General features: G+C 41.2%; 4 protein-coding genes across 8 annotated transcripts in view; 2 read left to right on the top strand and 2 right to left on the bottom strand.

Annotated features, from left to right (window-relative positions):
• Nucleotides 1–12023, bottom strand: part of rell1 (RELT like 1) — a 52810-nt gene extending 40787 nt beyond the window's left edge. For 2 of the 3 annotated variants that reach the window (XM_050067944.1, XM_050067946.1), the window contains exon 1: nt 11880–12023. In XM_050067944.1, the coding sequence (XP_049923901.1) occupies nt 11880–11904 (25 nt within the window). In that variant the 5' untranslated portion in view covers nt 11905–12023. The remainder of the gene's footprint in view (nt 1–11879) is intronic. The other variant, XM_050067945.1, reaches the window with a different exon arrangement.
• Nucleotides 12024–22346: 10323 nt separating this feature from the next.
• Nucleotides 22347–49431, top strand: per1b (period circadian clock 1b). Of its 3 annotated transcripts, none has more exons than XM_050066693.1 (20): nt 22347–22495; nt 35122–36016; nt 37104–37357; nt 37494–37615; nt 37731–37932; nt 38035–38229; nt 38549–38627; nt 39026–39132; nt 39246–39399; nt 39511–39787; nt 39900–40008; nt 40266–40425; nt 40520–40629; nt 40945–41091; nt 44125–44505; nt 44734–45521; nt 46158–46344; nt 46722–46935; nt 47076–47226; nt 47951–49431. In XM_050066693.1, exons 2-20 carry the CDS (start codon nt 35604–35606, stop codon nt 48230–48232), a joined length of 4332 nt encoding a protein of 1443 aa, XP_049922650.1. In that variant the 5' UTR covers nt 22347–22495; nt 35122–35603; the 3' UTR covers nt 48233–49431. The 3 variants fall into 3 exon arrangements, with proteins under 3 accessions (XP_049922650.1, XP_049922652.1, XP_049922651.1); XM_050066694.1 differs by lacking the exon at nt 22347–22495 and adding an exon at nt 28802–28927; XM_050066695.1 differs by lacking the exon at nt 40945–41091.
• A 4971-nt stretch (nt 49432–54402) lies between these two features.
• On the top strand, nt 54403–65650 carry LOC126404215 (procollagen C-endopeptidase enhancer 2-like). The gene is made up of 9 exons (XM_050067273.1): nt 54403–54485; nt 55725–55833; nt 59527–59785; nt 59925–60049; nt 62242–62378; nt 62476–63116; nt 65060–65140; nt 65238–65408; nt 65520–65650. Exons 1-9 carry the CDS (start codon nt 54403–54405, stop codon nt 65648–65650), a joined length of 1737 nt encoding a protein of 578 aa, XP_049923230.1.
• A 420-nt stretch (nt 65651–66070) lies between these two features.
• On the bottom strand, nt 66071–70005 carry LOC126404206 (transmembrane protein 272-like). The gene is made up of 5 exons (XM_050067261.1): nt 69909–70005; nt 69472–69557; nt 69327–69377; nt 67817–67999; nt 66071–67714 (listed from the first exon to the last, which is right to left on the bottom strand). The coding sequence occupies exons 2-5, from the start codon at nt 69533–69535 to the stop codon at nt 67533–67535; spliced, it is 480 nt and encodes a 159-aa protein (XP_049923218.1). The 5' UTR covers nt 69536–69557; nt 69909–70005; the 3' UTR covers nt 66071–67532.
• Nucleotides 70006–71842: the final 1837 nt, after the last annotated feature.

Below are 71842 nucleotides of genomic sequence, written 5' to 3'. Positions count from 1 at the left end.
CCGTACAGAGAGACCACCTTTTCACACGGACGCACCATGCTCAGGTATGGTACACAGAGTTCACACTGAACAAACGAACCGGACTTTGGGGTCAAGTGTACTCAGATCTGGGTCCTTGATGAGAAAACCTCCTTAGAGTCTTGGAAGTCATGAGGTCAAAAGGTCAGAGGGTAGACGGTGACCTTTTGTCAGCTATAGGCGAGAGCTCCCATGGCTCCTGTTGCTGGGACACCACGTGAGGCATTCCAGGGACACACAAGAGGGCTTTGTCTGTCTTCCTGTTCCCATCAGTGTGCGTTTGTGTGAGAGAGAGAGAGCGAGCGAAAGACGCAAAGGCAGAAATGGGAGGCCACAGTTTGAATCTCAAACCATATCAGAATTAAAATCACATGTTCATGACATTTCTAAACGCACGGCGGCCCTGTGCGTACAGAGGCGTGTTCCTGCATACCTAACCATGAGCCTCCTGCTGCACTCAGCCATTGTCCCAGCTCTGATGCATCAGACTACTGAACACACTGATAAAGACCATTGTCTGCTCGCTGACCATCCTGTGACCGTGTGTCCATGTGCTCATACACTAGTAGGCCACCCTGGCGTGCCGCCATGCCTCGGCAAATGACTCATGAGAAGCAATCGAAGGCCAATTAGACGACTGTATAAAAACCATTTCAGAAAAACGGACTAGAAAGTGGAAAAAAGGTTGAGCAGAGTCCTTGAGGAGGATTTAGACTTGAGTCATAAAAATCTCTTAGCAACCACAGCTGGTGCCGAGATGACAGTCGTCAGAGGGATGGCCAAAAACACACGCACATCACAATGTGGATTTATATAATAATTATGTGGATTAAAACTGCAAAGCTTTGATTAGATATTTGAGCCACAGTGAGGATGTAAACAGGGCTGGGTACAAAACCTCAAGACTTTGGGTATAGATGGAAAGGAAAACTGAAAGTTAAATCCAAATCTATGGCTGCAACCAAGGATTCATCTGTCTATTATTTTTTCAATTAATCTTGTAGTTGATAAAATGTCAGAAAATACTGTCACTCAAGCTGACGTCTGCACTCTTTTTTTTAAATTAAATTAATAAATATAAAATTAAAGAAAAGCAGCAAATTGTCACATTTGAGAATTGAGAACATTGGCTTTGTTGGTTGATAACTTGCTTTGATGATCATGTTGATAATTAAACAGGACATAAATACATATCTAAAATGTATTTCTACATTTTTTTAACTGCATTTATTTATTTCTTAATTTTTTTATTTATTTACATTTATTTTAGCAAATAATTATTATTCAATTTTGCCTATTTATTTCTGTATTTTTTTTTCCGTGTATTTATCAATTGGCAGTAATCATGTTTTTTTTGTTTTGTCTCGTCTTAAACACATATCCTTTGATCAGATATTACCCGATTTAAATAATAACTCTTTCAAATTGTATGTATAAGAATCTGGCAATATGATAAGTATCAAAATACAGGGGTTATGATTCAATATGTTGTAATATATTGAAATACTGTCAGCAGAGTGATTTATTGCAATCTTTCAAAAACTAATTTTAAGAAAAATGTCATTGTACAAAGAACTAATCAATATTTGCTCTTTTACGCAAAAAAATAAATAATTATAAGAAATAAAATAAAATAAAATAAAATTAAGGTGCTTGCAGGATTCCTTAGGTAAAAAAAATTAAGTAAATAAAAAAAAAAAACTGAATGTGAGCAAAGTAATTAACATTTGCCTGTACTATAAGCAAAAAATAATAATAATTAAAAAAACAAAATAAAATGAAAAATAAAATAAAATAAAACAAAACAAAATTAACTTAAATTAAATCAAGGTGCTTGCAGGATTCTTTAGGTAAAAAAAATAAGTAAATTAAAAAACTGAATGTGAGCAAAGTAATTAACATTTGCCTATATAAGTAAAAAAATAAATAAATAAATGAAATTCAAAAAACAAAATAAAATGAAAAATGAAATGAAATAAAATTAAGGTGCTTGCAGGATTCTTTAGGTAAAAAAATTAAGTAAATTAAAAAACTGAATCGGAGCAAAGTAATTAACATTTGCCTATATAAGTAAAATAAATAAATAAATAAAATTAAATAAATAAAACAAAAAATGAAAAATAAAAAAATGAAGAAAAAAATAAAATTATATAAAATAAAAGGTGCTTGCATGATTCTTTAGGGGGGAAAATTAAGTAAATTAAAAAACGTAAAAAGTGTTTTCCATAATCAATACAGTATAACAAAACATAATATTGTGATACTCAAGTGCATTAATACCTGTGGATATTCTCATTTATTCAGGTCATAGTTATCTCAAGGCAACTGAATTGAACACAACTGGACTTAATTTTGTCTAGAAACTAAGTCCAGTTGCGTTTGATTCAATTGCCTTGAGATAAGTGCATTAATATTTTTTACACCTCAAATTTTAGCAACGTTCTTGTAACTCTGCTGGTGTTAAGACAACACTGCTGTCTCTGAGAAACTTGGCTTGTTTGTGAAACGAACAAAACGTTCAGGTATCAAACTGACGCCAGTGCTGAAAAAATCAAATGATACTCAGGCCTCAACGTAAACGTCTAAAAATGAATTGGAGACGAAAAGCAACTGTGTTTACTTGGACTCTGGGCGTGAGAAAATATCTTACAACATCACAAAGTAACATCCTGTGAGTCTCTGGATTTTGAGATATGAGGAAGGTATTCCCCCTCTCTGACTCTGGAGGAGTAAAAGTATTTCTGTCGGCACTGTCAAATCCTTTATCTGAAACCTCCTCTGGAGCTGAGCGCAGGCTCTATAGGTCAGCATTACTGTTCTGCTAGTTTAATTTCCTGCAGTTTTAGGAGGATTTAGTCTTTGAGAAGTTCTGTCTGCCAAAAGGTTATCGACGTCTCTGCTGCAACAGCTTCTTTCACAAAATGATGTAAAATCAATCCCTGCGAAAACACAAAAGGAGAAGCTTTTGTTATTGTATTCGCTGCCTTTATCCTCTCTTTCCTTCTCTTCTCTCCTGAGCATCAGATGCACTAATGGGAATCTATTTTTGCTATTAATAAAGACAATTTTAACTCTGCTCGTGTGTGAGCTGGAATATTTGAATCCTTGTATCACGTTGCTCTGACAAGCAAACAGATGTGTAGATGGAAATTACTCATTACTTATCAGCTGTTTATGCTGATGTCGCTGATGTCTGCACCACAATGCCAAAGGGCACCTCAGAAAAGAGGATGTCAATGTTACTCCCTGCTGAGATCAGCAAAGGACCTAACGACACCAGGCAGCACATTGTGTACTGTTTCAGATAATTTCCAACTTGTTGAGTCACTCTTTGGCGAGTGTGGCGTTAAAAAATATTAGTCTGAGCAATCAGAAACAGCTGCAAGACTTGTACCCTGTTTCTATCAGTGATTGACCTCTCAGCTATATCAACTCAGCAATCTGATCCTCAACTACATGTAACTGCATTATTCTCCTCCACTCACTCATCTTGGGAAGGAGAAAGAACGGAAATGAAAACTGGTTCTGCTCACTGACAACCCAACTGCCAGAAAAACGTTGGCATTCTGCAAACCAAAGATAGGGACCTTGTGCTTGTTATTATGTAGCGAATATGTTGAAACTTTACGTTTGAACAATGTGTTTAACATATGTCAAACCCCTTAGTTATGGTGAGAAAAAGATCATGTTTTGTGGGCACGATCCCAGCAGGGGGAGCAGCAATGTCTTGGTGAAAAATAACCAATTTTTGTGGCACTTTCCCTGCTGGAAAAACAACAACGAGTTGCTAAAAAACACCCACGTTTAGGGGGCTAAAGAAACCACTGGAAACACAGAAATAGGTTTCTAAAAAACACCACCGTTTGAGGTCTCACAAGCAGCTGGAGAAAGAGTCATGAGTCCCTAAAAAACACCCATGGTTGGTGCCTTAAAAGCAGCTCAAAACACAGCGCCAGGTCCCCATAAAACACCCATGTTCTGTGCCTTTAAAGCCGCCAACAACACAGCGCTAGATCTCTAAAAAAAAACCCATGTTTGGTGCCTTATAAGCCGCTCAAAACACAGCGCCAGGACCCTAAAAAACATGTGCATTTGGTGCTTTAAAAGCCGCTCTAAACACAGCGCCAGGACCCTAAAAAACACATGCATTTGGTGCTTTAAAAGCCGCTCAAAACACAGCGCCAGGACCCTAAAAACATTTGCATTTGGTGCTTTAAAAGCTGCTCTAAACACAGCGCCAGGACCCTAAAAAATATCCATGTTCAGTGTCTTAAAAGTCGCTCAACACACGGTGCTGTGTCCCTAAAAAATTTTGTTTGATGCTTTAAAAGCCATCGAAAACAAAGTACAAGATGCCGAAAAAACAGCCACATTCAGAGCCTTTAAAGCCGCTCAAAACACAGCGCCAGGACCCTAAAAACACCCGTGTTTGGTGTCTTAAAAGCCGTGCGCGGTCCTATCTAGAGTCAGTGTTTGGTTTGTCCGTTCTGGGCTACTATAGAAACATTGCAGTGCAACATGGCAACTTCTATGGACAAGGACCTACTCCATGTAGCTATAAACGGCTCATTCTAAGGTAACAAAAACACAATAATTCTTATTTTCACGTGATTATACACTAAAGAATACATACCTATTATATTATATTCCATTCCTGCCAATATATCCCCCTGAATCCTACACACTGACACCTTTAAATCCTGCATTGTTGAGAAAATGTCGTACAGTAAAAGGGTTTCAATTCACCACAGCAGCTCATAAGAGAGAGTGTTTGTGGCCCTCAGCTTAGCGCTGAATATTAATGGGTTAAAAGGCCCAACGGTCCATCTGTGGCTGTGGTTTACCCATTTCCTCATGTTCAGGAAATCATGTGCAGCTAAAAATGCAAATCTCAGACTTAAAGTGACGACATTTTATTTCATATTATGCAAAAATGCCATCCCAACCTACAGTCTCTTTATCCATGTCGGAGCTCATTCGTGAGAAGAGATGAAACCCCTCTATTGCTGTTTGACTCCGACTCTGTGACAGATGCAAAAGTCTCAGTCAGCACATCATGCCAAATATCTCCCTGTGCTTACTAGTTTGTCTGGATTTAAACAGCTATGCATATAAGCAAGCATGTACTTGTTGTGCAGGAAGTTGCTTAACTGCATTCTCACGCTGCATGCTGATCAGTGAGCTCAAATCTCCCATTTGTCTTTAAGGAAGGAGACGATTACTGCGTTCTTTTTGGGAGCAGAAATTGAATTTCATGCAGGGATTCAAGCAAACAATCCAGAAACAGGGCTGTGGTGTCTAAATTACAAGACGATCACTTGTAAGCTGCAAGTAACATCATTTTTTTTATGATTGATTATTTTCTCAGCAAATCGATCCAACTTTCAGTCTGTAAAACATCAGCCCAGGTGACTTCCTTGAGACGTAAGGAAATGATTCATCGATGATCAGCGTTGTTGCCTATTAATTCTTTGTCAAATCAATCGTTTAACTGTTTCAGCTCTCCCCACATGTGAAACGAGAACAGCACCGTAAGCCCCGTTTCCACTGAGCAGTACGGTTCAGTTCTGTGCGCATTTTTCTGTTTCCACTGTGAAAAGTTGTGGATGGTACCACTGGGACCATTCCATACCGTCCCCATGTTTGGTCCCCCCTCTGTTGGGGTACCTAGCACACAGATCTGGTACTAAAAGGTGGAGTTGTGAACACTGTAGTCCATTGATTGGTCAATAGAGGAGGGTCACTCTGCTCAGGACGGAGCAGTGAGTGACAACAACCCCGGCCACATTTCGTCTAGGTACCATGTCCGAAGGGTTACTCTAAGTTCTAAAGGTACCGAAAGTGTTTGGTGGAAACGGGGCTTTAATTACCAAGAGGAAAGGGCAGCAGAGGATCTTCTTACTACGACAACTTTCAAAATGTAGCTTGATACGAGTAGTGGCACAGCTCAGTCAGTGTCAGAAAACCACCCCTAAATTCAAGGTATTTGCCCCAAGAAACACAATCAAGGGGGCAAAAAACTGCGTAGTTGTAAATGCCTCAGAACGTCAGACACCGGGAGCAAAAATTGCCCCTTGAAAAAAGTGTTTTATTTTCCATCCGTTTAAGCTCAACTACAACTGACTATTTGTGATAAAAATTCAGTGAGGTGGATACAGCTAACCCAAACTCCCACTCTCCCAGATGGCATTAAACTACTCATCATCTTTTATAACCATACTGAATCTTAAATGCAACATCAAACACAATGCTACCACAGGGTTCTGGAGATGTACCATCATGTTTGGCATTGGTCTTATGGTGAGTGTTAGCTATATATAAAACAAGTTATCGTTCCATACCTGCCTTCAAGTCCATATTCAAGGTTCTGTCCTTTCTAGAGATCATTTTCCAGGACTTTTCCAGGACATCTTAAGTGATAATCTAGCTGGTGTAACAGAGGGCATCTCGCCAAGTCTGATGTATAATANTTTGATGATCTGAAACATTTAAGTGTGGAAAACATGCAAAAAAGTAAGAAATCAGGAAGGGGGCAAACACTTTTTCACACCACTGTATATAAAACAAGTTATCGTTCCATACCTGCCTTCAAGTCCATATACAAGGTTCTGTCCTTTCTAGAGATCATTTTCCAGGACTTTTCCAGGACATTTTAAGTGATAATCTAGCTGGTATAACAGAGGGCATCTCGCCAAGTCTGATGTATAATATGTGCAGGCTATAACTTGTCTACGAACTCATCTTTTACGTGCTTAGAAATGTTGACCAATCGATCATAGATCCCGGCTTCCCATTGCCAACACACATTTGAAACCACTGTTTGAAACAAGCTAGCAAGAACATCAACTTAAGCAACTGAGCAACTGAAGTGGGGAAGACAGCAACTTCAATCTACAAACCTTACAAAAACTACCACCTAATATTTACTTTTGAAGGATAATTTGACTCAAATTATTCTGCGTTTTAGCCACATACGCTGTAATGTCATCCAACCTGTATGTGCCACCATGTAATGTGACCTTGGGGTGTGTTCACAGCGTTTCCACAACATAACCCAGAGCGTACTCTCGTGTATAAACTTTCATTTGAACAGTAATATGATCCTGAACATAACTTGGCCCTGTCAGACGGCAGTGTTCTCTGTTTTAGGGAGCTCTGATAGTAGTTCATTCTCAACTAAAGGAAAATAGGAAATGTGGACATAATTTACCAAGACATTTTATGTCTCCTGTAAGTTTCCATGATTGGAAAAGTGGTCAACTGTTTTCCAGGTTTTGCAGGACACGTGGGAACCCTGATACACAGTAGAGCGGTTGTTCCCAACCTTTCCAGTGTGCGAACCCCGAAATTGTGCTTGTAACTCCTCAGCACAGGTGTCACTCTAACGTGTGGACATAATCATACTGTTTTCCTTCAGATGGATTTTCACCTAAGGAGGTAAAAGTATCCAGAATTTTACAAAAAGCAAAACTAGGGGATGCACAATAATATTGGCACGTCATCGAAATCAGCCAATTGGCCAACATGCTTTTTCTTATTTTATAAACATTGAAAAGTATCGTATTTCATGTCTTCATCTGCTGGTGGGCCATTACGATATGTAAGAGTAGGCATGTATAATATGATGTTAACTCCACTACAGAAGAGACTTGATGATCACTGAAGTTAGATGGGGAAAAAGTGGATATATCGATACTGGTATTGGTTATCGGTCAAATCAGTTGTTACGTATCGGCATACTGGACATCGGCGAACAATCCAATATCGTGCATCCCTAAACAAAACAGAACAAAAATTCAAATTTACCTTTGTTTTGGGCAAGAAATATATATATTTTTTTATTTCCTTTTTTTATCCCTTTAATCATCTTGTGACGCCTCAAATTTATGCCGCCCCCAAGATGGGCCAGCATAGCTTGTCAGATAGGGGGATAAATTATGCTCCGAATTTAGGCTAAATTTTGGCGAGGGAACAACTGGCATTCCCATTTTCAAAAGGGTCCCTTCAACTCTCACCTCAAGAAATCTGAGTGAAAATTAGTGATGTGACGTTCGCGAACGAGCCGAGTCTTTGAACCGGCTCTTTAGAGTGAACGAGCCAGTTCCTAATTTCTTTGTTTTTTTGCTTTAATTTACCCTGTATCCATTAATTTCAGATTATCTGATCCAGAACAAGTTGAGAGAGACTTGTTTGTGAGGGAGAAAGACAGTGCAGCCGCTCACTCGTTCACTTCAAAGAGCTGGTTCAAAGATTCGGCTCGTTCACGAACGTCAGTCTGCGGAGTCTATTCTGGGTCCACGTTACAATATCCAGATCACATGATGCGATAAATCATCAATGCGATTCGTCATTGAACCCACTAACACCCCCCACACACACACAGCAAAAAAAAAAAAAATTAAAAAAATGAACGAACATCTTTGAACCGGCTCTTCAAAGTGAACAAGAGCCAAAGAACCGGCTCTCACAAGTGAACGAGAAATCCCATCACAAGTGAAAATGGGTTCTATGATGCCGTGTTCACACTAAACAACATTTTTGTCTGTTCCGACAGTCACAAAGTCAGATTAGGTGATTGCTGAGTCATAAAATCATGCCGTGACTTGGCCGACAGACATGACATACTACATGATGGTCCACAACCAATCATCACTGGTCGTCTTTCACGACATGTGTGATGTCATCAGGTTATTCTTGTCCTATTTTTATTATTATTACTATTATTTCAGTCACTGTGGCTGTTCATGTCCCAGCTGAAATGTTATCGTAGTAATGCAGTCTGTTTCAAATTAAGCTGGTAGCATTTGCAGTTGTGGTGAGCCACACAGTTGTCCACGGCAACAGATCGCTCTGTGTTCCTATTGGTCAAAGTGACGGCTGTGACGGGAGCAGTCGTGAACGACAAAAAGAAAATCAAACACGCTGGAATTTCTGTCGGGACATCTTGAGGCGTCCCAGACGTGGCGTCGGTTGAGATAAAATGATGGATTATTGTCGTTCACGATCCGAGCCGATACCGTACGACGCCGCATCTATCGGGCTATAATCAGGCTGATATTGTGTAGCATGAACCCGGCATGAGTCGTCCCCTAAACTTCAGAAAACTTGTTCCCTGTAAGTTTTTTGTATCTTACAACCAATGTACTCCGTCAACAGTTTTACAGACGTCTCTTTTACAATGGAGGTCAATGGGGAAAATGCGTTTTGGGCCACAGGGGATTTTTTTGCGGCACTAACGCAGGTGGGAAAAATTGGCTTCAAGATATTTAATAATATTAACTGTAAAATAAGAAACCAAAGTACATCAGTATGTAATATCTTCACTCTCCCATCGACATAGTTTTTAATAGGCTATACTTTAACAACATAATCGATTTCCTGAAATCCAGTTATGGCTTTTGGTTTCGGTGTGCCACCTCAAGATTTTCAGTCACCCCATCTAACCACCCCTGTAAAAAATTTCTGGGGGCGCCACTGATCTCGGGACCTCTTGGGGGGTCCCAAACCACAGGTTGGCAACCGCTGACCGAGACCACAACAACGCTCTCAGCCTGCACGAGTGTCAAGCTCAACTGGGAGAGTGTTCAGAGCATGTATGTACGCTGCAGCTGCGACATGAAGCAGTGACGAAAGCCGAAACAATCAGAGATGTACAGTATGTACACTCACACACATACACACACACATTACATGAGTGTAATACCAAGCCAACATACTGCATGACTGGGTCTAATTGAATGAGCTTGACGACTGAGCCCTGGCCTTTAGTAAGCCACAGCCTCCTGTGGACTCCCCATGGAAAATGGAAACAGGCCCAGACTCTTAAAGGTTATGAAGAAACCCAAAGCGTAACGTGGGACTGAGCAAGAGTGCTGGCTTGAGTATCTCTCGATGCAGAGACACATACGGTACTTCCCTTGACTCAGGGCTTCAACAGGTTGGGGACTGTACAACACGTGTCACTGCTCCTGAGACGTTTATCCCGACTGTCAATAACAGAAAGGTTACAGAGGAGGCAGACACCCTGTTCAAATATGCCGTAGCTTCATTTTGAAATCTGATTCAACAAAAGATAACATCCAACACGCGTGCTGTTTACATTTCTGTGCTACTCCAATATCATTACACCAAGGCAGTAACTTCCTGTCGATTATGTACTTTAGATTAAGATGTTATGCAGCAGATAAAATATTTCTACAGCTACTACTCAAATATTACAGTTAGTTTAGGGGCAGGGCTTGGCTTGAGAAACGAAGGGACAGCTGGACATCCCATAGACCAGGTATGGGGCGTGGACTGGTAGCTGGAGAGGTCCAAAGCCCCCTCGCTCTGACAACCCTCCATCTAATGCATGCATACGTCCGGTTTGTGCATGTGTGTGTATTTTGGGTCTGTGTGTGTATGATGAACAGAGTGGAAAAGCATTTAATTTCCCCTTGGGAACTGACCTTTCGCTAAGCCCCGCCCCTTTGTGATGGTCCGACAAGCTGTCGGAGTAAGCACGGAGCCCACACTGTCACTAACTGCACTCCCTGAAGGAATATTATCATATTTTTGGAAATGAAGGAAATCTGATATGATGGAGCACATCGGTATTGGCCGAAACGACCACTGAGCAGGAAGAAAAAAAGTGTGAGGAAGAAGAAAACCCAGCTCAACGATTGGCCAGGACCGAAAACGGAAATCCATCCCTTTCAGCCGGCTTGGTCACCACAAAAACACCAAGTACCAAAATGCACTGTGCTCTACGTCACTTCCTCTCTTTGGTCCGCTGGATAGTCCATTTGCATAACTGTAAGCGAACCGCACCAGGGTTCACTTGCAAGTGGACCAAGACCCCCAGTTTTCAAGCAGACCAGGGTTCGCTCATTTGATCAGCAGAGTCCGAATGAGCGTTCACACCACTGCAAATGAACCGAACTATCCATGGAAGTGGACCAGGGTTCGTTTAAAGCGGACCAAATAGCGCCAGTGTGAATGCATCCTTAGAGTCACCAAGTGTCTTTGGACTGTGGGAGGAAGCTTGACACAGGGAGAACATGCAAACTCCGCACAGAAGGGGTTTGAACCCATGTGAGGCAACAATGCTAACCACTGGACCACTATGCCATCTTCATTTTCACTTTGATTTTTCATAGATTACCATTTATTAACATAGGAGGAGCATTTTTGTTAGTGTGTGCGTCCTTTGCCTCCTTTTTTCTCCCCATCTTCTGTATTAAGGCAGCAGTTTTATGTCATGTTATGTATTATATGAATGTATGTTAAAGCATGAAAATCTAAATATCAACATTGCGGAAGAAGAAAAGATGTCAAGAGGTTTTCAAACTAGATTTTGCACATTTAGTCCAGAGAAACAGGAGTTTTTAGGGAAGGAAAAGTTCATTTGGTGCAGCAAATGTGTCTAAGATAGTTGGATAGATAGACTTAAATCTTAAAAAATAGAATTAAATACACTTTAACCTTTAAGTTTGTTGGGCTGACATCATTTAGTAGGCTACTAATAAATCAGAAATAGCATAGTGAACAACAACATCAAACCCTAAAGTAATTAAACATATTTATAATGTGTCTGTTCAATACTGAGTTTGCTGTGTGCTATCTCTAACTTTTGTCTGTCACGCAGTGTGTTTCTAAAACACATGTCTGTGTGCTAGCTCAGCTAACGTTACATTTCAAACCGCCTGGCATCAACCCTGTGACACTGTGGCGCCGCCATAATTCAATAAACTCAAGCTATTTTCAAAAACAGAGGAAACTTTTCCAAGAAGAAAAAACGTTAAATTTTAACCACCGTCAGTGCAGCACCGCTACACCGTTTCCTCTTCAAACACAAGGTAAAAATAAGGTCGGAAACTCACGCGTATTGACGGTTGAATCAGCCATTGATGGACAGGAGCAAACCGGAGGACCAGTGGTGATGTTCGGGGACTGGCAGCCGTTGGACGGTGTGGTCACCAACGACCGTGGTCAGACCAAACTGAAGGAGGGACTTGTTACCAACGTTAACGTGTTTCCTGATTCCCAAAGAGTGGATACGCCCTAGTCCGTACTGTGGGATGAGAGCGAGAGGGTTCACTCACTGCTACTTCCGCCTTCGTTGGTTGGTGATTAAAAAGGCGGGTTTTTAACTAGTAGTATTTTTATTTTACCTTACTTTACTTTTATTTTACTTTAGTGTGTATGGGGGGCGATAAATGACAAAAGTTTCAATAAATAATTAAACAGGTTTATAAATAAAGGAATCCATATAGCAATACATATAGAAATAAATAGGCTAAATAGAATAATTATTAAATGCTTAAAAAACAGGACAAATGAAAGAATAATTAAATGCTAAAATAAATACAGAATAAAAAGGCTAAATAAAATAATGATTAATTGTTAAAAATAAATAGGGAAATAAATAGGCTAAATAAAATAATAATCAAATGCTTAAGAAATAAGGAAATAAATAGGCTGAATTAAATACCAATTAAATAAATAGGCAAAATAAAATAATAATTAATCACTGAAATAAATATGGACAAACAAGGGAAAATGAAATAATAATTAAATGCTAAGATAAATATGGAAATTAATAGGCTTATTGAAATACAAATAAATGCTAAAATAAATATGGAAATAAATAGGCTTCATAAAGAAATACAAAAAATACAGAAATAAATAGGATAAATAAAATAATAATTCAATGCTAAAATAAATATGGAAATGAATTGGCTAAATAGAATAATAATTAAATGCTAAAATAAACAGGCTGAATAAAATAATAATTAAATGCTGAATTAAATATGGAAATAAATAGGCTAAACAAGAGAATAATTAAATGCTTAAATAAATACGGAATAAATAGGCCTACTGAAATAATAATAATTTGCTAAAATAAATACTGAGATTGTAGGCTAAATTAAAAAAAACAACTTAAATGCTAAAAATAAATACGGAAATAAATCGGCTGAATAAAATAAGAATTAATTGCAAAAATAAATACAGAAATAATTAGGCTAAATACATTAATGATTAAATGCCAAAATAAACACTGAAATTAAAAGGCAAAATGAAATAATAATTAAATGATAAAATAAATAGGCTAAATAAAATTATAATTACATGCTTAAATAAATACAGAAATAAATACATAAATTAAGAAATAAATGCCTACCTCATAAACGTATAGATACAGAAATACATAAATAGATAAATGTAATTGAAAAAAATGTAGAAATACATTTTAGATATTTTTATGTCCTGTTAAATTATTTTTATTTATATTATTTTATCTATCTATGTTTCTATTTATTACAACATTTATTTACTTATATATGCCTTTGTTTATTTGTGTTATTATCATTTTTGTATTTACTTCATCATTTTCCCATTTCCATCCATTTTCAACCACTTATTTCAGGGGTCGACAACCTTTACTATGAAAAGAGCCATTTTTAGCCAAAATAAATAAAATCTGACTGGAACTGCAAAATATATTTGTGCTTCATAATAAAAGGTAGCACAGTCTTTTTTATTTTATTATTCTTCAAATTTCTTTTTCTATTTTTTTATTTTTTATTTTATTTTACTGTATACCAGTAGTGTGTATGGGGGACGATAAATGTATCAATAAATAAATAAACAAATGGATAAATACAGGAATAAATAAATATAGAAATAAATAGGCTAAATAAAAGAATCATTAAATGCTAAAGTAAATACAGAAATAAAGAAATGCAGGTTTTAGAACCTTCACTTCATAGAGCAAAAAAAAAGCAGCTATTCTGCAGTGGGCTAGTTTTGATTATTTGGTACTTTAGCTTTGCAGCGGTGCTGATGAAAGGAAACAAATTTGTCAACGCACTATTAAATTCTCTATTTTCACCTAAGACTTTTCCATTTTTGGATTTGGAATCCACAGCTAGCCGAGTGAGGAAGACTCAAGACTACTGTGGCAATCGCTAGTGATGTTTTGAGAGGAAAAGGCACCAGGCCAGAGACATATGACACACATTTTAGCTGACTTTAGTTTATTTTCACAGTAGAAGAATGTAGGAATCACTTTAGGCCTACAACAACAAATGAAAATTAAAATGTTAAAAAATATAACTGTTATTTATTTCCTTATAATTTTCTGTCAAAACCACCGAGAGTGACTGGAGAGGGGCCAAACAGCCCCACAGAGCTCTGGAGCCACAGGTTGACTACCCCATGGCTTATCCGAAGCCAGGTCACAGGGGCAACACATCATTGACACCATCTCACTCCTGCTCCACACTGCACTGATACACCTGGAGAACCCCGACACTTATGTGAGAATGCTGTTTGTTGACTTCAGCTCGGCCTTTAACACTGTCAACCTGGGCAAGCTGGTCAACAAGCTGCTGTCACTGGGCCTGAACCACCACCTTTGCAGCTGGATCAAGGACTTCCTCTCCAACAGACCACAGCATGTGAGACATCTCCTCTAACACCATCCTCAACACCGGCATTCCCCAAGGCTGTGTTCTCGGTCCACTCTTTTACTCACTTTTCACACACAACTGCACTCCCGTCCATAACACAAACTGCACATACTAGCTTGCTGATGACACAGCCGTGGTGGGGTTAATAACCAACAATGATGAGACGGCCTACAGAGAGGAGATCCAGGCCCTCACATCCTGGTGTCAGAACGACTTGCTCCTCAACTCCAACAAGACAAAAGGAGCTCGTCACTGACTTCAGGAGACACAAGGACACAACACATGCCAGTGTGGTGATCACTGGACAAGAGGTGGTACAGGTGGGGAGCTTCAAGTACCTTGGTGTTCATCTCTCAGGGGACCTGACATGCGGAGTGAACACTAGAGAAGTCCCTCAGTATTTTCAGTCATGATAAAAACTCATATTTTATAAACCCTTCACATAGTGTATATGCAAAAATATTAGGTTGTGAATTCGTGTCAGATAAATGTCATGATGTAGAAAGTGCAATATTTATAAATGTTGTAAAGTAGAAAGTGTCATGAGAAGATGGCCTCAAACTTTAAACCACTGCATTATATTTCTGCTCCACTAGAGGGAGCCATTGTACTTCTTATTCAACTACACTCGTTCAGTACTACAAACCACATCTGCTCTGGTGACCACACGGGGAGCTGGGTTCATACAAGGCTTTCAAAGCTTTCAAAGTAAACCGCTAACAATGACAGTTTATCTCAGGGCACACACACACACACACACACGCACACACACACACACACATGGTGCACCAGCATTCAAACAGAAAGCCATTTCCTGTAAAAAATAACCTGACATCGCCCTGTCACTCACTGCTGAGAGGAGCTAATGATGCACACCTGTTTTATTTACTCTCTATAATTAGCAGATGATCTGATATGATACCACGGTCAACATTAACCCTCTCACTGACTGTGACACACAAATAAAATGACTTATTAAATACAGATTAATCAGTCGTGGGAACCCCTGGAGTCATTTACAACAGCTACTGATTTACAAAATTAATAAGTTATCTTAGGTTAGGCTGTGATTGTACGGTCGTGTCCGGCACGTCCTGCACGTCAGTGTTTCCCTCCTGTGGCATCAATATCATAAAATGCTGCCCTCTACTGGACCTAATCATGCTTTCATTCTGACCTGCTAATCTGCATTACTTTACACATTACATTACATTATTAGTTAGCCCCTGTATCCTGCTTCTTACTTTAAATCAGGTATGTTAAAGTGGTGAACATGACAGTGCAGTAAATTGATCTGACTGTTTGCAACCTGCCAGTCGCTGGTGCCAAACACCAGGCTGTTGTCCAGATGGCTCAGCGCTGCTCGGCCAATGAAAGGCTGCATAAACAACACATGAATAACCAACCAGTTAGACGGGAACACATTTTAAAAGCAGGTGAAATGTAAATCTGTTTGTCAGATTCAGACATCATCAGGGAAGCAGCCACACATGATATAAAACGTGTTTGTTGTTTTGCATTTTCCAGTCTCTTCAGAGTCATTTGATCCCATGTTAATATACATATATTCATCAGCAAAGGTTTAATAGTATGTTACATAATGGTTAGAAACTGTTTATCTAGCATAAGTAATATTATCATCACAATATTTAACAACTTTACAGTATATGATGCAGCCATATCTCAAACTCTGCATACAGTAGTGGGATTTAACTAAGTATATTTAATCAAGTACTGCATTAAGTACAGTTTTGAGGCACTTGTAGTCAACTTTGAGTGCTTCTATTTTATGTTACTCCCTTTACATACGTGCTATATCGTAGGCAACTGGACTTGCTTGAGTCTCTTGAAGACGTTTCATCCAAGAGGCGTCTTCAGTTCTAAATGACTGGTGCAGAATCGCAGGCTTTAAACCCAGTGCGGGTGTGAACCCTTGTTGTCATGTGAGCTCTTAGTTTTAGAGTCATTAAGGTCACATGTGAGTCGTTAGGGTCAGGTGGGACCAGGGGTGAACGGGTACGAAGTCGTCCAGGAAGGGATCCCAAGACTGCATTGTAGGTGGGTGATAAGTAATGTCGTAGGCCACCTCCTCTGTTCAACGATGGTTGTTCCAGTTTGATGTAGATGGATTCTTCTGCGCCTCTTTCAAACGATCTTTCTTCCATGGCCGAGATGTGAACATTGCTGTCCTCCAAAGAGTGTCCCTTCTTCTTTAGATGTAGGTGAACAGCCGAGCCTTGACCTGACGAGCTGGCTCTGCTGAGCTGTGCCATGTGCTTGCGGAGTGGCTGTTTTGTTTTGCAGTCTTGGGATCCCTTCCGGGATGACTTTACACTCATTCACCCCAGGACCCACCCGACCCTAACGACTCATATGATGGCGACTATGGCAACGACTCACATAGTGACCTCAATGACTCTGAAACTCAGAGCTCACATGTGACCTCAGTGACTCTGTAAGGGTTCACACCTAAAGAGTTCAAAGCCTGCAACTCCGCACCAGTCATTTAGAACTGGAGAAGCCTCTTAGATGAAAGGCGAAACGTCTTCAAGAAACTCAAGCAAGTCCACTTGCCTACGATATAGCACTTATGATTACCATGACCTGGATGACTGAGAATCTTCACCGACAAAACTCCCTTTACTGCATAAATTTTAGAGGAAAATTTTTCAGTTTTCACCCCACGACATTTAGCCTATTTTGACAACTTTCAATACTTTGCAGACTCTACAATAATGTTAATTATCCTCACCTCACACCTTAGTGATAAATGTGCTTTTCTCATCTGTGTAGGTTACTTAATTCACTTTTCACGGTAAGCTTTGTTCATTTTGTCAATAGCATTTGCCATTCCTCTTTGTATTTAGTGTTTTTGATCATATTTACGGTGAGGTTGGCCCGTCAGCTAGCCGAGCTAGCTACAAAATGAAGCACTGTAACGTTTAGCTAGCTCTACAGAGCTTTACTGCTCTCTTTTGCAAGACTGTATATTTTGTATCAGTCACTTTAATATTTTTTCAAAACTTTCAAAACACTAAGTGTAAAAGAGGGCCATAGCGACATAATTTAGCTAAGCCCTGAGAATCAGGCTAACACTGATGCTACACTGAGTGACTAGCTAACGGCAATTCTGTAATGCGGAATTTATACTTCTGCGTTGAAACAGTGACGTAGCTACGGCGTAAGGTCTGTGTCGACATTGATCCTACGCCATAACCTATGCCGTAGCCTGACGTGCACCTCCCCAGATATGTAACCACAAGTCGCAGCAACACAGACCTCCTGTCTGTTTCTGTAAGCTGAAACCATTTCCCTCAGTGGAAACAAAGCTTTTATTTACTTCAATTTCACAGATAAACAATAAATTGTGAAGACAATAAAGCCTCCACAAAAATAGCATTTTAAGTCTTGTGTGTGATTTATCCTGGCTTCATATGAGCAGAGGAAATCTCTGCTAGCTGCTAGGCTAATTTATGCAATGTAAAATTCCATAGGCTTGTGCTAATAATGTTAGCATGTTATATTTGTTTGGAAAACGTGTTTAGTTTAAGACAGTTGTTTTGTCAGTGAACCTTGTGAGCTGTAATGGAGCTGAATTTTGTAACGTTACATTTGTTAAATGTTGCTGTTGTCCCTGGCTTCATTTGAGTAGAGGAAAAGATAGCTAGCTGATATGCTAATTTATACAATGTAAAATGCTATAGGCTTGTGCTAATAATGTCAGCATGTTGTATTTGTTTGGAAAACGTGTTTAGTATAAGACAGTTGTTTTGTCAGTGAACCTTGTGAGCTGTAATGGAGCTGAATTTCTTAATGTTACCTTTGTTAAATGTTGCTGTTGTCCCTGGCTTCATATGAGTAGCGGAAAAGATCGCTAGCTGCTAGGCTAATTTATACAATGTAAAATGCCATAGGCTTGTGCTAATAACGTTAGCATGTTGTATTTGTGGGGAAAATGTGTCCAGATAAAGTCAAGTGTTTGTCTGTGAATGCTGCGAGTTATAGTGAAGCTGATTTGTGTACTTGTGTTTGAAATTGTCTCTATTAAGCCATGTTTAATGTGTGTTTAATGTGTGTTTTTAATCAACTCGCTCAGCACTTCACAGGAACCTTTGCCACCGACTAGTGTTTTGTTGGTGTAACTGCAGAGTGACACAGACACACCCGCACAAGTATAATCCCGCTTAAGGTAACAAAAACATAACAATCTTATTTTCAGGTGATTATAAGATTAATGAAAACACAACTGTGAATATTATAAACCTTATCTGAATCCGACACACTGGACCTTTAAGTTTTAAAACCATTGACTGTACATCAGACTGCCACCCAGTGAAAATATATCTTTCTACATCATCTCACATTGTTTATTATATTATAATCATGACCAAACTGGCTGACAGATAATCTCACTAGCCACTCAGCCACTATAAAAGAAGATAAACCTAGGATGAATTGATATTTTTTTCTTTTTGATGATATTTTTAAACAGATTTTATATATTTCCAGTCGCCTAAGTGCACCTTGACACAGTAAACGCGTTCCCATTGCGCGTGTTATTGTAGTAATGGTCATTTACACGCAGGCATGTGCCCTACATCTGCACTGTTTACAGGCTCTCACCAACCACACCGCGAGCCGCGTGCCTGAGGAGGGCAAGCAGAACAAATGACGTCACCAGCTCGAAGCACGTTGAACTGTGCATGCCGAGGCTCTGCAGCAGCCGTAAGTGCGAGGCAGACGCGCAGCAGAAATAAGCCCCGTGTGTTGTGCATGATCAAGGAGGAGCTGGGGTGGATTTCTCTTCTGCTCGGCAACATTCATGTAGTTTCTGAGAATACACGGAGGCTATGAGTGGTTTCAGATACAACTGGCTGTCTAGTTAGCTTGGGGACAAGATTATTTATAATTTGTACACCTGTAAACAAAACTTGTTGTGCCCATAGCTTTCAGATAATAAGATCCTCTTACTATCTATTTTTCTGGGGCTTTTGACTGCACCCCACAGTCTTCAGAAGTTGGTCAAAGTTAAATATATGTGTATATAAAACAACAGACAGATCTAAATAACAAAGGAATAAATGATAATAGTTTAAAAATAGACTCAGGTCCTTTGGAGGACAGCTGGCACTCCCAAGGACCTTCTATGACTCTGTGGTGGCATCAGCCATCTTCTACAGAGTGGTTTGCAGGGGCAGCAGCATCTCGACAGCTGACAGGAAGAGATTCATCTGTGCTTGGATGCTCTCTCGACCAGGTGGAGATGGTGGCCACGCTATTATCCCTTATGGACAACATGTCCCACCCCATGCTGGACACTTTGGCAGTACTGGGCAGCTCCTTCAGAGACAGGCTGCTTCACCCACGGTGTTTGAAGGAGAGATGCTGCAGGTTCTTCCCTCCTGCTGCTGTCAGACTCTACACATGAAAATCCATTATACTGCTATTTAGGTGTGGGGTTTTTTTGTACAGTTTACTTAATGTTTTTCTACTGATACTCCCAGTTTGCACTCTGTCCCTTTGCTGCTGTAATATTGCAAATTTCCCCACTAATGACGAATAAAAGATTATCTTGTCTGGTCTGGTCTCATCTGGTCTTGAACTAATAATGTAAAAACTACCAGTAAATAAAGCTCAAAGTTATTAATTGTCAAATTTTAAAATCTTGGAACTGAGGGCCCCTCTAATAATGCAATTAAATATGTATAATAATAGCAAACAAATAGCAACAAAAAGAGAACCTAAGATATATAATGGTGCAAGTTAGTAAATGGGGATAAAATATAACGTTAAAGAATATGAATTAAAGTGATATAAATATATATTGTTGGCAGTAACTGCAACAAATAAACAGAATGTAGGTATAGACATAATGAGAAGCAGAGGTGGGAACTCGAGTCACACAATTTGATTACTCTAGACTTGACCTGGGAAAAACAAAAAACAACCTTCAACTTAACTTGGACTTCAACACCAATGACTTGCGATATCACTTGGACTTGTGCCTTCTGACTTGATACTTTAGTTCACGTACAAAAACTACATGGTGGCCGCACCTCATGGGCCCCAGTGCAACCACATGGCCTGCACTGTCTATATGTACGCCCCTGACTTTGAGACAAGGGGTAACTCTGTAGCCAGTAATGTAAAATGGCAGTGAGAGAGTGATCAGATATTTACACTTAATTCAATTAAATTCAACAGAACTTTATTTATCTCGAAGGAAATTCTTGTGCCGGAGAATGCTTCAAAATACAGTAACGCCCACGGTGTTATCAATACCCCCCCTTAGCCCTACCCCTTGGCCCTACCCCTACATTTGTGCTTTCCTGCGAGGGGTAGGGGCGTCCCAATTCCTTTTTGCGTGTAGGGGTAGGGGGTATAACGAGGGATAGTGGGTATGAAACTAGCCCATCAGAGCGAGGGATTTCAGATGCTGACTTGCCAGCGAGGGGTAGACGTTGCCATGGCTACCACCGAGCAAGAGACGGGAAAAAAGTTCATACATAGCTAACGTTACCGTCGTCAGGTTGCTTGTTAGCTAGCTAGCTAGCTCGCACTATCTGGCATCTGTCATTTGTCCTGTTCTGCAAAATTGTCGGATTTTTCACATTACGATAACACGCCAGCTAGTATAACCATGCTGCCTCGTAATGTTAGCTGGTTAGCTAGCTATCTAGCTAGCAGAAGTCCCCTGTCGTCTGTCGTTCATCAAACGAAGCATGATGAATAATGCAAACGCGATCGGTAGGATGAACTAAACTGGAGACTCCATTGTAGATGCTGGTTGGAAATGTAGATGGCTCGCAGCTTCCTGTTTAAAATAGTTAGGTATATGTGAACGTAACCGACGGGGTGACGTAGTGAGTGGTGTCCCAATTCCTAGGGAAATATTTCAACCCCTACCCCTCGTTGCTTCATTTTGAGGGCAAAGGGGTAGTGGGCAAGGGCTAGGGGCAGGGGTAGGGCCAAGGGCTAAGGGGTAGTGGACAAGGGGGGGTATTGGGATTGGGCCTAAGTACAGTAGACCTGAGTGGGTTCCCCGGGTCAGGGTCACTCACTGGGCCCAGTTTTCCAACAATACGGTAATAAATATCTGGCAAAATATACAAATGCACATGATCGAAGTGTTTTCAAGGAGCAAAAGCAAAACACAGTGCCTCATAGAGTAACAACAGGAGTATGTTAAGTGCAAGAGTTACTAGAAATGAAGTAAATGGTGGGAAAAAAACTAAAATGGTGGTAAAAACAGATATTGCAAATGATTTAGCAGTATTGCATATGAGTGACAAAATGATATTGCACTGCATTGACAAGTAAACATGATACTGAAGAATAATATGGCACATGATGCTACTGAAAAGTAGTAATGTGCATCATATGAAGTATTAGTGCACCTAATGCAGGTGAATACTGCTGTCAGTGTCCTTTATTTCAGCTCTTTTGATGATTATTAACCTCAATTTGTGAAGATATATATAGACACAATAACACCAGTGAAACTTTAGCAGCAACTCTTGGATTAAACTGCCACAAGTAACTAAAATAACCTCCCAGTAGTGAATGTCGTTGCGGTGCTATTTCCCGTATTACGGTGCACCAAGTAGGCCACATCAAGTGTGGGTACGGGCTACGCCCTCTCATGTCTATTTGGAAGAGAACTCAGGACCAGACACTCTGCAACGTGACTGCCGAGCCCCGTGCGGATAGCCCCGCCCCTCTCAGCCAATCAGAACACGCATTGGCGGGTAAGGGGCGGGGGCTTTGAGCGGCGCTGTCCAATCACAGCGGCTAGTACAACATTGCTTGCTAGACCATGCACCGGCACGTGTGTCCCTGCGTGTAAACTACTGACGGAGGGGGTTGAGCAAAAAAAAAAAGTGTACAGAGCGAATGCGGAGCGCTGAGTACAGGCAGTTGTCGCTAACGTTACCAGGATTCATGTTGTTATTTCTGTGAGACCGACAAACACCTCATCGCGGAATACTGAAGCTGTTGTTGTCGTTTTTGAAGCGTATTTAAAGGTAAGATGTCGGATTTGTGCTGTTAACTGTCGTCTCTGTGGCCGTTGCTTTGTGGCTAACGTTAGCATGCTAGCTGTCACTTCGGGCAAAAACAACAGTCGTATTCTTATTTAGTTGCCTCATATTAAACCTAATTATATCGCTTAATGTTAGCTGTAATGACACTTCTCAGAATGTACAGACAGACTAGTCGTCTTGTTAACCCTGTAAGTGCCGCGTAATGTGTCACGACAAGAAGTCATTTTTAATGTCTGTGGGGGTTAAAGAAGTCAACACCATTATTGCCTGTTATCCACATATCAGGAGCTGTATTTCTATGATTAAGTGCACTTGTGTTCCTATAGGTTGGACATACAGTACATGTGGACGTTGCACAATGTCCAGGGCTCCTATATGCTCCGCTGTGATAGGTTCACACTGTGCTGTATAGTATTTACGTTATGCTCGCTGACAACAACGTGAGTCGTGTTCTGCTATGACAGGACATCAAATAAACCGCCCATTGTCTTATTAACAGTGCATACGTGACACTATTACAGTGTTAATGGTGGCTGAGCACGCCCCATTGGATCCATGAAGGCGACAGCCACTTCAGATTTATGCTGAATTAATTATGTGAAGATTTTTATATCTGTAACTGAGCTGTTGCAGCATATGTGTTGCGGTCTATAGTTTAAACTGGTGTATTAACAACATGCAGTGATGTATAGTTTCGATCCACTACAAGCTCCCGTGCTCCTGATGTGCACATTGTGTACTTTTTGGGTTTAATCTGTGCAAGTTGCGTGCCTCTAGCCAATCAGATGATGTTCTGCTATCGGCAACTGTTGTAATCCACCCATGCATTGTGCTGCTGCACGTCACCTACACAGGCTGCATCCCAGCATACCTCTGTACACCAAAAGAAATAGTCAAAATCACACAAGCCTAACAAAATCTATGGGAGCAAACAGGAGACAGTGTTTGGATTTGAGCAGCCACTGAATACTTTACATGGAAATTTAAACATCCTTGAAGGGTTGCATGATACTGGATTTTTTTTGCTGATATGCCGATATGCAACAACTCCCTTTTTTTCCCCACCTAATCTTAGTCATCATCAAGTCTCTTCTTCAGTGGAATTAACATCATATTATGCATGCATACTCTTATCATGATGGCCATAGAGCATCCCTGCACTATTAAATGAAAAGCATTGAAATATTTTACTTTGAAATAGTGCATCAAATTGAGCTCACCTCTTTGGAAATATTGAAAAAATATTTGCAATTTCACCCTTTGAAATTGCAAATGAAGAAGTTTCAAATTTTGTTTGAAAATTCTGATAAAAAAACAAATAAGTAAAATATATTCAGGTTGCTTAAATTTAATTGGTCAAATTCACATTTTAAAAAAACTAATAATGTACACACACACACTGTAGAAACACTTGCTTAAGTAAGGAAAATGTAAGGCTTCGGTTGCAGTTGGATATTTTCATGTGGTTTGTGCACAAAAATCTAAATCTGTAAAGTAACTAACTGAAGTAATCTAATAATTTTAGGAGTAAAAAGTACAATATGTCCCTCAGAAGTGTGGTGGAGTAGAAGAAGAAAGCGACGTGAGATTAAAATGCTCAAGTTAAGTAAAAAAAAAAGTACCTCAAATTTGTACCCAAGTACAATACGTGAGTAAATGTACATTCCACCACTGTCCAGGACAGGAGAGGCAGTCGAGTCTGAGTGTTCTGAACAATCTGAGTGATTATATTCAATGTGAATTATTCAGTTGCTCTTAAAATTCAACTATGTATTTGCTTCCATTAAGCCTGCTTAAAACATGTACGTAGTTATAAATCAGGCGTACTTGTGTAGGCCTTTGCTATGATGTGTTCACAGTCAGCCAATTTCAATGCATGTATTCTCACACATCAGTGGTAACCATGGAGTGACCCGCTGGCGGCGTCTATATTATCACTCTCTATGATGCTCAACATGTAGCGGTGTTCATGAGAATATAAATGCACGCCCTGTGTGGTTTTCCTTATGTTCTGCTTTACAGTAAATCGTCCACAGACGAACCATAAAAGGTTTTCGCAGATATCGCACCCGATTTAGCGTCTGAGTGTGCAGGGCAGCTGCACGGAAACATCCAAGAAGTTTACAAAGGCAAGTGTTGGACAAGATAGTGCAGAGCAGAAGATTAGAAAAGAAAGGTCGGAGTAACCTACTTTCTTGTAATCTTGGAGAAAGTTGTGGGTGGGCATCATAAAGACGACTCTTTCAGCTTATGCATAAGAAAGTAAAGCAGCTTTAATGATGCGTGGATGGCAGAAGTGGTGAAATGGCATGTTCGTTATTAATTGTTTGGTCTATAAAGCATCAGAAAACAGTGCCACAATACCCTTGAGTCTAAAGTGACTTCATTACACATCTTGTTTTGTCCGACCAACATTTCCAAACCCTTATATATTATATTTACTACAATATAAGGCCAAGGAAAGCAGCAAATCCTCACACTTGAGAACCTTGAAATGTCTCATTTTTGCTCTGACGATTGCCGATTATTATCCCGCCTATCGATGAATCAACTAATTGTCGCACCTCTAGTTCAATCCCCATTTAAACTAGATTATCAAACATATGTGGGGGACTGACTCATCATCACTTAAGACAGGAAGCCATGTAAACAGCTTATAGTTTTCCATCACTGTGACACTTTAAAATGAGTGATTCACCAGCAGCAGTACCAAGTTTGGACTGTGATGGGTGAGGCAGTGGAGCAGCGAGACGATGCACCACCTGTTTCTGTGACAAGAGCATTGCTTGTACCTTGACTAGCATTTCTCACTGAGTCTCTTTCCTCCACTTTAAACTGAACTAAAGCGCCTTAAAATGGCGAAAAACTAAAGCTCGAGGCAAGAAAAGACAGACAGGGAAAGAGATTTATGGAGGATAGGCGGGAGTGTTTGTGTCCTCCCTGTTCTCAGACAACAATAAAACAATCAAAGCTACAGAGTTTACCACAGGCTGCCAGGAAATGGCCCGCTGGTGGCTCTTAAAAATGCCGGAGGTGGTTCGGTTTCCATTGCACTTGCTAATGAGGGTTGTCTTGCAATTATTGCAATTAGAATTATTAATCCCAGGACCGGTGGTGATTGTCAAACAGTCTCTTGTTAAAGTTGCAAACACAAAGTTATGTGGAGTTTGCTTGTAGGCTAAGCAGATTGCTTTGTCTATTATTTTTCAATTTGACACTTGAATCATGGTGATTACACCAGAACTTGATATGTCACGTAGAGCTTTGATAATAATGTTAGTCTGGATTGTGGTTTGAGGCTGATATAATTATCTTTGTGTGTTTTACCACAGTTATCAAACTTCTTGGCTCTGTTACGGCGTCATGAAAAGACTTGTAAGGAGCATTTTATCTCAGTTATTGCATATATTTAGACCTGCTATTTAAAAAAAGGACACTACGGCATGACATAACACGGGGAAGAATCATGCAAAAGTTTAAGTTCAAGAGAAAAGGGCAAGTTCATTTGATAAAAGGGGCGGGATTCTTTAAAAATCTGTAATAAATAAGTGATAGATGGTTCCCAGACAAGCAAACATAATGAGTATTGCTTCCCAGTATGACACAAAACTGAATCTTCTTTCCTGGTTTGGGAGTCTCAGCCAAATCAGCGAACATTTGCTTCACTAAAATGGCCCGTCTGTCGTCCATTGATAAAATAATACCTCAATGGACGGCAGATTAAGCTACTTATTACAACAGCTTGATACAGTGATGCAGAGGAAGTTGGCACGTGTTGTGTGTGAAATTCCAACATGGAAATAAGTTCGAGAAACCCTGCAGAAATCCAGCGGATGTGCTCGGACCTCCCCTTTTGCTCAAATGTAGCTGAACCACTTTATTGCGCATTCATAATCTTCCAACTAGGTTATTATAACATAGGTTTCAACAGCTTGGATTATGCAGAAAGCTCTGCAGCTCTGACGTTCACTCATACTGAGCTGACTAGTCTTTAAAGACGTTGCATCGATTTCAGGTTACGACCTTTCCCAGTCTGCAAGTTTTGTGCCAGTTGGTGGACTTGTTTACCTGAGGTTACCTGGTCTGAGTGACAGACGGAGCCCCCGCCCATGGCAGAGATTGGACATGTTGTACCCGGGATTTTTTTCCCAAGGCAAACAATAATCCTTTCCCTCAATGAGGCCACAGAAATGAATTTAACACAGTTGGAATTTAGAGCAGTTGGATTTATTGACATCCAGTGAGGCTTAAAAATGTCATTTTAATGAATTATTTAAAATGTGTTGTACATAGATAAGTAGATAAGATAAAAAGGGTAAGCGATAAATACGATTGATAAGATAGAACAATACGATGATAGGTAGTGGATTTTTTGCCTAACTCTTTTAAGAGATAACCGATACCGATATTTAACCTACAAGTCTCTCCTGTTGTGGAATTAACATCATATTATACATACATACTCTCTCTATTCATTCATTGTTCAAAATAAGAAAAAGCGTACTGGGCGATATCAGCTGATACCGATGACGTGCCAATATTATTATGCATCCCTAATAATAAATTAGATAAATAAGATAGGATAGATATGATATATTAGACTGGAAAGACAAATAAGATAGACGCTATAAATAAGATTATAACTGGCTAGATGGACTTTATTGATCCCAAATTGGGAAATTCTTGTGTTACACCAACAGGTATTGCACAGGAAGGATAAATACACCTGAAAAATGTAAATGAAAAGAAAAATAAACATACAAAATAAATCAAAATAGCTCAATACAGAATACAAGAACAAAACCTCAGCATATAGAAATACAAGTTACTGTAAAACTTCAATTAGTGGCCCAGGCTATTATTTGCGTAACTCACTGGGCCTATATTTGGGACAGGTCTTTAATTCCTTTCACGCAAAACTGTTGCTCAGGAAACATCGGGACATGCAATCAAATAGTTTATTTAAACCACTTTTGATCTTAGGACCATTATGGACTAAAGGAATGTGAATAACTTACGGGGTTATCGAGGATTGGACACATAATTTGAGGTAGCCAATAAGTAGGTTTTATACATCCGAAGAACTTTTATTAAAAAAAATGAACTGGTCTCATTTATAAAACAGTGCGTAGGATCCATACTAAAAGTGTACGTACGGACATTTGACAGTTTCTACAATCAGGCTTTCACGTCACCATCTGCGTCGCCAATTTTCTGTCTCCAAAAAGTTCGTAAGCATGGGTCAAAGTTTCTCCCATCAAGTCTGTTTTTAATAGATCAGAACTTTTCCATTTTTTAATAGATCACAACTTTTCCACTTTTTTTAATAGATCACAACATTTTTTAATAGATCACAACTTTTCCAAAGGAAGTGGCGTACGCCTCTTTCAGGCCTCGTTTTGTGCGTACGCAATCTTTACAAATGAGACCCCAGGCCTCTAATTGAGACAGGCCTCTAATTGAGACAGGCCTCTAATTGTCAAAATGTGTGGCCACACCAGGCTAGCAAAAGGGACTGTGCGTTCAATTGGGACTACGCTTTTAATTGAAGTTAATGGTATATATATATAGCTGGCTGGCTGGATGGACTTTAAGATCTTAAATTGGGAAATACTTGTGTTACATCAACAGGTTCTCCAGGCTTAATATATACACCAAATTTATCAATGGAAAAATAAATATATAGAATAAAATAAAATATCTCAATACAGAATACAAGACAAAAACCTCAGATATATAGCCATACAAAGGATAACATACCATATACATTAAACAGAGGAAGTGTGACTATACATACAATATAAATATATTTTTTGTAATAATAAGCACTCAAGGACACCTTAAAAAACACAGTATAAAAAAGTAATGTATCCATAGATTATAAAATTAAATAATTCTGTAATATACAATAGAAGTTATTTAAAAGACTAGTCAAAGATGATAATTGTAAATATGCATTTATATATTTAGTATATTGGTGTAGAGTAATGTCACTACTTTAATAAGTCATGTGTCCATACATACGTGTTTCTTCTCCCAACTGCTGGAGCGCGTGTCTCATAAATGTACATGATGTACAGTACGCAGCCTCCCTCAGACACTGGTCCAGGATCAGCTCGCGCATCTGCACACCGCCCCGCGTGTGTGCGGAGCCAGAGCTCGAGGCGGAGCTGAGACCAGTGTTTGGCAGACAGCACCGCTGTCGCAGGCAGGCCCGGCCTCTGCGGGACGCGCGCTCTCATTGGTCCAACGCGCTGACCAATCAGCGGCCGGCAGGGCTCGCGGAAAGCACCGCCGCGGACACGTGCCGTATGTACACAGAGAGGCAGAGCGGGACGGAGCTGCTGTGCGCGGGCACAGTCTGTGACTGAGATACACGGAGCTGTGTGCGGTTATTCTGCGGATACAGACGAGGTAAAGAAACGCTGCTGTTGTTGTCTTATCGTGACTGAGTGATATGGACACGTCGTGGTGCTGACGGGTGGATGCACACATGTTCACGCGCGGAGCTGCCACACCTTCCTGCAGCCTCGCGCTGTACATTGCAGCAGGGGAGTGTCTCATGTTACCGACGAGTTTCGGACAGGTGACTTGTGTCTCTGGGACAAGTTGTATCGCAGGTGTGTCTCTCTCTGTGACAATGTGTGTGTATAGTGTGTAGTATGAATCAGTGGGTGTTTATGCTGTGGGTGTTACTGCTCCAGGCTGACACACTGTGCTTCATAGTGCATGTTGTGTCATTAAAGGAAAAGAAAATGCACAGTGTAGATGTGCATGGTCATATATTTGTAAGGGTGTTGCCTATGTATTAATAATGACAGGAACATTTCTGCAGATATAGCATGTATATACATAATTACAGCAACTACAGTATGAAGTTTGAGTACTCAAGTACTCTGTGCATGCATGTATTCAGTCATTTGTGTGCATATATATATATATATATATATATATATATATATATATATACATATATAAANATATATATACACACATAGGACAGGAGGCAATGATGTAATTGCTATCCATGCATATCTGCACATCCGCAGAAGACCTTTGTTCTTAGTGGGACCAACAAAAGACACAAGCTGTGCCAGTTGTATGAAATGTTAAACACTTCCTGAGTGGGCGTGGTCGTCTCTCCTGCAGCCCCCTGCCTCATTTGGAAGCCGAGTGAACGATCAGATTCAAAACAGTGTCATTTTCAGTGTCAGAGTGCTAAGAGGGGTCGGGGCTTGTGGAAACTGGGTCCAGTATTTACTCCAGTGAATGAATGAACTCAGGGCTGCAGCTGGTCTCCTAAAGGGGCGGGGCAGTGCAGGTATTCACTCTGGACCCAGCAGCATCTTCTTAGTTTCACTTTGACCCGATGACGGCAGTCAAATGGACCGTTAGCTCACCTCACAGTCCATCACGATTGTACTATGAATAGAACTGTGTGTGCATCTTGTCCATTGACGTTCAATACAGAAAGTTTGTCCAAGGGTTAAGAGTGATGTTTGGAAGTATTCAAAAATGATGAAACGATACTGGACTTTCCTAACTGGGATACGATACCTTATGATATTCAATACTATTTTTGATACCAGGGAGAACACACTCATTACAATTTCTATTAAAAATAAATATTACAAGGCCATAATATGACAACGATGACTTTTCTTTCCTTGGTTAGAAGTAGAAAACATCAGAATGACTGTGGTGAACATTAACAAAAAGGGAAAGTACAGCTGGTAGCGGTGTATTGATACAGCGGAAAGTGATTATTGAAACTTTCAAATATGTATTGCTATAATGACGGCTAATCTCTACAGTTTTTGCAGAAAGGTGAGCAAACAGCTGAAATACATACTGTGTGTGTTGAGTTGTATTGAATTAATTAACCAGATGGTTTGAACAACAGGATGCGTTGATTTGATTGATTTATTTTCATGCTAAATGTAAAAACATCCTCAAAGTTGCTCTGCAGCTTCAGTGAGGTATTTATTTTAATCATTTTTGTTAGAGTTTTGTGTAGTTTTGAGCGTTTGGGGAGCCGTAGAGAACAGCTGCGTAAAAATAGAGAAGAGCGTGGTCATTGTAGCAGCTTCAGTTGATTATAATGGACACGCTTTGTTGCAGGTAGCTACGTCAGATGTCACGCTGCATCCATGTCCCATGTATTTCAGCGTTTACCTGAACCCCTACCTGCGTTTTCGCTCAAGTGTTCATTTAAGACCTTATTCTTTTGTCAGACTTTTATTTCGTGAGTGCTTTAAAACAATTTAACGCGAGTACTCGAATATGGAAATTACTTAAAATGCTCGTCCCTATTCAGCAACATTAACTGCAGTTAATGCAGTTATTTTTATTGCCTTTTACTGAACTTGATGGCCCCCAAATTACTATCATGGATGACTGAGAGTAAGAAACTACTCACATTTAAGAAGGTGCAACCAGCAAAGTGTCTTTTATTTACTCAGTTTTTAGTTAAAAACAAGTTAATATCTATTATTTTGCAGACTAATTGATTGACTAACAGTTAAAATTAGAATGCACTTTCTTCTTATGTGTGTAGTTTCCCTTAGAAACGTGTCATTATTCTTACAACACAGTAACATTGTGTGATTGTTCGTAGCTTTACAGATACAGTCTTTACATCAGATGGACTCTTGTTTCTCGTTACCATCATAGTGAGCAGATTTGAGACCAGCTGTTGGAGCAAAGCCCAGCCAACAGTGAGGTGGAGCTGTGCTGTTTCACTGGTTATAATGCTCTGTGTGACTATGTGATAGATTCAGTGGTGTCTCCTGCCTCTTGTTTACCAATACAGTGATGATTGTTTGTTGTGATGTGGTGTTGACAGCTCTCAAAGCCCTAAAAAAACAAGTGATGTCACAGTGCTGAGTAGTTTGTTTTTGTATGTGCAGAGCTCCAGACTGTGACCGTGTGGTTGTATTTTGCAACCGTGGAGCACCAGTGTGACTTGTGAATGTTATGTATGAACTGGAGAGCTGTTGGTTTGTTTCCTGCTCACAGTGAATAAATCCTCATGGTTAACTGTGTCGATATAATGGTTTAACTTTTAGCCAATGGGTAACATCAACTGTTGACCGGAAGCTTCCAGTTCAGAGCAAAAACATTAACACTATGGGCTCAAGAAGAGGCGGATGCTTCCGAATAGAAGCACCAGTGGTTCTACATTAGGGCTGTCAACAAATATTCTAAATTCGAATTTAAATTCGAATTTGAAAAAAAAAATGGACCTTCGAATGTGAAAATTGATATTCGATTGTGGAGAGAAAAAAAAAACACCACCGCAGCTGTCCTCTTTGCGAGTGGGCGTTGGCATCAGACGCGCATTTCTCCAGCCTGGTCGACAAGCGGTTCTGCTCCCAGCTGTTGTCTCCATCACCCGGCTTGACACGTTCGTTCGCGGCTCGCACAGAAAATAGACCAGACGCCGAAACGATCGCTGCAGGGCGCGAGCCGGTGCTTCGAGGCTATTCGCAGCGCTTCCGCGGGCGGTGTGGCCACGGGTCAGAGAGGGGGGGCGAGCGAGAGGTCCGCGGTCGTTTATAACGTAATGTTATAGATAATTGTTTTATGTGTTTTAATGTGTAGGTGTGTAAATGTTTTCAAAGACGTTTATGTTGAAATAAAAATAGTGTGTAAATGTTTTCAAAGACGTTTATGTTGAAATAAAAATACCTACAAGTAGTTACGTTTCCTTTTATTAATACATATACAAGTATGTTTCCTTGTATTAGTTTGCCCTCTTGTGGACATAATGCGGAAAAAAAAAATATTCGAATGGTTCGAACCTATGAGTTATTTTTAGAAGGAATATTCGAACGTCATTTTTGAGCAATTTTGACAGCCCTATTCTACATTGATTTATGTCGTTGCAACAATACTTTATTTTACTTTATTTTGACAGTACATAATTTAACTTTATTATAACAGTGCTTCATTTAACTTTATTATAACAGTGCTTCATTTAACTTTATTATGATAGTACTTTATTTAATCTTTATTATAACAGTACTTTATCTGTATTATTATATTTGATTTGATTTGATTTTTATTTGTCTCAAACAAGCACAAGCATAAAAACAGGCAGTAAATATGAAAAAAAAAAAAAATGGCACACTGTGATAACGTGCAAGTTCAAGAAGGGGCTGAAGGAAGCAGAGCTTATCATGTTCAGCCCCCCATAATTGATAAATTATGTATTTATTATTATATTTAATTTAATCATAAAAGTAATTCAGTTAACTTTATTGTAACGTATTTAACCTTTTTTTATTATAACAGTACTTTAAAATTTTATTTTATTCTAAAAGTACTTAGTTCAACTTTATTGTAACAGTACTTTATTTAACTTAATTGTAACAATACTTTATTAAAATTGTTTTTACTTTATTGTAGCACTACTTAATTTCATTTTATTATAGCTACTTTATTTAACTTTATCACAGAAGTACTTTTTTTTTTTAGTACTTTATTTAACTTTAATATGACAGAACTTTATTTAATTTTATCTTAAAAGTATTTTGTTTAACTTTATTGTAACAGTACTTCATTTAACTTCATTATAACAATACTGTATCTAACTTGACTGAAACAGTACTTCATGTGAAATGTGCAGATTCATGTGTAGGTCCAAGGTTACACCTCAAATGTCTCAGTCCACAGTCCATGAACTGTTCACTCATTTAAGAGAGTGAAAATCATCACAGCTGAGGAACAGGAAGTAGGGAATGTTTGACATCTTTACTTTAAACTGACTTAAACTCATGGCTGCACATATGTTCAGAGGGATCACAATCTTGAAACAGTGTAAGACAGACACTATCTGGCATGATCAGACACGGTCCTACCGAGTGCATTTCCTGTGAGTAATTGGAGCAGGTGGGCGGTATAGTGCCCGACCCTGGTGGCTAGCACTGTTACCTCAGAGTCGTGGGTTCAAACCTGACCTCGCTGATTCAGGCCTGGCAGCGTGGCGTTTTTAATGCTCACCCCGTGTCTGTGTGGGCTCCCTCCTTGTGCTCCGGTGTCCTCCCACGGTCCACAGACATGCATGTTCGCTGAACTGGAAGCGCTAAATTGCCTGTAGGTGGGAATTTGAGCATTAGTGTGTGCGGTGACTGGCTGTACAGGAGATTGATTGAATTTGGGGATGCACCTTTGAAGCAAATGGCCTGCTACAGTTGGTTTAGCAAGTAGGGCTGGACTTTATATTGATAAAGTGATGTCAGACTAGATATATTAGATTGTGGATGTCATAATATCTGGAACGTGGAGGCTCATGCACACCTTAAATAACGAAACCACACAGGGTCCGTTTTACAGTATTGTAGACAAGTCACAGCTGACAAAGAGCCAGGTTCGGTGTGGATGGTATTCTCGTCGCCTGAGCACAGTTTCCCCACCACCTCCACCCACCACCGTGTGTCTTTGCCATCACCCGTGGAAGTATGCATGGATGCCAGCCTGCCTCGACGCCCACTCACGCCCTGCTCGCATATCTCCAGATACATAATTGCTCCTTCCCCCGCCCAGTTCAGCCACAGCGCACACTGTTTGTCATGTGCACCATCCATCTGACCAAACATAATGCTCATTAGCATCTCGGGGCCGAGGAGGAGGCAGCATCACATGAATTTGACGAACCCTGGTACCTGAAGTCGTTCGCTGCCATCTAATCTGTTACCTTTGCGTTAGTTATTTCAGTGTAATGTTACATTATCATTGGCTGGGTTATCCTCTCCTCAGATGTAATGAGCTGGTGATGACCATGTTCACTCAGCCATATTAGGTTAGTGCGTCAGTAGAGGAAGCTATAGTTTGTCTGAGCTGTCAGTGCAGGTACAAAATTAAACCTGTCCCGAACAAATTCTGCACCGAAGCATCCCTGCACCCTTTAGGGAGGCAGGTAAGGAGGGTTGTGGGCCAGCAAGGTGTACAAAATTGACAGGATTGACGACTGAAAACTGGCCTGCGTCGTCTTCTGTTTGCGTCTGCAGGGCTTAAAGGATTACGGGGTGTCTCCCTTGCCTAAGGAATAAATAGCAATAGACTTGCACTTGCGTAGGTGGTGGACAGATATACACTTAGATCCTTAATTTGCCACAACCCTCTGATGCGGAGCTTTGTTGCGTCCTCCCGGTGTTATCTTTGTTGTTAGTCCTCTGGGTAAAAGTGGACTAAGCTATGACGACTGACAAAATATCCCATGTAATTTTGTTCACCTGCTCTATATTCAGATGCATGCATACGCACTTGCTGCATGCAAATAGGAGCAGGAGATTATTGTTATTCTGTGCTCAAGACGGGGTGATTGTTTATTCTGGATAATCTGGGTAAAAGGCGAACAGCTGGGCGCTCACAGCACAACAACACACTTCTGATAGACACTCAGTCTGCACCACAAGGCAGCGGCAACATTTCATGGCCACATTTGCAGCTTCTTTGGAGGCCGGCACAATAAACTGATAAGCTTTTTTTGTCCTTTCATAGCTGCAAGTCCTTGGGAGACACTTGCAAGACCATGACAGGCGTTTTGTAATCCTGCAGCTAACGTTCTCTTTCTCTGTCCATCTCTCTTCTTCTGTCCATCTCAGGTGGCCCTCAGCACCTCGAGCACCACATCTCTGAAGAAAACCAGATACAAAGTGAAGAGATTGTGGTTTGTTTTTTTTCCCCTTGCTCTCACCAAGAGCTGTTTTTCTCACAATCTCTCGTCCCATCTGTTGGAGCACTTGTGCCAAGGCTGTTTCATAAGCGGGAATTCATCTCTTGTCTGCGTTACTTTGAGTGACACTTTCTCTCAAGATAATTGCTGTCTTTTTTTGGATAGACAGACAGCCAGTTGAAACTCTGCCCTTTTTAAAACCCCTCAAAGAAGGGCTCACAGCCCACAACTCTTTGGTTTTTCACCTTTTTTGCAGGAGAAGCAATGAATTTCTCTCCTTAGTTCTTTCAGCTACCAGCATAACCATGATTCACGCGTGTATACATAGTAGTCCCACTTAAACTCAAGTTATTCCTGTTTCCCCTTTTTAACACCTAAATAAAAGCTGTTCCAGCCCCTTCTTACTCTAGTATGAGTTATGACAACCCTAAATCAATGCCCAGCAGCAGCACTCGGGGGCGAGTGGCAAGGGGCGACGAGAAAGACAATGACCAGGAAGCAGAGTCAGAGGTGTTAAACTCTCTGAAGACAAGCAGCGGTCAGCCCAGCGCCAGTGTCGCCACTCAGGAGCAGGGAAGTGGAAATGAAGGCGGCTCATCTCCCAGCGTGGGGTCGGGGTCCGGAGGTTCCCGAGACAGGACGGGACCCAATTCAGATGATATGGATGGACTCTCCAGCGGGAACGACTCCGGGGAGAGGGAGAGCGAAGGCGGGATGGAGAGGGACAATGGGTCACGTGGGCGCCAGTCTGTACGCAGCTCCCACAGCTCGTCAAATGGCAAGGACTCTGGCATGATGCTGGAAACCACAGAGAGCAACAAGAGGTAAGAGACGTTAGGATCATTTTTTTTGTGGTAATTTTTTCATCCAAGAAAACAGGTAAAAAAAGCCAGGATAATTTTTTTTGATCTGTGAAAACAGGAAAAACGGTTTTGCCACCATCATTTTTAGATATATTAAATTAATAATTTTGAGAATTTGATAATAATTTAAATATTTTTTAATATAAGAAAACAGTTTATTAACTTTTTTTAATCCAAGAAAACAGGTGAAAAAAAAAACAGTATAATTTTTTTAATATTTTTTCTTCTATTTATCTGAAAAAACGGGAAAAATAATTTTACCAGGATCAGTTTTTAGGTTGTTTTTTTTTCATCCAAGAAAATTGGTGAAAAAAATAATTTGAATTTTAAAAAAGATCATTTTCATAAGTTGTTCTTTTTCTTTTTATGTGTGAAAACAAGTAAAGAAAAGTTTTGCCAGTATCATTTTTCATTTATTTATTTTTATTTTTTAATATGTGAAAACATAAAAAAATAATTTTGCCAGGATCAGCTTTTAGGTAATTTTTTTCATCCAAAAGAATTAGGTGAAAAAACGTTTAATTTTTAATTTTAATACTTAAATATTTATTTTTATGTGTTAATTTTTCAATGTGTGTGAACAGGAAAAATAATTATATATATATATATATATATATATATATATATATATATATATATATATATATATATATATAAATAAAATAATAATTTTTGAAGTTAATTTTTTTTATTTAGGAAAAAATAGGTGAAAAGTTTTTCCAGGATTATTTTCTAGGTTATTTCTTTTTTTTTTTAATATGTGAAAATGGAGGGAAAAAGGTGTGGCAGGTTATTTATTAATTTATTTTGTCATGATCATTTTCTAAGTATTCGGGGATATGTTGGCAGAAATTGAATTAATATTCTTAAATATGTTTCATTAGTGTATGAAAATAAAAAAGAAGAGAAAACTATTAAGATCAGACTTAAAAAAATGATCACAAGATTTCTATTTGTCCTCACTTGCCTCTCAGGGCTTCCGTACACGTCTGTCCATCTGTGTGTAAAATGGTCACTCACCATAATCTCCTTCTTCCTTCTCTCCCAGCTCCAACTCCCAGAGTCTCTCACCTCCCAGCAGCTCGTTGGCCTACAGCCTGCTGTCCACCAGCTCGGAGCATGACCCCCCCTCCACCTCCGGCTGCAGCAGCAACCAGTCAGCGAGGGTCCAGACCCAGAAGGACCTGATGAAGGCCATCAAGGAGCTGAAGCTCCGCCTACCGAGCGAGCGCAAGACCAAGGGTCACGTCAGCACTCTGAACGCACTCAAATACGCACTCCAGTGTGTCAAACAAGTCCGAGGTGAGGGGGCGTCTGTGTTTGCATCTTTCTGGAATAACTCTTCAGGCATTAGTGCTTATTTTCTGCAGTATGTGATTGTATCTTCATATATATGTAAACACACACACTCTGACTGTTTTATGTTTAACGTTTCCAGCCAACAAGGAGTATTATCATCAGTGGAGCGTGGAGGAGTGTCACGGCTGCAGTCTGGACTTGTCTGCCTTCACAATCGAGGAGCTTGACAACATCACCTCAGAATACACCCTCAAAAACACTGTGAGTTTATACAGTTAACTCCTGCTTTATTCAACTTAATATTTTTTCTTAAAACTGTTTTAATTTTTCATACAAAAAATGAACTGCTGTGACTGACGTTTGTTTGTTTTTTCAGGACACTTTCTCCATGGCCGTGTCCTTCTTGTCGGGTAAGGTCGTGTACGTGTCACCCCAGGGCTCGTCCCTGCTGCGCTGCAAGCCAGAGTGTCTCCAGGGGGCGATGTTCTCCGAGCTCTTGGCCCCGCAGGACGTCAGTACCTTCTACAGCAGCACGGCGCCCTGCCGCCTGCCCAACTGGGCCTCCTGCATCGGGTCTGGTGAGCGGAGGCGGAGTGATGTTGACTTTGGGAGAGGGTTAGAGAGAAAAGGTAGATGAGGAAAGTTTCTCAATGTCTGACTCCGACTCTCTTCCCGTTCAGCTTCTCCTCCGGTGGACTGCACCCAGGAGAAATCCATGTTCTGTCGGATCAGTGCCGACCGGGCGCACGGCGGCGAGATGCGCTACTACCCCTTTCGCCTCACACCCTACCAGCTGACCATCAGAGACTCGGACGATGCTGAGCCTCAGCCCTGCTGCCTGCTCATCGCAGAGAGGGTCCACTCTGGATACGAGGGTATTTTTCTACTACATCTGTATTCAGGCTCATGAAGTTGTCGGTCATACACTGAAAATAACTTAATGAAGCAGCTCTAATAATATAAAGCTCCTCGCCGTGTTTTTATTGTGGCTGTTTGGCACTGATAACGTTATGTCAGAGTAACCCAGGCAGCTTCACTGAGTTGTTTTATCTCTATCAAGAACAAGATTGTTCTTGAATGTAAATGTGTCACAGGTTTCAACAGAGCAGCTCTCCACATGATTATGAACTAGTCAAATGCGTCTGTATGAACTCACAAGCCTTTAAAACATGCTTTCATGTGTCGTTCCTCCAGCTCCTCGTATCCCTCCAGACAAGAGGATCTTCACCACCAGTCACACTCCCAGCTGCCTCTTCCAGGAAGTCGATGAACGGTCAGTCATTTTGAATCTTAATGGACATTATGTCAGGGTCGGTATGGGTGCTGGGAATCCTTGAAAACACTTGTGTGGCGTTTTCATTTTGCATTCTTGAAACTGCTTGAAAGCCCAAGTGCTTTTCACACGAAATGAAAACAACTCCACTCGAGCCTCGCCTGCCACTCTGAGCATGTGTGATCTGTCAATCTCTTTTGATGTGTGGCCTCTGATGGAGCAGTGGGAGGATAACAGACGGATAGCATGCTGGGAGGTCCTCGATTCGATCGGCGTTGGCTTGAAAACAACAAAATCATGGCACAAAATGTTATTTTGGTTGTTTAGAGCACAATAATCTGAGATTTAGTGCGATGACGATGAAGTGAAATAATGTGGGAATACATGTGTGTTTGCAGGGCAGTGCCGCTGTTGGGCTACCTGCCTCAGGACTTGGTGGGAACCCCCACCCTGCTCTACATCCACCCTGAAGACAGACCCCTAATGGTGGCCATACATGAGAAGAGTGAGTATATTCAGACTGAGCTGTAACAGGAGTCATTCACTTCCTGTTTCTTCTTGTATGTACCGATTAAGTCAGAAGAACTCATACACGTCTGCACTGTTGTCTCTCTTCAGTCTTCCAGTTTGCAGGGCAGCCGTTCGATTATACACCCCTGAGGATGTGCGCCCGCAGCGGGGAATATCTGACCATCGACACCAGCTGGTCCTCCTTTGTCAACCCCTGGAGCCGCAAGGTGGCGTTCATCGTCGGGCGCCACAAAGTCAGAACGTAAGATTACTAAGTTTCTGCTCACTCAAAGACAAATGCTGAGAGTTGTCAAATGTTACACTCCTCTGAGGCCTGAGAGGTATGAACTGTCTCCTCCAACGTTGTCTCCAGGAGCCCTCTGAACGAAGACGTGTTCACGACACCGCAGGGCTGCGAGACGCGCGCCACCACGCCCGACGTCGTCCAGCTGAGCGAGCAGATCCACCGGCTCCTGGTGCAGCCGGTGCACAGCGGCAGCTCTCAGGGCTACAGCTCGCTCGGGTCCAGTGGCTCGCGAGGCTCCCGGCGTTCACACCAACAGCACCTCAGTGCCTCCGCCGCCTCGTCCAGCGACAGCAACGGCCCCGCCATGGACGAGGCTGGTGCAGCCGTCGCGTTACACAAACCGGTGAGCCTTACGAGCGACGTGTGGTTTAAGGTGTGGCTACATTTTGGTTTTAACAGGTGTTTTCATGCAGGGAATCTCAACATATAACAATACACTGCTGTGATTTTTCCAGATGACGTTCCAGCAGATCTGCAAAGACGTCCACATGGTTAAGACTAACGGACAGCAGGTGTTCATCGAGTCCCGTAACCGCCCACCGCCTAGGAAAAACACCAGCACAGGTAAAATATGATCCACAGATCCAAGTGATAGATTTGAGAGCGGCATTTACTCGATCATACAAACACAAACAAGTAAAAAAAAACAGACTGAGAACTGATGAACGTCATTCAGGCTCACGTTTTCCCAACCCTCACTGTTGCGTCTAAATGGAGCTGACCCATTGACGAACGCAGATAGACTCTTCCTTTAACGTGAAACAAACTGAACGGAGCTGCCTACATTTTTAATTTCCTGTCCCTCTGTTCCCTTCATCCAGGCGCAGCGGGCATCAGAGCCATCAGCAGCGACCCAATCAGAGGTTTGATAGCTGACATGACGAAGCCACCCAAAGCTCTGGTCCCTGCGCCGCTTGTCCCCAAGGAGCCTCCCACTGGCTACTCCTACCAGCAGATCAACTGTCTGGACAGCATCATAAGGTGTGTGTGCAACCCTAAAGCCCGTCTCTCTTTTGTTCGTGTTGCTTTGGTTATAAGGTCACTCATCCACAACGCTCTGCCTGTATGTGCGCAGGTACTTGGACAGCTGTAACATTCCCAACACAGTTAAAAGAAAGTGCGGCTCCTACACGGCGTCCTCCACGTCTGATGACGACAAACAGCAGGAGGCCAGCAACAACCAAGGTACTTTTTTTTTATAACTGAACTACAGCTGGTTTGGTTTGTTACGTAGACGATAAGATAGTTTGCATTTCTAAATATCTCTGATCCACTTATTTAAGGTTATTTTCCCACTTTATTTTGGTCAGCGTGTATTTACCGTCAAAATACTGATTCATGTTTTTGACTATGGATTTTTTTTTTTTTATGCAGCATCGTTGATTTGTCTCATGACAGCTTCTTCTATTACCAATAAACATGCTTTGCTCATTTGTGCTGCTTGTCTGGACAGTAAACAATCATTTACAGCAAACTTGTTGGACTTGTTTTCCTTTGCAGGTGGTTCAGTTAACCTCGTAAGTGAACCACCTCCTCTGCCTCCCCTGACCATGGCCACAAAGGCAGAGAGTGTAGCCTCAGTCACGTCGCAGTGTAGCTTCAGCAGCACCATCGTGCATGTGGGAGACAAGAAGCCACCTGAGTCAGGTGGGAATCCTCAACACTCACACTCTCTGAACTCTCAGTGTGTTACTCAGCAGGTTCTGTCTATGTCATGGTAAGGTATGAAGTCACTGCATGTCTTTAATTTAATTCAAAGGCCTTTAATGTAATTGAGGGTTGAGTTTAAAGACCTTTTTTTTTTTATTTGGAGCTCTGAACCAGTAACACACTCTGATAAAAGTTCTTAGTTGCCTCAGGGCTGGGCGATAAAACGATCTCAAATCAATCAGACTGCTGCTTCTCTTCTCTGCTGAAAGTGAACTTGCGTTATCCTCCAAAGCTGAGGAAACTGTTAACAGAAAAGGTACCTTAAATGTCAATGACATGGAAGTGGTTTGGATTTCTCAAAAGCAACAAAGCTCAGAAGTGCTAATATCGTAGGCAACTGGACTTGCTTGCGTTTCTTGAAGACGTTTCACCTCTCATCCAAGAAGCTTCTTCTTCTGAAGCTTCTTGGATGAGAGGCGAAACGTCTTCAAGAAACGCAAGCAAGTCCAGTTGCCTACGATATTAGCACTTAGGATTACCATGACCTGGATGACTGAGAATCTTCACCAACAACAAAGCTCAGATTTAGACAGTCTGCAGAATGTTTCGTAAGTTGATGCCAACCAAGATAGGAAACACAAGAACTCTTTTCCATCACCTAACAACAAGGTATCATCCCAGCAACTACACCATTGTCAAGCTAACTTTTATTTTTTTGTTTGTTAAATGTTGAACAAGATATATTCTAAAACCACTAAGGGGTAAGCACTTTTATTTTGGTGTTATTGGGCAAAACTCCCAGCATATTGTAATTAAAGAATGATGAGAGAGACCTAGACTTCTGCTCCTCCTCTTGGTTCTGTTTTCAGGCTTTAGAAAATCTAGCTTGTGACGGGAGACTTTGTCCAATCACAGGTCATTTCTGGCTGCTCTTCAAAAGCAGATGTGCACGTCCATTTGGTGAAAGTCTGATTCCATGTCCTGCAGAGAAAGTTGCTTTTCCAGTATTGGCAACAACTGCCTACACTGCAAAGCAACCCAAAACAGGAAGACCGACTGATCAAAAAGGGTCTAAAAAAAGAGAGTGTGACAAAAACAAAACAAAACATGTGTCAGTATCAGCAAAGCATTTCAGAAATAGAAAGAAAATGTTGCTAATAGTTTAGCCCTCTTCTTATCAGAGCGAAAGGCCCACAGCTGCGGCTAACGAGGGCAAGAGCCTCGAATCACAGTGGCTACGGTTACATGATGGCTTCTCATTCAGAATGAAATAAATCTGAATGAAATCATTCAGAATTAAAGTCTTTCCAGGTAGTTTACATGGGAAATATTCATTCCGAATGAGGGTTTACACGGGAGATCAGTTTAATCGGCTGTATTTGGGTCTGCGCAAGGTTTGGGGCAGGGAAGGTTTCTGATTGGATAGGGAGCGGGGCGGATGTTACGTGTTTACGTTTACCAGAAGAAAACACTGTAGTCCTCGCTCCGGATAACAAGATGCTTGACGACGCCGTTCTTAGTGCCTTTTTCAGGCTTGTGTTGCTTATATTCTTGAAGCAGCAGTACGACAGCAACCTTGTTCTGCTAATGCTTCATCTGTTGAGCAGGAGAAGGGAGGTAGAAGGTCGAAGAAGGGAGATAGAAGACCGTGCTTTGGCGTATGGAAACCGGTTAGTGCAATGAGTCCGACTGCTCTATCTCAACCCGTTGTTATGCGCGCTATATACGACATCGCACCAGAAGGGCAAGGAAACGAGCATGCGCAGAAAGAACGCAATGTGCTTAAAGAGGAATGAGTGTATACATGCACACAACATTCTTTCAATCAGAATGACAAACGGAATAATCCACCCCCTTTAATCGGATTTAATTTTCAATCGGAATGACCGTTTACATGGCCTTTCATTCTGAATGAAAGTGGAATTAAACTGTCCATGTAAACGTACTGAGTGTGTCCTCCACCTCACTCCCCGCCGCAACAGACCGCCTTGCCAGGAGGAGAGCAGGCAGCAGCTCCGCCGGGCCACACAGTGTCAACTCCCCACTGGATCAGCAAACTTTCTGTTGCTGCCATTACGCACATTAGACCCGGCTCTGGGGGGTTTGCACTGGCTGAATTCAAACCGTCACAGCCACTGACTGTAGACCCATCCCCTGAGCTGCTACCTACTCACATCCTGGGGAAGCAGTCCACAGCTGCAGGGAGCGGGGTGGAGAGACTGTCGGTTTAACTAACTAGCCAGTTCTTGTCCTATTAATGGTCTGATAAATAGAGGGCAACGAGGGGCCGAGTTAATGAGCTACATGCTACTTCACAATAAAATAAGATTAGATAAATTAATGCATGGGAAATACTATGTGTGTGGGAGGGGCTCAGGAAAGAGAGGGAAGGGTGTATTTTCAAATTTCCTTTTGTCTGTGTACCGTAGCTTTAATTATTTATTAACATAAAATAGAAAAACAATATTCTGAAGTTACTAATGCTAATTAACTAATGCTCCATCTGGTGTCTTCAGGCTTCAGTCATCAAAATACTCTTCGAACTGGCAGCACTGTCAAACTATAAATCAACACTGATCAATATGGACTAAATGATCATTGTCATGTTTTTTGCTTCTTTTGCAAAGAAACTGACCAAAAAAGTGTTTTTATCAAAGTCGGAAGAATTATCTTGCAGAAACATGTAGCTGCATGATAAAACTGCAGATTGGAGGTAATCTGATTTCTGTCTGTTTCTCATCTTCGTCCATCCTGGAAATGTTGTCTTCATTTTGTGGGTGTCACCTCTTCTGCTGTCTTTTGTTTTGTGCTTTACCCAAAACATGTTTTTGTGCGTCTTTTGAAAGGTGATGATATAAAAAAAAACTGTCTTAAGTTTGCTAACGTTAGCCACCATAAGCCACTGGTCACAAAAAAATTCCATGAGTGTATTGAGCTGAGAGTATTTTATGTATTTAACTTTTCTTTTTAAAGTTACATCGCCTCACTTCACTGCTTTAACACCCGTCTTTACTGTTTCGTCTGTCACAGACATCATCATGGAGGAGGCTCCCACAACTCCCACTCTCGCCGCTCCTACAACGACACCAACTCCTCCCACAAGCGGCCCGACGCATCCCGCTAACACAACTCTCACCTTTCCTCCTCTGCCTCCCCCGCCTCCTCCCCCTCAAGCCACTCAGCCAGAGAGGGACAGTCGGAGAAGTGGAAGTGTAGGAGGTGGAGCAGGAGGAGGAGGAAGTGGAGGAGGCCGTATGGGTCTCACAAAGGAGGTGCTGTCTGCCCACACCCAGCAGGAGGAGCAGGCGTTCCTTGACCGCTTCAAGGACCTTAGCAAGCTGCGCGTTTTCAATCAGACGGCGTCCTCGGCCCTGCGCTGTCAGGCCCCGGCTGCCAACCCTCTGTCACGAGGTAGAGACACACACACACACACACACACACACGCTGTCATTTATACACAACACATATTTAAACACTCTCTCGCCATTTGCCCAGCAGCCATAAAAGTCCATTTTGTACCCAGTGTGTATCACTCAGCGCGACATGTTTGTGTGAAGGGGCCGTATAAATAAAGTTAGAGTTGGTTGTTAAAAGTGCAAAATCATTTTGCTTAATTCAGTGTCTTCTTCTCTTCCCCAGGAGTGCGCTGTTCTCGGGATTACCCCGCCGCAGGAAGCAGCACCGGCCACAGACGTGGTCGTGGCGGTAAGAGACTGAAGCACCAGGAGTCATCTGACCAGCACAGCTCTCTGGGCCTGAACGGGACCCGGCGGGACCCCAGAACCAGCACTGCTCCCATGCCGCTCAACATGCCGCTCAACATGCCCATCGGACCCCCGACAAACTCCTCCTCCTGGCCATCTGTCGGCTCCCAGGCCAGCATCCCCGCAGCCCCTTTTGCTCCTGGTATGCTTCCAATCTACCCTGTTTACCCGCCGCTTGCGCAGCCCCTGACCCCCCAGGATCCGTTACGTTTCCCCCCTAACCAGATGGTACCTCCCATGATGGCCCTCGTTTTACCGAACTACATGTTCCCCCAGATGGCAGCGCCCATCTCTCAGCCAGGCCCCACCCCCGGACACTTCTACAACCCTAACTTCACATACCCCGCCGCCGCCCCAGTAGCCGCCCCCACTGTCATCACCAACCCCATACCCGCTGCGGCCACCTGCGCCCCGTCTCGTAGCAGCACCCCGCAGTCCTACAGCCAGACACCCGCTGACCGCGAGGGTGCAGAGTCCCCCCTCTTCCAGTCCCGATGCTCCTCACCTCTCAACCTGCTGCAGCTGGAGGAGTCACCGAGCAACCGGTTAGAGGTCGCAACGGCCCTGGCGTCACAGCAAGCCACGCCGTCGGTGCAGGGCGGTGCGGCAGGGGGACAGAGCTCAGGAAATCAGGGGAGCTCTGATGATACCTCCAAGGAGAATGTAAGTACACTGACGTCAGGACAGGATGTGAAAGGGGACCTATTATGCTAAGTCAAGTTTTTGAAAATAGACAGTGACCGTAACCGTGATTTGTGTCTCAAACTCTGCCGACTTGGGTCCTTGAATTTGAAGAAATTGGGCCTTGAAAGTCCTTGACTTTAATTTTTAAAGTCACATAAAAATTCACCTGAACGCAGGAAGTGTTTGACGGTCAAAATTGCCTGAAGGAGGACACCAAATTCCCCGTTTCACTTGTGGTAAAACAAATCTACGCCCTTGGTGAAGGTACACTGCTACATGTAGCTACATGCTAACGACTGGGAAACATGTAATCTTTGTTGCGCATTTTATTATTTGGATGATATTCCTGCTGCAACATGTTAGGTTGAAGCTTTTATTGGAGATTTTTCACGGTAGAAAGTGCCGCTACACTCTTTTAAGGCCACTAAATACATTTTCAGTGGACAACCCCGCACTGGTGGCAGCTAGACACACGTTAGGTACAACCTTAAAAATACAAGCATGAGCCTGAAAATGAGCATAACAGGTCCCCTTTAAGATTTTAAACCATTACGTCATTTTAAATGTGTCTTTATTTCATGGAAGATTTGAAATTCTATATTCCTCTCTCACCAGGGTGAAGCTAATGAGTCCAACAACGACGCCATGTCCACCTCCAGTGACTTGCTGGATATGTTGCTGCAGGAAGACGCCCGCTCAGGCACCGGCTCAGCCGCCTCCGGCTCAGGCTCCTCGGGCACCAGGTCGTCTGGTTCAGGCTCAGGCTCCAACGGCTGCAGCTCCTCCGGCACCAGCGGCACCAGTGAGTCGTCTAATTTTACCATCATGGAGATTTTAAAATGGCATCCCAATTTCCTTTTCTCAAAGAGCCGTGGGTCGCCCTGACTGTCGAGGAGGCAGAGTGACTGGAGTCACAGAGTTCCTCCAGGTTGATAGATGTCAGAGGCAATTTACCTGAAATACTTTCTTGAAGTCCGTAAATATAGCCTTGATGAAAATGAAACATAATCTGATGTCACTTCCCTCTGATGAGAGTCTTGATGTTAGATTTGGAGCTGACTGCAGAAAGTTGTCGGGGATGCATCTATATAACATTTAGTTAAATGTGAGACCTTAAACATTTCTGGTTTTGGAAACAAAACACTTTAATTCTCATCTTTTCTCTCCGTGTCCCTTCAGGCAGCAGCCAGGGCAGCCACACCAGCAAGTACTTCGGCAGCATCGACTCCTCAGAGAACGATCATTCCCGCAAACAGCCAGCAGGGGGCAGCAGCAGCGCCGGAGGAGACGGAGGCGAGGAGCAGTTCATCAAGTGCGTCCTGCAGGATCCCATCTGGCTGCTGATGGCCAACACTGACGACAAGGTCATGATGACCTACCAGCTGCCTGTCAGGTACGACACTGGGCAAAATGTGACCACACAACACTTTTTTTATTTTGTACTAGCAGCAAAACTTTGTTGATTCTTTGTGAATGAACCTGTCAGTGTCGGACCATCCGTGACCCCCTTTATCCCCTGTGCCCGTACAACAGAGACATGGAGACCGTGCTGCGAGAAGACCGTGAGGCTTTGAGGAACATGCAGAAACACCAGCCACGCTTCACTGAGGAGCAGAAGAGGGAGCTGAGCCAGGTGCACCCCTGGATCCGCACAGGACGCCTGCCCCGAGCCATCAACATCTCTGTAAGTTATTATTTCTCTTTGTTTGTTGTTTTTTATTTTATAATTCATTAATTTGTTAATTCAATTCAGTAGTCCTATTTTTTTTTTTTACTGTTTTTAAATTCAATTTTAGTCATTTATTTATTTTTTTATTCATGATTTATATTTTTATATGCATTATTTTAATTTTTTTCTTCAATTCCTTTCTTCTTTTTGTTCATTTATTTTGATTTATTTATTTATTCATTCATTCAAGTATATTCATTTTTTTTAATTGTAAGATTCCTTTTTAATTTATTTTTATTTATTCATTCTTTAGTTTTATTTTATTTATTTATTTTATTTCTCATTCATTTCATTTTTTAATTTTTTGTAAAATTCATTTTTATTTATTTATATTAATCAATATTTTTATTTCTTGTTCAAATCATTTTTTATTTCATTTTTTGTTTCAATTCATTCGTTCATTTTTTTATTTATTCTTATTTATTTTTTATTCATTTATATTCATTATTTTTTGTTAAATTCATTTTTTATTTCATTTATTTTTGAAAAATGTTCCTTTTTTAAATTTATTTATTTTTATTTAATTTATATATTTATAAATTTTTGTTTGTTCATTTATTTATTTGAATTTCGTATTTATTCTTATTTATTTTTAATTAATTTTTAATGATGTTTTATTCATTTATAATTGTTAATATAAAAGAAAGGAAATCATGTGTTTCTGTCTCGTGTCTTTCAGGGCTGTACAGGCTGTAAGTCTCCCCCCTCCGTGCCCACCGCCGCTCCGTTCGACGTGGAGATCCACGAGATGGAGCTGTGCAGCGTGCTGAAAGCTCAGGAGGACGGCGCCATCAAGGGCAACCTGTGCGAGACGGCCATGGATGAAGCTCAGCCAGAGGACGAAGACGAGGAGGTGGAGGAGAAAGAAACCGAAACACACGACAGCAACCAAGACATGGCGGCGGAGGAGCCGAGCGCTACCTCAGAGGACGTTAAAGAAAAGTCTGTCATGACACACTAAGCAGGCGGCCAAAGAGACAGAACACTATGATACACGACGTTTCTGCGCTGATGTGCAGACGATTTGCACCTTCCAGGAACTTCCTGTGCCCGACACATCCTTACACAGGGTGTTGAAGTGGGACATTAAAAAGGTGCAAACTGATCAAGACAACTTCCATTTGGTGTTTGACAGGTCAGACGGGACACTTGGCCCCGGGCACTGTCCATGAAGTCTGACTTTGATGACCAGGCATGTCGTATACCTGCATATTAAATGCCTTGGAAACCACCGGACATGCACACATGTAGAGGGTGAATTCACTTTCCTCGTACTTGTAGTTCTCGGCCTATTTATTTAAAAGTTGTAAGATAATCAGAGCGGAGGAAGGTGAATGTGTTACACAGATAAGGCGCCTTGACGCAAAGATGGATGTGCTTCACTCGGCGCTCTCCCTGCTGTTCAGGGTCGGGCTGGCGAGGAGAAGAAGGGGTTTATCCGTGACTTTTCTTCTTGTTGAATGTTTCACAGGTGGTTTGGGATCCTGCTCCCACTTAGATCCTGTTTCTCTCAAAGATTTCACTTTATTTTATGTAAAAAAAAAAATTGCCCCGTTTAAAAAACAAAAGCAACTTTGACTCCAGACATATTTTGTAAACAGTGTGTATATTTTTATACTTTCCCCCACTGCAGATAGAGGCAGGATGAATGCCCACCAGAGTGTCGATGTGAAAACGAAGATTGAAAAACAATCAGTTTCTCGCGACACTAAAAGTTGCTTTAAATGAGGGATGTACAGGTGACGGTGGGGCAGCGTGGCAATCACCGGGAGACGAACCTGGACTTTAAGGTTCCTCCTCAGCCGGGCATTAGTTTGTGCATTGGTGTGGCATCCCCACAGTAAAATGATTCTCTCACAAACATCACAGACAGTATTTCCCAAACTGCCAGCACCTTAAGGAGCCGAGCGAAAGCTCTGAGGTGGATTTGAAAGAGGTGGACGTAACTCTCTAAAAAGTCAGGGGAGTTCTGAGAGTGTTGACTATCTTTATTTCCTCTCTGTCCCTATTGCTCTTTCTCTTCCTATTCTGTGGCACTGTTCTGGTCATGTGATATCCTATGCTTTATGGCGTCAGTGGTGTCTGCAACAGTTTCTAAATATTTTTGTGAAATTCTTTGTACAAAAAAAGACAATAAAATGACTTGAAAAGCCTTTAAAATGTGAAGTGTGACTTTTGTTCTCTTTTTCCAGCAGTTCTATAATTACATCTCTTTTCTATGGAAGAACATTTACACCAATATGATGGGGAAAAAATCCTGTAAGTCATGATGATGGTAATAATAAAAAAATAATAAAATAAATGAATAAAACATAATTTAAAAGATAGATAAAAATGAATAGGAATTTAAAAAAGTGACTAAATAAAAAAAGTGATAAAAGAAATAAATGAATAAAACATTTGAAAAATAAAGAATGAATAGGAATTAAAATAATAAATGACAAAAAGAATAAAACTAAAATAAATAATTGGAGCAAAATAGATAAGAAAAATAATGAATATGAATAAATACAAAATAAATAAAAAATGAATTTAACAAAATTAAAAATGAATGAAAATACTTAATAAATTTATTTTTCTCAAAATAATACTAAGTCATATCGAGATATTTTAAAATATTAAGTCTATTTCAAGATCCTAAGTCATTTTGAAAAAAGTAATTATTTTTTAACAACATTTCTTATTTTGAAATACCGATACGAAAATTATTTTGAGATAAGTACATTTTTTAGAAAGTTTCTTTCTTTTTTTTTTAAGATACTCACTTTAGTAAAGTTGTTAAAGTTGTTATTTTAAGGTACTAAGTCATTTCAAGATAAGTCAGTATTGTTTTAGATGGTTTCTAATTATTTTAAGATATTGAGTCATTGTTTTTGAGATACTAACTCATTATTTCTAGACTCGCAATATTTTTAAAGTATTTTGAGATATTAAAAATGAACTCATAATTTTTTTTAGAAAGTTTCTCAATATTTTGAAAACGTTTAGTATTCTGAGACACAAACTTTTGAGAAAGTTTCTCGTTATTGAGATACTAACTCATTATTTTGAGACACTTTGAGACACCAGGGCCCGCTGCACCAGGAGGAACCCAGGGCCCGCTGCACCAGAAGTCACAGGCAGCATAACATTCACCATGGCATCTCCAGACTCTTTCACACCCGTCACATTTGCTCAGTGTGAACTGATGTTCTTTGGCGACTGCCAACCAAGCTGCACGGTGCCGGGCTGTGAGCACAGGTCCCTCTAGAGGACGTGGGGCCCTCATGCCACCCTCATGGAGTCTGTTTCTGACAGTGTGGTCAGAAACATGCACACCAGTAGCCTGCTGGAGGTCATTGTGTAGGGCTCTGGCAGTGCTCCTCCTGTTCCTCCTCACACAAAGGAGCAGATACTGCTGCTGGGTTGATGCCTTTCTACAGCCCTGTCCAGCTCTTCTCATGTAACAGCTGGTCTCATGCTAACAGTAGTGACAAGGACACTAGCAGAACACAAAACTAGAGAAGAATCAGTCAGGAAGGATAAGGAGAGAGCAACTGTCTGTGGACGTCACATATTCTCCTACACATTCTATAGGCTTTTGGCTGATAGGTGGGTTCACTGTTAACACCCAGAAAAAGGAGGTAGGTATATCCCATATACCTGTGTATATATCCTGCTCTACACCACTGGATTTACAGGATCTTTTCTCCCCCATCACACTGACAGAAATGGACTCCCATACTTCTGCAGTCTATTTTTGTCAGCGGGTGTTTTGCAGCAGTTGGCCTGGAGACGCAGAAGTGTCCAGAATGGACTGGAATCAGAGAGTGGATCAGGGCAGCTGCTTTCCTCACCGAACCACAGTCTCCTTCTATTCAGCTGTGGTTTCTACCCAGAGTGGTCACCGCAGCTTAAAAAAGACAATGGCATGCCCTCACTCAGACAAACACAACGTTGACTTCATTGCACTTTATCATTATGACAATGACGACTTTGACTGTTATGTACGTGGGTCACTTTGTGAGAGAGCTGATGATAATAACCAGAGTATTTAAAGTCACGTTATGAGTATTTAAACCAGCTCATTTTTGAAACAATAATTACAGCCCTGTCACTGCCAAAACAAAATACATTATGCAGTATAATTCCGCATATTTCTCTCAAGTCTTCCATATTTACTTTTATAAGTCCAGTGTGAGGTCGGCTTTGGTTGAAGCTACTGTATTTTTCATTCTTTCCTCCCTTTAACTGAGCTCTCTCACCATCTGCTTACTTTCCACCGTCGTAAATTCTGTGGAAAGGAATTTAATCCACATAACAACCGTCACTTGCAGAGTTAATTGCGCGTGTGTGCCCAGGTAGGTTTTAAAAACAAGTCTGCAGCCATGATTGCAGCTCTGTGAGGCTGTATTTAGGCGGTGCTTTAAGCTAAATGCTAACGTGACAATGCCAAGGTGCTGATGTCAAGCTAATCAGCCCTTAACGCAAAGCACAAGTGGGGCTAATTGAGTGTTGGGTTTGGGACGAAATAGGTCCCAACCCTCACCTTTGGTCATGAGCTCTGGGTAGTGCCCAAAAGATTGAGGTTGTAGATACAAGCTGCCGAAATAAGTTTCGTCTGTGGGGTGGCTGAGGGCAGTTGAGGTGGTTCGGGCATCTGATCAGGATGCCTTCTGGGCACCTCCTGTTAGAGGTGTTTCAGGCACGTCCCACTGGTAGGAAGCCCCGGGGCAGACCCAGAACATGCTGGAGGGATTACATATCTCATCTGGCCTGGGAACACCTTGCTGGGGAGAGGGATGTCTGGGGTGCTTTGTTCAGCCTGCTGCCCCCGCGACCCGGCCTTGGATAAACGGATAAAAATAGATGGATGGATAAAACAAGTTGATTTCTTCTTAAAAATGATCCCATCCTCGAGAAATCGGCCTTTGTTTTCTTAAGAACCAACATGAATTATCCTGTTATTATCTCAAAATATCAAAATGATTTACTTACTTCTGTCCGAACACACAATAGGATTCATCCTGTCAGAATCCATGCGGTAGATGTTCTCTGCGTTGAAGACACATCAGCGAGCCAGCAGTTTGCAAGGCTGGTGTAAAGATGCACTTTCCACGTCCAGATACGACGTTCAAGGTACCCTGGGTGTGTTGGTTGCTGACGTTCTGGGACGCCGTGTCAAGTTCTGTCTGTTACGTGCATTGTCTTCTTTCAAGATACACTTCTGTTTTCACGGGCAAATTACTTTCAAAATAAAAGCACTACGTTGGTACAACACCGCAAATTGACTTTTTTTCTGTCAACAAAAAACGTGCATGGTTAGGTTTAGCAAACACACGCAATATAAATGTCCGATTCGCACGGGACGAGAAATCTCCGTAATTCTACCAGAGATGGGAGTGGTAACTCGGTTACCTGTCGGCATGTGCGTGCTACGTTGTTTCCTGTAAGCATCAGCTGAAGGATAATAATAACTAAAGATTAGCCCAATTTGAAATATTGCCCATGATCAGGATTGTGTGTACACAATGATTAGCAATATGGATTTATATCAGGCCTACCTAACACAACCAGAAGTCTCGTGGCTCTGAAAAGTGCTTTCTTCTCGACCTTTCTGATTGGTCTCCCACGTACAGTAGGGCTATGCGATCATTAGAAGAATGTCCACTATCACGACTGCCGACAACACCGAATGCTTCTTCAAGCGCCTCCATCATCGAAAAAACGCGGAAAACTAGTTGTAAACACGGAAAAATGGTTGTAAACAGGACGTGACGAAATATTTACATACGGGATTAATATTACCCGAGATATTTTCTCCAGACCGTTTTACAGAAGGTAAAAGTGGCCGTAATTTTTACTGACATTATCCGTAATGATTACAGACATGGTGCGTTCAAACGAGACTAAAATCCCTGGTAATAATTACATTACCCCACGTCTCCATGTTAAACTAATCCCGTCTGAATAGGGTTTTAACTGGACGCAAAACACTGGCCTCCTGGGTGAAAGTCTAATGGTTGGACCCTTCCACCATCCTCCCGCCTGCCCTATACGCCTTTTTGCTCACTTCAGTTACGTTGTTGTCCGGGTGCGTATCCCCCTGATGTCGCCGGGTGCCGTTACACAATAACAGTGGTCAGCTGCATGTCATGCTGATGTGGAAGGATGGCTTTATTCCTCGGTCTCTGACGCCGGAAGTCGCCGAGCAAGCGCCGGTATTCGAATGATTTTGGATTGAGACCTGGTTGGAAACACCTAATTTTAGATATTATGACGCACTATAACACGTTAATATGAACAGGTTTTCCATATGTGCAAATACTGCAACGCCAAGCTTTTCAAGACGTTGGTGGAGGTAGGCTGTGTTTGCGTGGTCCACCAGCCATTCCTGTTTTCTATAGTTTGACTTGAGAAACATCACATTAGGGCATGTTAATCGGAAAATCTTGACCTGCTGGTGGCGCTAGAGGGAAAGTCGGGATCATCAGCGTCATTAGGATTCATCCTCTGGGGACATCGAATATCTGGGCAAAATTTTGCGCCAATCCACGTGGTAGATGTCGAGATATTTCATAGCATAATGAAAACTTTGACCTGCAAGTGGTGCTAAGAGAAAGAGTCAGGGGATCATGAACGCCATTGCGATTCATCCTCCAGGGACCATGAATTTCTGCGCAAAATTTTGTACCAATGCACATGTTAGATGTTGAGATATTTAGAATTTGGACCAAAGTGTTGGATTGACCAACGTTGCCAAACACAGTGCAGTGAATAGGTCATTATACAGACATGCAACAGAGGTACTGTGTCCATCAGCACCTGCAGAAACATACAGTCCCCATATATTCCATGACCTTACCTGTTAAACATCAACAACACAGAGCTGGAACATAACACACACACACACACACACACACACTGTACTCTCGACTGTACACACGTTACTGTTGGCTACGGCTCAATGTCATTAATGTTTCCCTGTCAAACAGCCGTCTGTCCTCTCAATATCACATTCATTCACCTTTTTCTCTTTCTTCTCCTTCCTTCCATAACACTCCCTCCTCCTCCTCTCTCCCCGCCTCTCCTCTCCTTCTCCCTCCTTCCTCCTGCCTCTCCTATTGCTTCCTAACCTCGGAGGACAGCAGGATGGAGGACAGGGTGTGGACTGTGTGCCTCCTTGTCATTTTGACGCTGGGATGGACCGACGCTCAGAATCAGAACTTCACCAGGTAGGCCGACAGATTTCAGATATCGTGTGTCAGCTCTTTGAGTCTATCAATGTCCCTCTTGTGCATCCCGTCTTCTCGCCTGCGTGTGCACATGTGGCACGCCGTTTACCAACCCACATCTGTCTAGATTAACTACTGTGTTTTTTCCTCTCTTGGATGCAGTATTATGGCTACAGAGAAATAGAAGGGTTCAGTGTTAGGGAAGATGTGGTCAGCGTCCCGTAAACACACAAAATGACAGCATGCTGTAATTGATGCAGTGATTTAACCAGGCAGATGTACAGCAGTTTGCCCTCACGTCTGATGTTTGGGTCAAAGCTGGAGATAAATCATGAATTTTATTTTCTAAATCAACAGTTTTGATTTTTAAAAAAGGAGCTTGTTGAACCTGATGCATGCACTGCTGCAGCTACGTCCACACACGCACACACAGGGTGTAAATTGAACACGAGGGACAAACAAATGCCTGTGGGTTGTTCAGCTCCAGAGGGTCAGAAGGGAGGGACTCCACTGCCACTGGGTTGTTTTTTTTTGTTGGCCAAAAGTGCCCTTGTAGTACCGCAGCAGACACACAACATGAAAAGAGCATGACCGGAAAGAAAAATGGACTAAAAGTGGGTTTATGATTGCAAAAACAGACCCCACAGTGTAAAATCTGCTTTATTTTCGCCTTTTTTTCTCCAAGAAACGAGCACAAAAACAAACCTTGAGCCACATTTGATGACAAAATGTTGATTTTAAAAGGAGGAAACGAACTGACAGAGCAGACAACGTCTAAATTAACGAGTCTGCTGTGAAATTTAAAGTGGAGGCTTGCCCCTGCTTTGATCTGTGTGTATCTGAGTGTGTGTCACCAAACTCCATGTGTGAGCGGGCGGTTTAAAGTGCCCATCTGCTAAAATTAAATACTACTGACAACTTTCTTGTGGTGTGTGGAGAAAGCTCGCAGCACGTACACTGTATATTGACACTCTTCCTGGCTCGGTCGGAGCAGCTTTTCAAGAAAAAACCAGTGGAGTTTGTTGGGAACCTCCCCAGACTCAGAGAACAGAGACAGACTGTGCCACTGTGGTTTTCAGCGTGTATGTAAACCTGTGTATGTTTGTATGTATGTGTGTGTGTGTGTGTGTGTGTGTGTGTGTGTGTGTGCCTCGAAACTCTCAGTAAAGCTGTGTTTTCCTCCAGTGCAGCACGTCAAGTTAAACGCAGTTGACGGTGGTTTTGTGATTCTCTTTCTAGGCCCAACTTCCAGTGTGGAGGCCACCTGGTCACAGACTCGGGCATCGTGGCCAGTGAAGGATTCCCCAGTCCCTACAAACCCAACAGTAAATGCACCTGGTACATCACTGTGAGTCACTTTAAAAATCACTGCACCATATCTCGAGTGAGGGTAGAATGGAGCGTGAGATAAATCGGTCGTTTGTCGCCGGACCGTTGTGGTGAAGAGGGAGCTGAGCCGGAAGGCAAAGCTTTCAGTTTCTTGGTCCATCTACGTCCCAACCCTCACCTATGGGCATGAGCTCTGGGTAGTGACCAAAAGAATGAGATTGCAGATACAAGCAGCTGAAATGAGTTTCCTCCATGGGGTGGCTGGGCTCAGCCTTACTGTACGTTCACACCAAAAGCGACCAGAGCTTCCAAAGCGGCAGAAGTCATTCATTTTCAATGAGAACCGCGCATCTTGGGCGACCTGGTCGTCAGCCATGCGTCTTGGGCGACCAAAGCAACCGGAGCAGCCCGGAGGGGAGTTAAAACTCGTTTAACTTTATGGTAATGAGCTCTGACGCGGTTCGGCGGCAACCAGTCGGAATGCTGACGTGCTTCGATGAAGATGGTCCCAGAGAACAAGCCATGTAACTTTGGTTCCTACAGCACACTTGTTCCAACAATGGATATCGAGAAGTTTATTACTTGCGTTCGCACCCACTCAGTCCTTTACAATGTGTCGCTGTTTGTTACGGAGTCCAAAATAAAAATAGTGAGGCTTGGGACGGCGTCGCGGAGGTAGTTGGTTGGTCTGGTGAGTTTTAAAGTGTGTAATGTTCGTAACAGAGGAGAGAATTGCAGGCTAATGTTGCGACGTAGCATGCAAGTCTTCATCGCTTGGTTTGAATGGGATGACATACGTTTCCTGTTTTCATTGACCAAACATAACTTTCTGTTGGCCAACTATGAGCTTTCTGACTGGACAACAGCAAGCAGCAACTACGCTGCTGTCAAGCCAGCAGTCCACTTTGCAGCTCCTTTAAATTGACAAGCACGATCGAACGTTCAACGATTCACGTGATGAGCGACTAGAGCGACCAAAGCTGCCACAAATATTTTTGACAGTCGTGCTTCTTGGGCGTCCGCGAGAGACTTTGCCTCTTTGGAAGCTTCTGGTTTGAACGTACAGTTAGAGATAGGGTGAGGAGCTTGGACATCCGGAGGGAGCTCAGAGTAGAGCCGCTGCTCCTTCGTGTCAATAGGGTCAGTTGAGGTGGTTCGGGCATCTGATCAGGATGCCTCCTTGGTGCCTCCTGCTGGAGGTGGTTCAGGCACGTCCCACTGGTAGGAGGCCCCGGGGCAGATCCAGAACACACTGGAGGGATTACATATCTAATCTGGCCTGGGAACGCCTTGGGGTCCCCCAGGAGGAGCTGGAAAGCATTGCTGGGGAGAGGGACGTCTGGGGTGCTTTGCTTGACAGCAGCCCCCGCAACCTGGCCCCCAGATAAGTGGATGAAAATGGATGGATGGATGGATGCACCATTACACTGGACCCAAACCCAACATGTCCCAATGTGGCTGCTATGGGAGCGTATCCATGTATCTAGGGTCCTGTGTTACCCAATTCTACAGTGGCATTTTATTTCTTATACAATTTCCAAAAATATCAAAAAAGGAAAAGGGCCTGAAGCAAAGGTTTGGGCACCCTGCATGGTCAGGGCTTTGTAGCGCCCCCTTTGGCAAGTATCACAGCTTCTAAACACTTTTTGTATCCAGCTATTTCACCCATTCTTCCTGCAAAAAGCTTCTAGCTCTGTGAGATTCTTGGGCCGTCTGTATGCGCTGCTCTTTGAGGTCTATCCACAGATGTTTAGTGATATTTAGGTCGGGGGACTGTGACTCATTTTCATTCACAGTGTGAGTGAAAAGGTACTGACGCTCTGCACAGCCACGGTGAACCTGCACAGGTGATCACTGTTGGCTGATTAGACCTGCTCTCAGGACTGTGTGTGGGTGCACAGGCAGCACCTGTGTCACCTTTATTAGTGGATAGAGTTAGTTTTCTACCTAATTACAAGTCTGGGTACCTCCAAGGTAATTATGGGATAGTAGCTAGTAAAATAATGTAGCACAAGAGGAGAATGTTCATGAAGTCAGCAGTTTGGTCACATCAGACCTTCCAGTGATTAACAGCTTGCTAGACTTTGTGGGCAGTGTTCAGTTCCAGTTTTAATTCTCAGGGTTTCTTCCATTTATTCCAAATGTTGAACACACAGAAAGGTGGGAAGTGACTTAAAAGTTGATTTATGTTCAGTTCTTCTTGACTTAAAAAAAAGTGTTCCCCTTAAGTAGCTTAGAATAGCTCGACAAAGAAACAAGGTGTGCCACATGCAGCCTCACAGCACGCTGCTAGCATCTCTGTTACTGCAGCCCAGTGACTGGCCTTTATCATCTCAGGCTGAACTGGAACGCACCATCTGCTCAGGTTAACAGGGAGAGCTTAACTCATACAAAGCTCTCAAAGAGGACAGAATAACAACAAAAATAAATAAATAAAAATTCCTTTGTTGACTGCTGACAATCACACTATCTTTGGGCACACACACACATTCAGGGTACAAACAGAAACTAATAAACTGTTGAGCATTTACACAGCCCTTCTTCTCCCACAACTTGGTAGTGCCCAGTCACTCTGTGCAGAGGATCTAATCATACACACCTGTTTCATTAATGATACACACCTGTTTTCACTTTAACTAATTGAGATGATGATGTGCACCAACATCACAAGCAGGACGACAACTACAACTGTCCTCTTTAATCATTTTTACAGGTCATAATTTAAACAAGCTTGTATTTAGTTATATATGGAGGAAAAAATGGCTCAAGTATCAATAAATAAATTCATATGAAATAAATGAATTAATACAGAAATCAATATATATAAAAAATTAAATACAGGAATAAATTAATAATAAGGAAATAATTAAACAAAAGAATTAATAAATGCAGAAATAAATGCAGAAATAAATAATATCTAAATAAATGTTGAAATAAATCTAAAAATATTTGAATAAATGAATGCTAAAAAAAATACAGTCATAAATGCTAAAATGAATGAATGAAATAAATAAATACGAAAAAACTGAATAAATAAATAAATAAATAAAAGAATAAATAACTAAATAAATGTTAAAATAAATGTGGAAATGATTAATTAAAAAAATGAATCCAAAAATTAAATACAGAATTAAATCATAAATAAATAAAAGAATAAATTACTTAATAAATATGTAAATAAAAATATAAATCCATAGAAAATAACCATAGATAATTAAACAGGAAATAAATAAAAACATATCTTAAATATGTTTCTACATTTTTGAACAGCTACTTTTATTTTTGTATTTCTGTGTCTGTATGTTAACGCGGTGGAAGGTCCTTACCTCTGCAATAAGTTATTTATTTATGCATTTATTTTTTTTTAAATATATTTCTTTCAGACATTATTTATTCTTTCATTTATTTACAACTGTATTTATTTATTTCTGTATTTTTCTGTAATAATATAACACATAAATTAACAGATTATTTCAAACACTGGACTTTAAATTCATTAGTTAAAATACACATGCACAAAATCAGATGGACATACCTGGTATCTTTGGAAACCTTGAAATATTCCTTTTAATTTAAGATTAAGTTTGGATGCTTTGCAAGCGTAAAAAATCTACAAAAAAAACCCACTTCTAATGCTTCATATGCAGAATAGGAGGGAACATCAAGGTTTATTTAATGGAAAATATAAAACATCTTCCTTTGCCTCCCCCAGGTCCCAGAGGGTCACGTGGTCATGCTGTCTTTCCGCCTCTTCGACATGGAGGCCGACCCCACCTGTCGCTACGACTACCTGGACGTCTACAACGGTCACTCCCGCCTGGTGCAGAAGCTGGGTCGTTTCTGTGGGACGTTCCGGCCTGGCGCCCTCATCGCCACCTCCAACACCATGATGTTAGAGATGGTGTCAGACGAGGCCACAGGGGGAAGAGGCTTTCTCGCCGCCTTCAGCGCCGGGAAGCCGCATGTGGAAGGTGTGGACGTGTAATCCCACGCCAGATCCAAAACAGTCACATGAGTGCAGCAGACATGTTTCAGGATGGTAAAACATGCGTCTCTTATTTGAAAAAGGTTGAAGAAGTGTGTTAGCATTTCCTTTGTTTTATCCCACAGAGAACCAGTTCTGCGGAGGACGTCTGACCAAGTCTCAGGGCTCAGTCAAGACGCCCAACTGGCCCAACTCTAATTACCCAGCAGGCATCAGCTGCTCCTGGCACATCTCCGTAGAAACAGGCAACGTAAGCCAGTCATATCATGTACCTTAAACATCGCCTGTTAAAGACACAGAGTGACAATTTTAATATAAATGTAATAAAGTTGATTATCCAGTAGGAAGAGTCAAATCTTCAATGGACCTGTGTGTTTAAGCTGGTCTGAATTTGAGGAGAAGATTTGGCTAATTTTCCATGGGCGCAACCCACGCACTCAGCTCTGCTGCTCATCCCACAAATGCATGTTCCTTACAAATGTGGCACCATTTAAAAGGGAAATAAACAGGCTTTCCAACGGTAGAAGATTTATTGCCAAGAAGCATTGTTACAACAAAGAAATAATCTACCAAACACAAATTTCCTTACTTACTGTGCTCAGTTTATTTTCAAACAGCACTCCGACTTTACGTATCGTCCGGTTCGTTCCAGAGTACGTTCTGGCGCTCAGAGTGACTATTCCCAAACTCAGCGTTTGATTCTTTAAGTTTTTTAGTTAATATTGGACTCACCAAAATAAATAATTAAATTCAAACCCCTAAAATATAGTTCTTCAGGTGATGTGAAATTTTGATGAAAAGTAATGACTAGTGGGAAGCAGCACTAATGTTAGCTAGCTAGGCTAAGCAGCCAGACTTGTTAGCCTCCCCTCTCTGAGTGGAGTACAGACTTTAAGTTCCTCTTTGGGCATCGATTAAATGAAGGGTGCTTTCACACCTGCCCTGTTTGGTTCGGTCCAATCAAACTCAGTTCGTTTGCCCCCTAAAGACCCGAACATACTCGGGCGGAACGGACTCCGCGGAGGTCCGCGCGGACTCAAAGCGGACGTCTGCAAGCCCTGTGCGCGCAAAGCTCAGATTTTACGATCGCGCGAACTCCGCTCTGCGCGCCAGTGACTGCTCGGCAGGTATTTTTCACATCGCGGGGATTTTTCATGGACATTTTTACAGGAAACTACAACGCGGAAGTGCGCTTGACTATGAAAGCCCGAATTACTGCGGACATTCCTCGCGGAGTCCACTCCGCTTATAGTACACCCGAGTATGTTCGGGCCTTAAGTGCGGTTCGTTTGGGCAGGTGTGAACACAGCAATCACACTCAGGTGTGCACCGAAACAACCGGACTGAGACCTTCTTGAAGAGGTAGTTTCAGTCCGGTTACAAATGAACTCTGGTGCGGTTCGTTTGTGGTGAGAACGTGTTCCGACCTAGATCTGAACCAACTGCAGTCACATGACACATTGTTTGGGTTAAACATGAGCATGTTACAGTCCTGGAGGATTATTAATGTGCACCTCCTCCTGTACTGCCTTAATATGCACATTCAGCACATCCAATGCATCAAAACATTGTTTTCTAGTTGGAGCCGCGCCTCGTTTTCAAACTGTATGGTTTGACTAAAATGAACAATGACAGCAATATAGTCCACGATGAGCAGCGCTAAAATCAACCTGCGTAGTTGTCCCTCCATTGTGACATTAGAAAGTGTCACATTTATCTTGCAAGTGTACTCTTCTTCAACGTTTGCTTGACTTCCTGGATTTTCCCCACATGGAAATTCTGACCAATCAAGAGCAGCTTTCTCACACAAGGCATTTGATCTGGTCCGCTTGTAAATGCTACCGTGAGAACATGAACCAACTCTAGGCAATTATACAACTTTGTGACGAACTCAGTCCTTAATTCGGACCAAAGCAAGACGACTGTAGGTCTGAAAGCACCCTTAACCTTCTTCTCTGATACCCTTCATTTTGCTTTTGCGTTACGGGATTGGTTCCTTAGGTAAAAAATGCCTCTAAAATGTATTTCAGAGTAAGGATGAGGAGGAGCTGGGTGTGTTGATCCAGGCTGGTTGATGCTGGACGAGAAGGAGAAATAAAAAGAGTAGTGAAGGGGCCCGTCCAGCCTCAGATCCTGATGTAGTGTACATGTGTGTGTGTGATGGCGTCCTCCTGACGAAGTTCAAATGAAAGAGTTCATTTAGTGCCTGGAGGTGTGTTTCATGTGTGCCAAGAGATTGAACGTAAGGAAAGAGGGAAGGAAGCGAGAGCGAGGGAGAGAGTAAATGCCCTTCTGTATTTCACAAGCCTTGCCCTCCTCCTCCTCTTCCTCCTCCACCGACTGTATGTCAGCACTGTGCTGGACTCATGAAGACTATAAACATGTAGCGGCTCACATCATTCACTCCCCGTCGTGAGTCTGTGTTTCATGTTTCTTCCCCAGGTGATCGAGGTGAAGTTTGAGAAGCTGGACCTGGAGCCTGACACGTACTGTCGCTACGACTATGTGGCGCTGTTTAACGGGGGAGAGAGGGACAACTCGCGGCGGATCGGGAAGTTCTGCGGAGACAGGCCGCCAGGGTGAGATTACTGATCTGAAATGTTTCTGCATTCTCACATATCTATTTCCCCTTTACTGATCCTCCGTCTGTCCCTCCCTACATCTCTCTCTACGTAGAACAATAGTGACAAACGGGAACGAGCTCCTCGTCCAGTTCGTCTCCGACCTCAGCATTACCTCAGATGGCTTCATGGCCCACTACGCAAGTGTGCCCCGCGGGTCTCGGAGGCCCACCGCCGGGGGAGACTTCATCTATGGACCTCAGACGACCACAGCACCACAAAAACCAGCCGTGAAGCCGATCAAACCCACCAAACCACCTCCCAAACCTAAGCCTGCCCCCAAGCCTAAACCCACCCCAAAACCAGCCAAGAAACCACTGGTGAAGAAACCGCCGCCACGCAAACCTGCCGCCAAGCCCACACCTAAACCCAAGCCAGCTAAACCCACACCTAAACCCAAGCCAGCTAAACCCACACCTAAAGCACCTGTGAAAAAACCCACACCTAAACCTGGACTTAGACCTACACCCAAACCTAAGATCATTAAGCCGACGCTCAAACCGAGCATCAAGACTAAACCCACACGTAAGCCTGCACTGAAGACCAAGCCCACCTTAAAACCTGCCGTCAAACCAGTAAAGCCAACCCCAAAGAGCAGAGCCAAACCTACACCCAAACCCAAGATTAAACCCAAAGTGACGCCGAAACCTGGAGTTAGCAAGACGGTGACGAAGAAGCCTCTGGTGACCAAGAAACGTGAGTGACAATCAACAATCTGCACTTTGTTTTCATGTGTGTGTGTGTGTGTGCACAATGCTGCTGTATGAGAGTTTCACAGTATGATAACCATCTCAGAAAAATCAATTTCACAGTATAACAGTATTACACAGTTTGTTATTGATAATACGTTAGTAAGTTAGTTAGAATGACCCTTAAAGAAATGAAACAAAACGTTTTCTTGCTTAAATGAAAATGTGGTAATGTGTAAAAAGTCTGACAGGCCAGAGATGCACACGTGCAGCTGAGATTCTCTGTATAATCCCAGACAGGGTGTCCATTAACAGAAATCAATGGACGAAAAGGGAGGCCAGAACCATGGATTAAATTACCTCAGTGAGACACAAAACAACCAACTCAAAGTGACAACAAAAAGACAATAACACCACAAAGATACGTAAAGGAACTGCAAAGAAACACAAAACGACCACAAGGAGACACAAAATAAAATAATAAAATGACCCAAAAAATACATAAAATTACCGCAGTAATACACAAAATGACCACAAAGAGACCAGAAAATACATTGAATTACCTCAATAAGACATGAAATGACCTCAAGGAGACACAAAATGAGACATGAAACTACCAAACAATACATTAAGTTACCTCAATAGGACACAAAATTAGCTCAAAAAGACACAAAACAACCACGAGGAGACACAGAATGACTTCAAAGCGACATTAAACTACCAAACAATACATAAGTTACCTCAATAGGACACAAAACGACCACAAGGAGACACAAAATGACCCAAACAAATACATTAAATTACCTCAGTAAGACAAAATGACCACAAGGAGACTCAAAATGACAACAAGACCATAAAGAGAAGCAAGGGAACTGCAAAGAGACACAAAATTACCAGAAAATTCATTAAATGACCTCAAAAAGACACAAATCAACCACAGGGAGACATACAATGACTACAAACAGACATAAAACTACAGAAAATGCATTAAATTACCTCAATAGGACACAAAACAATCACAGGGAGACACAAAATGACAACAAAAAGACAAAAAAGAACATTAAGAGAAGCAAGGGAACTGCCAAGAGACACAAAATGACTACAAAGAGACATGAAACAACCAAAACAATACATTAAATTGCCTTTAAAAAAGCACAAAACAACCACAAGGAAACACAAAACCACAATAAAACCTGTGTGTCTTGCTCCTGTGTAGCAGAGATGATGGGGCCCTTTGCATATATGTGCCCAGGGGCCCTTTGTCTCATAACGCCCATGGCCAGATTCAGAAGCTGCTGCTGCAGGGGACATTAATTCCTGATCACAGACACCTTGAAAGGCAACATCCTGCTGATACAATTTTTACATGACAAAGAAAAAAAACCCGAAAATATTAATTTATATTTACACGCATTTTGCAATCAAATCTAAAGTTTCAGGGCGCCCAGTAGCTTCGTATTTAGGACAGACGCCCCATGTACACAGACAGTGCCCGCGGCACTCTGCTGCATATCCTTTCTCTCTCCGCCTTTCATGCTTACAACTGTCCTGTCATTAACGACAAAATAGCCCTAAAAATAATCTAAAAAAAACCAAAACAAGTATTCTTCCTTTAAGGTTCTCATGCAATGGAAACACCATTCTCTACTCCAGTAAATAGGATGAACCTTAAATATGACTTAGCATGCTCAGCTCATTGAACCCTTTGACCCAACTATGAGCCAGAAAGCTAACATTAGCCTAACAAGGTTCAAAGTCAAGAACACAGTGACGTTAAATATAACTAGTAGTTAAGTAAAAACCACAAAGAGACAAATAACTACCAAAGAAATACATTAAATGACCTCAGTAAGCCACAAAATTGCCTAAAAGCCAGACCAGCTAGTGCACACCTGTATCAAGAGCAGAGAAGGTGCTTATCATGTGTTTGTCGCTGTGTGTTTCCCTCAGCTTTACCACTGAACCCAGTGTGCACACAACCCTGTAAGAGGACAGGAACCCTCCAGTCCAGCTTCTGCCCTCATGACTTCGGTGAGCCAATCAGCTGCTCCTCTCCTCCTCACGAAATCTCTCTGTCCCAACAACTAAAATATTCAGAAATAACCTCTTATATTCCTCTGTCTTCCAGTGATAACGGGTAAGGTCACATCTTTGACCCCTGGTGAGAGGGGCTCAGTGTCAGTCGAGGTGTTCCTGATCAAGGCCTATAAGCCAGGACGCCTGAACATCGCCAGATCAGGGCCCATCATGTCGGCCACGCTGACCTCCACCTGCAAGAGATGCCCCGGGCTAATTAAAGGTACAGTACAGCTATGTGGATTTACAACCTTTTATTTGTCTCCGTCTATTGCATAAACTTGTAGAACAAAGCTGTATCTGACATATTCGGACATGTCTTTCTCTCGTCCAGGACGCAACTACGTGTTGATGGGAAAAGTCGACGCACTGGGCAACGGCCATCTCAGCCCCTCCAGCTTCACCCTCCTCTACAAGCCCATCCACGCCAAAGCACTGGCCAGCCTGGCGGGCAAACCGTGCTGACATCACAGCCCAGCCCACCAATCAGATGGACAGCCCTCTGACTCTCTCTCTGATCACATGTAACTTTACATAAAGAGTGAAAATATTATGAGTAATATCCAAACCTGATTTTTATACAATGCTGCCGTGAAAAATGATTTTTAAAAAACATACAACATTATAAAGTGTTATATTTTGTATTTTGTATGTAAGTTATGATATGTCTGTGATTAATGGTGCACATCAATAAACCATCTGGTGCTTAACGTGATCTAATATCTCAATTCTGCTGTTCACAGTGAAATATGACGTGAAACACTTTAAGGTAAAATTTTTATTAGGCACAAACATCAAAACATAGATAAATATTTTAATGCCCACAGAAGGCATTATGTTTCAGGTTGTCCTGCCATCCCATTCTCATGAACATGGTATCTCAAGAACACCTTAAGAAAATTTCTCCAACTTTGGCACAAACATCAACTTGGATTTAAGGATGAGCTGATTAGACTGTGGTGGTCATAGTCAAAGGTTACTGTGATGTCATCTGTCTCATTCTTGTGATCGTAATATCTCAAGAACACTTCAGGGTAATTTTTTTCAGATTTGGCACAAACGTCTACTTGGACTCAATGATGAACTGATTCGATTTTGGTGGTCAAAGGTCAAGGTCACTATAACCTTGTCCTTTGCATTCTTGTTAATGTGATATCTCAAGAAAACCTTACGGGATTTCCTTCAACTTTGGCACAAATGTCTGCTTGGGCTCAAGAATAAACTGATTAGATTTTGGGGTCAAAGGTCACTGTGACCTCGTCCTCAGCATTCTCGTTAGCGGGATATCTTAAGAACATGGTAAGGGTATTTCTTCAACTTTGGCACAAACATCCACTTGGACTCAAGGATGAACTGATTATATTTTGGTGGTTGTAGTTCAAAGGTCAAGGTCACTGTGACCTCCTTTTGTCTCATTCTCATGAAAGTGATATGTCAAGAACACTTCAGGGAAACATTTTCAATTTTACACAACTGTCAATGGTCAAGGTCACTGTGACCTCCTTCTGTCACATTGTTGTTAATGCGATAGCTCAAGAACACAGTAAGGGATTTTTTTTCAACACAAACATGCAGTTGGACTCAAAAATGAACTCATAAGATTTTGGTCATTGTAGGTCAAAGGTCAAGGTCACTGTGACCTTCTGTGTTATTCTTGTGAATGGTATATTTCAAGAACTCTCTGGGTTGTTTTTCAAATTTGGCACATTTGTTCACTTGGACTCAAGAATTAACTGATTAGAATGTAGTGGTGAAAGGTCAAGGTCACTGTGACCTTCTGTCTCATTCTTGTGATCGTGATATCTCAAGAACTCTCTGGGTTCTTTTTCAAGTTTGGTACCGACGTGACTAACACCTTAAGGAAATTTCTTCAACTTTGGCACAAACATCCACTTGGACTTAGGGATAAGATTAGGGGGTCAAAGGTCACTGTGACCGTTCACCCATCTCATTCTTGTGAATGCCATATCTCAAAAAGGCTGTGGAAGAATTTTCTTAAATTTGGCACAAATGTCTACTTGGACTCAAGAATGAACCAATTAGATTTTAGGGGTCAAAGGTCAAGGTCACTGTGACCTCATTAAACATGTTTTTGACCATAAGTCAAGAATTCTTGTGCTAATTATGACAAAACATTTGCAAAAACTTTGTATTCTGTATGTAAATTATAATATTTTACAGAACAATAAACCATATGGTGCATTAAGGTGATGTAAGACTCTCCTTTCTACTGCTCTTTAAACAAAATCTAATGGCACACTTTAAAGGCAAAATCAAACATCATCAAAACACGGTTAAATATTCTTATGTTTACTGTCATTCCATCCACTGACCACTCCATGTGTGTTTATTCGTTGCCACACAGGAGACATGAGCAACAGCTGCAGAAAATGATGAAACCCCACAGGATGTAGAAGAGGTTGGTGGTCCAGAAGGCAAACAGGTAGAGCGTCTTGTTGCAGTAGGTGTCCAGGCTGGAAATCGTCTTGTTATAGTTGGGTTCATAGATGGAATAAATCCACACATTACCTACAGAAAAGAAGAATAATTATGAACAGCAGTGTCCTGGGTCAAAGTCTTGATTCTACATTTGTTAGACAACCACTCCAGTCTTTCAGCCTTTTAGCCTACCAGCGATGAACCAGCAGAGGAAGAAGAGAAAGACAAGGCAGCTCCAGGTCTTGCTTTGATTCCCGAAGCTGGCACAGCAGGGCAGGATGGAGAGCACGGTCAGAAGCAGGGAGACGATGCCCATCACCAACAGGTAGATGGGGATGTAGGGCTGCCTCGGACAGTCATGTTGGTACACTGCTCCTGTAGGACACAAGGTGCGTCAGTTCACCTGCCTCGTCTATGTATGATCATTGAACTTCATTTTAGTTATGGAGGGTGAAAAATGACAAATGTATAGATACATTTAAAAAAAAAAACATTTTATATTTTTTTATATTTTATATATTTACATAATAAATGCATGAAAAAAGAAATAAATGCAGAGGTTAGGATATTTATTTATTTATTACCTTTTTAATCATTGACATTTATTCATACATTTATTTATTTAAACCATATTTATTTCAACATTTATTGATTTATTTATTCTGTATTTAAATGGTTATGTGTTTATGCATTTATCTATTCATTTCCATATTTGTTTCAGCATTTATTTGGCCAGTAATGTATTTATTTAGGTCTTTAAACCAGAATTTATTCATTGTCTTAATTATTTCTGTTTATATATATTTACTCCTATATATTTATTAAACATTTATATATTTGCTTTTTTCCTGTATTTATTCATACATTAATTTATTTATTCCATATTCAGTCGTTCATTGATTTATGCAATTATCTTTTTATTTCTATATTTATTTCAACTTTCTTTAGTAATTTATTTATTTAGTTATGCATTTATTTATTTGGATATTTATTTCAGGATTTATTTATTATTTTTTATTTATTTATTATCTATTAATTTATCCCTGTATTTAAAAAACAAAAAAACAAAATCATATATTTCCGTATTTATTTACTTTTCAGGTATATGTTTCATGATTTATTTACCATTTTAAATATTTCTGTTTTTATATATTTATTTCTGTATTTTTTTATACATTTATGTATTTCCATTTTTTAAATGTTTGTCCTGTATTTATTAATACATTTATTTATTTATTTATTCTGTATTCAGTTGTTCATTTATTTACACTTTTATCTTTATTTCCATATTTTCAAAATATATGTATTTAGTCATTTATTCTTTTATTCAGCTTTTTTAAAATTGAATAAATTTTTCTTTATTTCTGTATTTATTAATTATTGTATTCATTTTTATACATTTCAGGATTTATTTATTTATACAATATTCAATCATTTTCTTATTTTATGCATTTATCTATTTAGTTTAGCAACATTTTTTCATCATTTATTTTTTGTTTTATTTATCTATGCATTTATTTATTCTTTTATTTATTTCTGTACTTTAGAAATGTATTTCTGTTCTTATTCATGCATTTATTTATGTATTCTGTACTCATTTATTTATTAAGTTATTGATACTTGAGTCATTTTCATGCCTCCATATTTTTGGCTACATTTGCAATCCACAGTGAAACAACAAGTTCAAAGTTGAATTACTTACCTACGACCAACTGAGCGAAGGGCATGACCCCCATGATCACCTGGGCACATACTGAGGAGAGACAAACAACATTTTATACGTGTGATGAGATTAATTTCATATGAACACAAGTGTGCATGACGTTTTCCACATCACTATCTCTCACCTAATATTGCTGCTGGAGGTTGAAGAGGGCTGCGGATGCGCTGAAGTCCTTCGCTCTCTGACATTGTGCTTTATGATAAATGGAAACTACAGAGGGTCAAAGGAAAGAAAGACAGACGCATCAGATGTCGAATCTTGTCTGCAGTGTCCACATTTCTCAATAAGTGCTCCTAATTACATATAAAGTGGTGAAATAGCTCCACAAACGTACTGCAGAGAACTTCCCTAAAATAAAGGGGAAAGTTTCGTGTTGTTGTGAAAAGTAAGCACAGATCTAAAATGACTAAACAAACTATAAAAGAGACAGGAAACTGGCTGTTTTGAAGTTGAAAATAGATGAAAGAAGTGCACCAAAACTAATATGATTTGAGTTAAAAGAAAATGGCAGAACAATCTGTGCATGTAAAAAACCATAACCTAATCAGACAGGTCAAATACCTCTGTGTGAGTAAGAGTATCTCCTCGATGTGTCTCCTCTGGATCGACGGACTGCTGGGACATCTGAAGGTCAGAGACAGTTCACTTGTGGTGTGACGCAGAGGTCTCATGCTGTGTGAGGTGAGGTTTCAGTTTCCTTTCTGTTTGGTAATGAGGAAGCACGTCAAACTGTAAACTGGAATAATTCAGCATTGACCTTTTGTTGTTGTCACAGACTCTGTATCATGTTTTTACTGATTAATCACTTTGTATCTGGTCTTGTCCTACAACTTAAAGACTTTTTGGGTAAAGTATCTCAACAAAAATTAGCCTCCTATTTTCTTTAGATTTCCCCTTCATCCTTAAATGTATATATAAAAGGGTAACTTTGGTATTTTTCTATCTGGGCGCATGTTTTTGTGTCTTAGTGACTCATGGCGACAACACATCTTTTGAAACTGGGCTGCAGTGTAACCACTCTGGGCACAGCTGCAGCGTCATTGTACGTCTGTTTCCGTGGCAACTGGACTTTTAGAAACGGAGGAAACTTGGCAGAGAAATGAACCGCTGACCGTGGATATTTATGGATGTAATAATGTGTTTTGGACTCAATGTGTTTCTGAATTGGATTGTCTGGACCTTTGCTGATGTAACAGGACCGTTAAGTCAATAATTTGGGCATTTTTAAAACCTGTCAAAATCGTTTCTAAGACTTTTTAAGGCCTAAAATTTAGTTAGATGATTGGATTTTAGACTTTTCCAGGACCCGCTATCGTCGCTCACTCTCTTCCTTCAGCCTCTCGGTCTCGAGCACTGCAGCTGTCTGTCTCTGTCTCCTTGCTGGGCCAGGGAGGAGAGGTGCGAGGTGATATACAACATTATTAATAGTATTAATTAGGGCCTAATTCAATATTCGATTATCAAACTTAGGTTTGAACTTATAAAAAATATATAGGCTATATTCAAATATATTTTGAACTTCGAATTTTTTTTGACCGCCCTAATAATAATATAGCATAATATTCCACCTCCAAGCTCAAACCATAAGAACACGACTGGAGGCGGCCTATGATTTTGTCATGAAGCAGATCGTACCCATGCCTAGAACCATGTTGTGTCGTCATCCGTGGAGGTTGAAACAAGTAACGAGCCTATTTTGACGATGTAAGGAGTAGAAAGTACAGATATTTGTGATCAAATGTAGGGAGTAAAAGTAAAAAGTCGTCAGAAAAATAAATACTCAACTAAAGTACAGATACCTGAAAAATCTACTTAAGTACAGTAACAAAGTATTTGTACTTCGTTACTTCCCACCACTACGGACAATTCACCAGAGTCACCAGTTAACCTGCATGTCTTTGGACTGTGGGAGGAAGCTGGAGTACCCCGGGAAAACCCACGCTGACACAGGGAGAAGGCGCAAACCCCACATACAGGGGCTCCCACACCCTGGGTTCAAACTAGGAACCCTCTTGCTGTGAGGCGACAATGCTAACCACTGCAGCACCATTGTCCCACCACATGCCAGTTGTTCCCTCGCCAAAACTTAGCCTAAGGGTCTGTCCATAAGGGTTATTTGTCCACCCTCCTGACAAGCTGAGCCAACATTGTCTGTACCAAAGGATTTCTTAGGTTGTCTAGTTTCACAAGATACCCCACTCTTACACGGGGTATCTTAGTATGCCACAGCCCTTTAAAGACAGCAATCTTGGCCAGTAGGAGGCGCCACTGGTGAAAATCAAACCAAGACAGTTATGGCTTGACTGAAGTGTGTTTTACGATGATAAAATTACTGTTTATTTAAATGGAGTCTGGTGGGTTTGGAGATGGCGATTTCGGGGCTGTTTCTCGTTCAACAAAAAGAATCTTACTCTTTAACAAAAAGGTCTATCTCTGTAGGGATCCTTTCAAAATGTTGTCAGACACCCACCAGACTCCATTTCAATAAACAGTAA

Source organism: Epinephelus moara, chromosome 17, assembly GCF_006386435.1.
Source record: "Epinephelus moara isolate mb chromosome 17, YSFRI_EMoa_1.0, whole genome shotgun sequence".
Taxonomy (NCBI): domain Eukaryota; kingdom Metazoa; phylum Chordata; class Actinopteri; order Perciformes; family Serranidae; genus Epinephelus; species Epinephelus moara.
This window is presented reverse-complemented; position numbering and strand designations above follow the sequence as displayed.

Bases quoted from the DNA above. Each gene is read 5' to 3' on its own strand.
- LOC126404206 (XM_050067261.1), bottom strand. From the start codon at position 69,535: ATGTCAGAGAGCGAAGGACTTCAGCGCATCCGCAGCCCTCTTCAACCT. The intron at 69,378-69,471 runs GTGAGAGATAGT...GTCTCTCCTCAG, and splicing joins ACCTCCAGCAGCAATATTAG to TATGTGCCCAGGTGATCATG. The intron at 68,000-69,326 runs GTAAGTAATTCA...TGTGTCCTACAG, and splicing joins CTTCGCTCAGTTGGTCGTAG to GAGCAGTGTACCAACATGAC.
- LOC126404215 (XM_050067273.1), top strand. From the start codon at position 54,403: ATGGAGGACAGGGTGTGGACTGTGTGCCTCCTTGTCATTTTGACGCTG. The intron at 60,050-62,241 runs GTAAGCCAGTCA...TTTCTTCCCCAG, and splicing joins TCTCCGTAGAAACAGGCAAC to GTGATCGAGGTGAAGTTTGA. The intron at 65,409-65,519 runs GTACAGTACAGC...TCTCTCGTCCAG, and splicing joins ATGCCCCGGGCTAATTAAAG to GACGCAACTACGTGTTGATG.
- per1b (XM_050066693.1), top strand. From the start codon at position 35,604: ATGAGTTATGACAACCCTAAATCAATGCCCAGCAGCAGCACTCGGGGG. The intron at 37,933-38,034 runs GTGAGCGGAGGC...CTTCCCGTTCAG, and splicing joins GGCCTCCTGCATCGGGTCTG to CTTCTCCTCCGGTGGACTGC. The intron at 44,506-44,733 runs GTAGAGACACAC...TCTCTTCCCCAG, and splicing joins TGCCAACCCTCTGTCACGAG to GAGTGCGCTGTTCTCGGGAT.